This window comes from Mirounga angustirostris, unplaced genomic scaffold (genome assembly GCF_029215605.1).
Source record: "Mirounga angustirostris isolate CCGP_5_RB_7025 unplaced genomic scaffold, mMirAng1.0.hap1 SCAF_2, whole genome shotgun sequence".
Lineage (NCBI taxonomy): Eukaryota > Metazoa > Chordata > Mammalia > Carnivora > Phocidae > Mirounga > Mirounga angustirostris.
In genome coordinates this window covers 116,413,447-116,485,535 of record NW_026991710.1, presented here as the reverse complement: position 1 = coordinate 116,485,535, position 72,089 = coordinate 116,413,447, and the positions used below count along the sequence as shown (strand labels likewise).

The 72,089-nt window shown below is 41.6% G+C and overlaps 1 long non-coding RNA gene and 1 other non-coding gene across 3 annotated transcripts; one reads left to right on the top strand and one right to left on the bottom strand.

The window, feature by feature from the left end:
* Positions 1–27,003: 27,003 nt before the first annotated feature.
* On the bottom strand, positions 27,004–27,076 carry TRNAK-CUU (transfer RNA lysine (anticodon CUU)). The gene has a single exon. It is a non-coding gene; the product is annotated as a tRNA-Lys (tRNA).
* A 10,841-nt stretch (positions 27,077–37,917) lies between these two features.
* LOC135363656 (uncharacterized) lies at positions 37,918–68,712 on the top strand. 2 transcript variants are annotated; one of them, XR_010409556.1, is made up of 4 exons: positions 37,918–38,548; positions 40,720–40,929; positions 44,213–44,544; positions 67,922–68,712. It is a non-coding gene; the product is annotated as an uncharacterized LOC135363656 (long non-coding RNA). The 2 variants fall into 2 exon arrangements; XR_010409555.1 differs by lacking the exon at positions 44,213–44,544 and having other exon boundaries at positions 37,939–38,548.
* The last annotated feature ends 3,377 nt before the right edge of the window (positions 68,713–72,089 follow it).

Genomic DNA, 72,089 nt, shown 5'->3' with positions numbered 1-72,089 from the left:
TTTGGCTTAAATATCGTCACATTTGTAAGAGCCCAAGCTATTAGAAAGTGCAATTTCCATGTCTAATATTTCAGATGTTCCCTCCTCTGTTTTCCCCACCCAACCACCTCGAAAAACTGTTAGTCCTAAAGCAAACTGACCAAACTGATTTTTGTTAACATTTGAAAGTCTCTGAGCTACTTGTCCATATAAGTTATAATCCATTTATCTCATTATAATCAAACTTTGGTATACTCTGATAAGCCCTTGTGTATCTGTGCCTTAAAAAAGAAATATGTTTTTTATGTATAGCTCAATCTTCTACTCATTTGCATACCTTTCTGTCAGATGTCTGGAACCAATTTGATAGTCCTCCAAATTGTATTCTTAAACTTTTCATTAGCTTGTATAATAATTGTAGGGAGCAAACACCAAAATTGGTAGTATTCTATGAAAGCTTTATTTAAAATTGAACCACAGCCTTTAAGCAGACATCATAGTAGGATCTCATCAGCCACATGAAACTATGCAATTAAAAGTTCCACCCATGAAAGATATATCTGCAGGAAACTTTGGAAACTTAGCATCAAATGAACTGCTAATCATGAGTTAAAATTGTATACCTTCAGGGTCACATAGAATTATTTACCAGAATCGAGACCCTTCCTTACAAATCAGAAGCTATTCTTAAAGCTGTGTGAAATGACTGGGAAATTATATTTTGTAGCAATAATAATATTATTACATAGGGACTCTATCCAAATGGGATCTCCGGCCATTTTCCAACTTAGAAATGTATTAAAAATCAAAGTTAAAAAAAAATCAATTAGCAGTGCTAAAAAACAAAATTGAATCAAGTTAATCTTGAAGATCTAATTGGCGTTATCAAATGATTAATGAATTGGGCAGCATCCCATCTATCAAGTAGAGGACAGCTCCTGAGTTGTACAAAATAGAAGGTTTTAGGGCGCCTGGGTGGCTCAGTTGGTTAAGCGACTGCCTTCAGCTCAGGTCATGATCCTGGAGTCCCGGGATCGAGTCCCGCATGGGGCTCCCTGCTCGGCGGGGGGTCTGCTTCTCCCTCTGACCCTCCCCCCTCTCATGTGCTTGCTCTCTCTCATTCTCTCTCTCTCAAATAAATAAATAAAATCTTTAAAAAAAAATAGAAGGTTTTAATAGGAAGGAGGGTGGGGTAAGAAAGCTATTAGCAAAAGAAAAGGCTTATTTCAGGCCAGATCACCTACCTTCCCTCACAGGGGAGGGTAAGGGTCTTATACAGATTACTTCATCTTTCTTTTGGCTGGGTGGGGGGAGGAGGGGGGAGGATGGAGAATGCCCTTGGAACAGATTACCTTATTGGTATTTATGGGAAAATTCCCAACTCACCCATTAAGACTTAGAGTCCTAGGGGAGGTTGAAACTGCAATTAGGTTGGGTATTAAGCCCCAGTTTGGTGACTCGGCCTGGCCCAAGTGACACCATTTTGGGTCTGTAGTTTTCTTTTTAACGGCAGCTCGTAAAAATCAACACTATGTAAGATGTAAGCACTATTGGGATGTAGAGGGCGCAGGCTCCAAGTAGAGTAAACTCTGCAGTTGACAAGGTCAGAAAACAGAAAGCTGTTAACTAGACATGTAGCAACAAGCAGGAGGGTGTAGTGGAGAACAGTGCAGGGCAGTCCACAGTGACTAACCATGGTGCAATTTCTTCAAGTCTCTTGTTTCATCAGAAACATAAGTGTGAATTTGGTCTTGGACACCATAACATGTCTGTTTGTTTTAGGTAAACTTGTTTTATTCCTAAATTCTGGAGTAAAATGTGTATCACATAAATGTGCTATTTACATCGTGTGGCTTTGTTACAGGATTTCTTTTCCTTTGCTGCCCGCTTTGAAGAAGGAAGAGGCCGACCAGACAGAGGGATGGGTAGCAAGGCAACGTTTATTGAGTGGTAGTATGAAGTTCCTGAAGAGAGAGGGGACCGGGTTTTTATGGGCTTGTTGGCCCGCTATTTTTAATCTGGTTAACCCTCCATGTGCCTGTCATCCAATCAGGTTTTTGTCACATGGGAAAGGGTGGAGGGCTCCTTCCAGGATAGTATAAAATCCTTTTAAGGGTGGTTTCCTCTGGGGGGGGGCAGGGTTTGTCCCTGCCTGCCTGTCTTCTGACTACCCTGCCTTAGCTTCATTCTATGTTTTTTTTTTTTTAAAGATTTTATTTATTTATTTGACAGAAACAGAGATAGCGAGAGCAGGAACACAAGCAGGGGGAGTGGGAGAGGGAGAAGCAGGCTTCCTGCCAAGCAGGAAGCCCAATGTGGGGCTCGATCCCAGGACCCTGGGACCATGACCTGAGCTGAAGGCAGACGCTTAACGACTGAGCCACCCAGGCGCCCTACCCTTCCTTAGCTTCAGAGAAGCTGGCATGTTGCTGAGCTCCAAACTCTTACGCTGAGGGTGAGCCGGGCTAGGAGTGGGTGTTGGGAAATCTGCCAGCTTTGGAATGAGAGAGATCTGAGGTGCAATTCCAGTTGTAAGTCCTACAAGCTGCGTGAACGTGGGCAAGTTATTTAACCAGTCTGAGCTTCAGTTTCCTCAACTATAAAATGGTTTCAGTAATGCCTATCTTAGAATGGCTGTTCATTTTCCCCTTCCTCTTGAGTAACAGTACCCTGAGTTTTAGCAGGGCACCATATCCCGGGCTCAAAGACTACATTTTCCAGCCTTCTTTGCATGAAGGTGGGGCCATATGACTAAAGTTGGGTTAACAAGGTGTGGAAGGACGTGTTATACGGTACTTCTGAGAATTCTCCAGATGTTTCCTGGTGTTTCCTGGAATGTGGGTGTGACGACTGGAACTCTGGAATTCCTTTTGAACCGTGAGAATAAGGGTAACACTTTACAGTTGGTGAAACAGAACTGAAAGGACCACTTTATGGAGCTGCCATACTACTTCAGAACTGCCTACCTAAGATCATCTTTTACATGAGAGAAAATGAGCTATTAAAAAAACTATGGGGCACCTGGGTGGCTCAGTTGGTTAAGCATCCAACTCTTGATTTCGGCTCAGGTCATGATCTCGAGGTCGTGAAATCGAGCCCCGCATCAGGCTCCATGCTGAGTGTGGAGCCTACGTAAGATTCTCTCTCCCCCTTTGCCCCTTTACCCCACTGCTCATGCAGTCTCGCTCTCAAAAACAAAAACAAAAACAAAAACAAAAACACACACACAAAAAATACAACAGGAGGAGAAAGAGTTCTTTTATATTCAGTTGAACCTAATCCTAATAGATAACTCCCTCTCTCTCTCTATATATATATACACACATATAACATATAATATTAGTATATTACATACATAGTATTAGTCAAGGGAGATAAGTTATCTAGTCCACACAAGATCTGGAACTCAATTAATAGCTTCTGTAAACCAGCATCCGTTGATGATTTTGTCCTAAATCAATTATTACTATGATTTTTGCAAAATAATAAATTTGACTCCATCATTCTGTCTACATTTATTAATTGGCATTCTAATTTAAAGAAGAGCTTCCCCTTTTCCCTCACTAGTGAATGTATGTATGTAAGTGAATATGCATGTTTGTATGTGTGAGTATGAACTCATGGATACTTATTTTACTCTAATAAGGTAAAAGCCATTATTTTAATTATTTATTTTCATAATTAAATTGTAGCATATTTTGCCAGTGGTAGCCCCTTCAAGCTAACTTGTGTGTCCTTTCATATGTTCCTACCATTTTGGGGGCTTATCTTCATTTTCTGGCACAACAACATATTGCAGGCTCATTGTGTACTTTCACTGCCCCAACCCCAGAAGCATCCATTTCTTTAAGGAGGCTTGGTTCTTTTCAGTGGGAAGTGGTATAATTACTTTTTAAAGATTAATATTTTGGGGGTGCCTGGGTGGCTCAGCCAGTTAAGCGTGTGACTCTTGGTTTTGGCTTAGGTCGTGATCTCAGAGTCCTGGGATCGAGCCCTGTGTTGGACTCTGTGCTCAGTGGGGAGCCTGCTAGAGATTCTCTCTCTGCCCCTCCCCCTGCTCTGCCTCTCTTTCTCTAAAATAAATAAATAAAATCTTTAAAAAAGATTAATTTTTTTAAAAGATTTTATTTATTTATTTGACAGAGAGAGACAGCAAGAGAGAGAGCACAAGCAGGGGGGAGCTGGAGAGGGAGAAGCAGGCTCCCTGCCGAGTAGGGAGCCTGATACGGGGCTCGATCCCAGGACCCTGGGATCATGACCTGAGCCGAAGGCAGATGCTTAACAACTGAGCCACCCAGAGACCCCAAAAAAGATTAACTTTTTGCGCGATGAATATATTCATATGATAAAAAATTTTAAAAAAGCATGAAAGGTGACAGGGAGCAAGAATGTCCTGTCCCCTTCAAGATTCTTCTAGCTGGACTAAGAATCAAATTGACATGAGGCAGATTAACAGGAGAAAATAAAATATAATAGTGTATGTATGGGGAACCCACACAGACATGGAAATTCCAAAGACAGTCAAGCCAAAGGAGGTATATATGTCATCCTGAACTAAGGAAAGGGGGGTAGATGTCTGGGACTTCAAAGGGAAGGAATGCAATCCTCAGGAAGAAGAGAAAGGGTAAATGTTTGGTAAACAAATGTTTGCTGGATCTCTCAGAAACAATGGGACAGGGGCTCCTGGGTGGCTCAGTTGGTTAGGCGACTGCCTTCGGTTTGGGTCATGATCTCGGAGTCCTGGGATCGAGTCCCACATTGGGCTCCCTGCTCAGCGGGGAGTCTGACCCTCCCCCCTCTCCCGCTGTTTCTCTCTCTCAAATAAATAAATAAATAAATAAATAAATAAATAAATAAATAAATAAATAAAATCTTTAAAAAAAAAGAAACAATGGGACAAAGGGAGGACTTTGATCAAAGGAGCCTTGTTAGCTGGTTCATATCATACTGTAGTTATCTATGGTGATAGCACTCTTCCTGGACCAGGTCCTCTATCTAAATTACTTTAGGCAGTTTGTGGAGAAAGTAGAGCTTTTCCTGAATCTGATGGGTTTTGATTGCTTTTTAACTGAAGATACTCTTCATGCCAAAGTGGTCTATCTTGGAGTGGTCTGTTTTGGCTCCTACAAAGGCAATAGAGTGAAAAAGTAGCCTCTTTTCATCCATTGTCCCCTCACTCACATATTCAGTTCCCCTCTAGAGACCATTTCTGTTACGTTTCTCGTGTTTCTTTCCAGATGCTCCACTCGTATACAAGCACATATGCACACACACACGCGTGTGCACATCACTCGGCACTTTGCCTTTTTTACTTTACGTATCTGGGAAATTTTTTTCTTTACTCTAATGCTATTGTTTCCATTCTACTTTCTTCATCTATGATTATTGTTTCGTGACTGGACTGTCCTAAAAGTACTCAGAATGACCTGTACCAATGGCAAGTATTAGTTAATACTAACAAATACATGTCTCATTTTAAAATTAATGAACTGACAATGTGGTTTTATAGTGGCTGTCTCATGTGTTTGATTATCCTGAACTTGTCATCTTTCCTCCAGATAACAGCATTACCAATTACCATTTCATCCAATTCTGAAACCTGGTATTTACCCTTCCTGGATTTAGTAAATAAAATGCAAGTGCTCAGTTAAATCTGAATTTCGGATAAACTAAACATAGTTTTTTAGTATAAGTATGTCCTGTGTAATATTTGGGAATACCAATACCACAAAATTATTCATTTGTTTTGGTCTGAAATTCAAATTTAATTGGGCATCCTCTATTTTATCAGACAGCTCTAACTTCTCAGAATCTCCCAAAGTAGCACAGACTGCTATCTGAAATTCAGAATGCTCTCTATCTCCCATTTGGCTTGCCAGCTTCACAACCTTTCTCAGTCTCCCTTGAAGTTAGATAGAGCCAGGTGGCTAAGTTTTCCAAAGGAATATAAACAGGGCAAGATATGTGCTACTTCTAAGCCTGGTCCATAAAATATCCCATGTGCTTTCCTTTATATTCCTTTTTTCCTCCTCTCAGAAGCTGAATTGGTCTTTCCAGTGATGACCGGAGTGACTTGGGAAGCAACGTATTAAAGATGGCGGAAACTCAGGACAATGTGAGTGGCTTAGTCTGTGGGGTGGCTGCCTTCAGCTCAGGTCATGATCCAGGGGTCCTGGGATTAAACCCCGCATTGGGCTCCTTGCTTGGTGGGGAGCCTGCTTCTCCCTTTGCCTTCCGTCCCCTCTGCTTATGTGCTCTCTCTCTCTGACAAATAAATAAATAAAATCCTAAAAAAAAAAAAAAGATGGTGGAAAATCAGTCAGCCTGGGTCCCTGAATGACTATGTGACCCAGAGCCCTCCAACTTGGGATCTCTGTCCCTGAATGTTATTTGAACAGGAAAGAAGTCTGGTTTTGAATGACTAAATTTTAAAATCCGTTTGTTAGTGCAGTTTGCCTTACCCTAGCTAAGGCACATATTTTAATTGGTTTTCTCAAATCTAACAATGTCCTCTAACCTGTTGTGTGCTGGGGCAGGCTTGCATGGGCTTGTGAGAGCTAATTGCAAGCATCTCTTTTCAGACCCTGTTCAGTAACGTCACATTGGTAGCTTGAAAATGGCCGTGGTGGGAATACTTGCACCAGGAAAATGGGCAGATGTTACAAAATCGGGGCTCCCCCCACCCCAGCTGTTTGTTAAACATTTACCAGCACACCAGTGCCCTTATTTCACTGTATTTCACCAGTTCAGGCACTTATCTGCTTATAAGTAGCATATTTCATTACCTCCTAAATGGTTTCTTTGGCTTTCTACTTACCTAAAAATCTCTTTCATATTTTCTTGATGGCTTCAGGTTTATTTTCGATTCCTTAGGCTTCTTACAATCCAGTGTCTTCAAAATTTGCCTCCATTTCTAAGGATACAGTTCTGAGTTCTGATCATTGTATACACTTCTGTAATCACCAACACAATAAAGATGAGAACATTTCCAACCCCTTGAAAAGATCCCTTGTGCTCCTTCCTAGTAAATCCTCACCCCCAAATCCTGACCTCAGGCAATCAATGATCTTCTATTTATTATTATAGATTCAATTTGTTTTTTTCTGGAGTTTTATACAAATGTATTTATATACAATATATACTCTTCAGGGATGCCTAGGTGGCTCAGTTGGTTAAGCATCTGCCTTCGGCTCAGGTCATGATCCCAGGGTCCTGGGATCGAGTTCCGCATCGGCTCCCAGCTCCTTGGGGAGACTGCTTCTCCCTCTGCCTCTGCCTCTCTGTATCATGAATAAATAAATAAAATCTTTAAAATATATATATATATACTCTTCAGCATAATGGTTTTGTGATTCATCCATGTTGTGTGTCTCTTTAGGTCCCCTCATGTTATTACTGGAGAGTATTCCATATATACTACAATTTGTTTATTCACTCACTTGTTATTGGACATTTGGATTGTGTCCAGCTTTGGCTTTTAAGAATAAAGTGCAATGGACGTTCACGCGCTAGTCTTTGTGTGGACATATGTCTTCATTTCCCTTTGACAAATGCCTAGGAATGGAGTTGCTGAATTGTGTGGTAAATGTACCTTCATAAAAAACAACAAATTATTTTTCAATTGGCTGTTACCCAGGAAGACAGTCTCATTCTGAGAAGATAAGTTAAGAGGGTTTTTTTTTTTAAGGTTTTATTTATATATTTGTCAGAGAGAGAGAGAGAGTGAGAGAGCGAGCGAACACATGCAAGGGGAGCAGCAGAGGGAGAGGGAGAAGCAGGCTCCCCGCTGAGCAGGGAGCCCGATGCAGGGCTCCATCCCAGGACCCTGGGATCATGACCTGAGCTGACGCAGACGCTTAACCGACTGAGCCACCCAGGGTCCCTAGAGGTTTGTTTTAAAAGTAAGATTATTTTCTCTTTTTATTATAAGTAATATATGAATACAGGCTCACTTTAAGATGTTAAATCATTCAAAGAACAGAAGGACAGCCTCACTTCTCACTCCTTTCCTCCCAGGTAACTCTTACTCAGTTCACCTGGGAGTGCCTGGGCCAGCAGAACACAAGGGAGAGGAGGTACCCGAGGGGAATAGCACTGGAGAAACCGTGTCTCTTTCTCAATTGCTCCTTTGGCTTGCTAGCTTCGAAAGGATTGCTATTCACTTTTGCAAGATAATTATGTTTAAAGAAGGACTGGCTATTTAGAAACAAATACGTGTTTCCCTAGAATACACAGTGTTTGAGAAACATAGGCGGATTCTTCCTTCTGGTGCTCATTTTTTTAGACTCCATTTGAACCACAGCCCGGTGTATAACTTGAAAGAAGTTTAAGTTTCTTAACATCTCTGTATTCCAGTCACATGTTCCTGAGGGTACACCCTAGATGGAGATTTAGCAAGCACACGATCTTTTCAGAAACACCTGGAAGATGTGGGTACTAGCCATTATGTGTTCTCTTTTCAAATGGTAAATTTATCTGTTTTGGGGGTGGAACAGAGACACCTTCTTAACAGTAATTCTTAGCACTCTGAGCCTTTTTCTTTAAGAACAAACTTCAGACTATAATTCTTGGATTGCAGGATACTTGTCCCATGATGCGGTGTGCATTGGGGCGCTCAGTTTCGTGGCCACTATGATTTGGGGCAGAGGGTATAGGGATCTTTAAGCACTCATTCATTTGTTTATCCACAAACAGTTATATAGAGCACCCACCTTACTCCAGACAGTGCTAGGTGCTGTGGGTAAAACAGTAAACAAGACAGACAACCGTGGGTGCCTGGGTGGCTCAGATGGTTGAGTGACTGCCTTCGGCTCAGGTCATGATCCTGGAGTCCTGGGATCGAGTCCCGCATCGGGCTCCCTGCTCAGCAGGGAGCCTGCTTCTCCCTCTGACCCTCCTCCCTTTCATGCTCTCTATCATTCTCTCTCTCTCAATAAATAAAAATCCTTAAAAAAATTATTTAAAAAAAGACAGACAACCGTGCCTTCTGGAGATTACATTCTAGCTCAGGGAAAAGACACAGGTAATAAGCCAGCAATTATACAGTGTGGTCAATGTTATGAAGAAACTAAAGATGATGTGATAGAAAGTAACATTTGAATTGAGACTGAAGGATGAGAATGAGCCCCCATGTGGGAAAAGCTGGGCAGGGAACAGCCAGGCTAATGGCCTTGGGGTGGGAAAATCCGCTTAATGACTTGGAGGGACAAAAGGAGCCAATGTGATAGAAGCCAGATGACAACTGTCATACAGAGTTTGGGTATTATTCTAAGAGTGCTGGAAAGCCATTGGAGGCTAAGCCACAAAAAAACAGTATCTGATTTATGTTCTTAAATAGAAAACATATTTAAAAACGTATTTAAAAACATATAGCATATAAAACATATGGCATATAACACATGTAGCATATAAAACATAAAACATTCGGCTGTGGGGTGGAGAAGGGGTTGTAAGGGAGCATAGTAACAATGGAATCAGATTCCACTCGCTCCCTGGTGACTTCCGAGCTGAAGACAGCGCCTTCTATGCAAACAACAGGAGCAGAAAGCTCTCCACTTTCAATTCCCCTTTTCATAACCACAGGAGTTTTTTCTCCCTGGATCCCAGCATTATGGAAAAGCCCTGTGTATGTGTGAAAAGAGCGGAGAGGTGACAGGAAGACTTGGGCTTCAGGGCCCTAAGGGTCAGGAGAGGTCTTGTCTCAACTCCCTTTCCAGACTTTTCTAGACTTTGACTGTGGTTCTCTGGACTAGTGGAAAGTGCCAGTTGCATGGGTGGTGACTCAATGATCTGGCCACAGGACCTGTGTCACAGGAACTGGGGCAATATCAGTCCATGATAATGAAAATGACAGTGGATAATGAAATATGAGCAAAATACCGGGTAAAATTACCAAAAAAAAAAAAAAAAAATCAGCCAGTAGCAGGAAGAGGAACTCTTAGTCTTTCGACCCAGAAAAGAAGCATAAAGGGAACTTAAAAAGCCTCGTCATCCCAGAAGTTTGATATATAAATGAAGTTAAATATAAAATAACTTCCTTCTCTGAAGTAAATTTGCAGCAGTATAAGCAGTCTTTAGGATGAGGATGTAATTTTTTTTTTTTAAAGATTTTATTTATTTATTTGCGAGAGAGAGAATGAGAGACAGAGAGCACAAGCGGGAGGAGGGTCAGAGGGAGAAGCAGACTCCCTGCCGAGCAGGGAGCCCGATGTGGGACTCGATCCCGGGATCCTGGGATCATGACCTGAGCTGAAGGCAGCCGCTTAACCGACTGAGCCACCCAGGCGCCCGGATGAGGATATAATTTATTCATGTTGCTCTAATGTGCCCTTGACTTCCCGTCCAGTTTATTCATGACATGACTTTCTATTATATAAATCTCAAAATAAAGATAGATTTAATCTTTTTTTTTTTTTTTATATTTTATTTATTTGACAGAGAGATAGTGAGAGCAGGAACACAGGCAGGGGGAGTGGGAGAGGGAGAAGCAGGCTTCCCGCGGAGCAGGGAGCCCGATGCGGGGCTCGATCCCAGGACCCTGATATCACGACCTGAGCCAAAGGCAGACGCTTAACGACTGAGCCACCCAGACGCCCAAGATAGATTTAATCTTTTAAGAAGTTTCTTAGAGTATTGAAAACAACAGTGACATATTAGACACGTTTTCTTTACTCATTTTTCCCCCCTTTGGGGAGAGTTCATTGAGAGCTAATCCTTTTATTTTAAACTAATAAAGTAAAATTTCTTATATAGTTATGTAAGTGTATATACACATCTCTATCTCTATCTATGTGTCTGTGTCCATATCTATCATCCCCAACTGGGTTATGTTTCAATTGTGTTAAAATATACATAACATACATAAAGTTTACTTTTGCCATTTTAAGTGTACATTTCTGTGCATTAAATATATTCGTATTGTTGTACAACCATTACCATCATCTATCCCCAGCTGGGTTTTTATTTTATTTTTTCTATGAAGGAAAGAGGAACAATTTTTGGTAAAATTATCACAGTGTCCTAGTATTTGGGACATGTATTAAAGCTGGATCTTCTTTTCCATGTACTTAAATTAACCCTACAGGGTGTCTAATAAAACAATTTATTTAAAACCAGCACTTCGGGGCACCTGGATGGCTCAGTCGGTTAAGCGTCTGCCTTCAGCTCGGGTCATGGTCTCGGGGTCCTGGCATTGAGCCCCGCATCAAGCCCTGCATCAGGCCCCCTGCTCGGCGGGGAGCCTGCTTCTCCCTCTCCCTCTGCCTGCGGCTCCCCCTGCTTGTGTGCCTGCGCACGTTCTTTCTCTCTGTCAAATAAATAAAATCTTAAAAAGAAGAAAAAAATAAGACCTATCTCTTCTAGGTGGCTCTTAAAGAAGTACAAACGACAAAACAAACATGAACACATCAACCTCATCAGTAATTAAAGAAGCAGAACAACAACCACTACCAAAAAAAATCCCCATCATTTTTCACATATCATATTGGCAAAGGTGGGGGGGAAGAATGATAATACCCAGTGTTTCCAACGTGATGGTGGAATAATGCATTTTTGTGGGATGTGGTTTGACTATACGTATCAGAATTTTAAACGTACATACCAGCCAATTTTCTCTTAGGAAATAATTCTAAGGGGTTCATCACACAGATGTGGTAAAATCTATGCACAAGGAAGTTCACCACAGTGTTGTTTATAGAATTAAAACACTAGAAACAATTTAGTATTTTGTCAATCAGTGTCAGATTGAGCTGAGTAAATTATGATACATTTACACAATGAAATGTCTTGTCATTATAAATGAAGGCACAGATCTACATTGACATAGAAAGATTTAAAGCACATACTGCTGAATGAAAGAGGTAGTTATAAATGGGCATGCATAGTATGATTCCATTTATATAAAATATATATTTAAATATGTGTGTGTAGATAGACAGTGGATGGATAGATATCTGAAAGGTTCTTCACTACAATGTTAACAGTCTTGATTGGTTAGATTTGCCTCCATTTTTGGGTTCTATTCTCTAATACTGATTTTTTTTTTTTTTTTTTTACTATGAGTATGTTTTAGTTTTTACTATAAGGGAAAAGTCTTCCACTTTGGAATAAAATTAAACACATCATCATGTTTAAAAATAAATAGGATAAAAGGAGAGGAGTACATACAACTCTACACACATAAATTTGATAACGTAGATGAAATGAACCATTCCTTAAAAAACAAAACTATCACAGTTCATCCAATATGAAATGGATAATTGGAATATTCCTGTAACTATTAAGGAAGTTGAATTTATAATGTAAGTACTTCCAAGAAAGAAATCTCCAAACCTGGATAGTTTCACTGGAGATTTCTACCAAACATTTTAAAAAGAATGAATACCAATTTTATGCAATTTCTTTTTTTTTAAATTTTATGCAATTTCTTTTGTGAGTAAAAGAGGAAGAAACACTTCACAATTCATTTTATGAAGCTAGTATTACCTTATACCAAAACCAGATAAAGACAGTACAAAAAAGTACAGACCCAAATCCCTCATGAATATAGATGCAAAACTTTTTAACAAAATACAAGCAAGTAGATTTCATCAGTATATACAAAGACTTATATACCGTGAGCAGATTGGGTTTATTCTAGAGATGCAAGGCTGGTTCAATATTTGAAAATGAATCAAATATAATCCACCATGTTAACAGGCTAAAGAAGAAAATCACATGATTTATATTAATTGTTGCAGAAAGAGCATTTCACAAAATTTAACACCCATTCATGATAAAAATTCTCCAAAAAATAGGAATAGATGGGAACTTCCTCAAGTTGATAAGGACCATCTACAAAAAACCTACAGCTAACATTATACTTAATGGTGAAAAAGTGCATGCATGCTTTAGCCCTGTATTAGTTTGCTAGAACTGCTATAGAAAAGTACCAGACTCAGTGGCTTAAACAATAGAAACTTATTTTCTCACAATTCTAGAAGCTGTAGCAAAGTGTGAACAGGGGTGGTTTCTTATGAGTCCTCTCTCCTTGGCTTGCAGATGCCCATCTTCTGTGGTGTCTTCACAGGGTTTTCCCTCTATGAGTTTGTGTCCTAATCTCTTCTCATAAGGATGTCAAGTCATATTGGATTAGGGCCCATCCTAAAGACCCCATTTAATTTATTTACAACTTTAAAGACCCTATCTCTAAATAAAGTCATATTCTGAGGTTCTGAGGATTAAGACTTTAGCATATAAATTGCGGGGGGCACAATTTCAGCCCATAATACTCCCCAGTTTGGGGGATAAGGCAAAGATACCTTATTCAGCATTCTTATTCAATTATAGTGCTAGAAGTTTCAGCCACAACAATACAACAGGAAAAAGAATTAAAAGGCATAAAGATGCAAAGGAAGAAATAAAATTGTTCCTATTCGCAGGTAGCATGATTTTCTTAGTAGAAAATCCTAAGAAATTTACAAAAAAACCCTTCTAGAACTAATAAATGGGTTCCACACATTTACATGATACAGTATAAAGATGCAAAAATCAATTGTATTTCTGTATGCTAGTAAGGAACATGCAGACATTGAAGTTAAAAATATAATAATACCACTTACAGTTGCTTAAAAAAAAAGTAGTACTCAAGTGTAAATCTAACAAAACATGTACCGGGTTTGTATGCTGAAAACTGCACAAAGCTGATGAAAGAAATCAAAGCAAACCAAAATAAATGGAGGGGAATATGTTCATGGATTGGAGAACACAGCATAGCAAAGATGATGTTTCTCCCCAAGCCAACAGAAAAGTTTAATGAAATTCCTATCAAAATGTTAGTGAGACTTTTTTTTTAAGATATGGATTAGATTACAGTTTATGAGAAAAGGCAAATAAATTAGAATAACTGAAACATTTTTGAAAAATAATAAAGTGGGAGGAATCAGCCCATCCAATTTCAAGCTACTTATTATGTAGATACAGTAATCAAGAGTATGCAGCATTGGTAGAAAGATAGGCAGTTGATTAATGGAACAAAACAAGGAACCCAGAATAAAACCCACATAAATATGCCAAGTGATTTTTGACAAAGATGCCAAAGCAAGTCAATAGAGGAAAGGTAGCCTTTTCAACACATGGTATTAGAGGATCTGGATATCCATAGGCAAAAAATGAACCTTGACCTATCTTACACTTTATATAAAAATCAGCTCAAAATAGATCACAGACTTAAGTGTAAAATATACAATTATAACATTTTTAGAAAAAAATAGGAGAAAAATCTTCAAGATCCATGGCTAAGCAAAGAGTTCTTAGACTTGACACTAAAAACACAATCCCAGATAAATTGGACTTCATCAAAATTGAAACTTTTGTTCTATGAAAGACTCTTTTTTTTTTTTTTTTTAAGATTTTATTGATTTATTTAAGAGAGAGAGAATGAGCCAGGAGAGGGACAGAAGGAGAGGGACAGAGGGAGAAGCAGGCTCCCTGCTGAGCAAGGAGCGCTGATGCAGGAATCGATCTCAATCCCAGGCCCCTGAGGTCATGACCTGAGCCAAAGGCAGATGCTTAACCTAGCTTAAAAGCCACCCAGGTGCCCCTATGAAAGACTCTGTTAGGATAGAAAGACAAGCTGAGAGTGGGAGAAAATACTTGCAAATCATATATCCTACAAAGGACTAGTATCTAGAATACACAAAGAGCTCTCAAAATTCAATGTAAACAAGCAAACAATCCAGTTAGAACATGGGCAAAAGATATGAAGAAACATTTCACCAAATGGCAAATTAACATGTGAAAATATGCTCAACGACATTGGCTATTAGGGACAGGCAAATTAAGGTCACAATGAAATATCATTACATACCTATCAGAATGGCAAAAACAAAAAATAGTGGCAACACCAAATGGTGGCAAGGATGGGGAGAAACTGGATCTCCCATACATTATTGGTGGGAATATAAAATATTACAGCCACTCTGGAAAATAGTTTGGCAGTTTCTTGTAAAATTAAACATGCAGCTGCCATACAAACCAGCAATAGTACTCCTGGGCATTTATTATGGAGAACTGAAGACTTATGTACAAAAATTGATACATGAATGTTTACATGAATTACTTTATTAGTGATAGTCCAAACCTGGGAACAACACAGATGTTCTCCAACAGGTAAACGGTTAAACACACAATGATACACCCACACCGTGGAACACTATTCAGCAGCACAAAGAGAGAACTATCCATTCACACAACAAACTGGGTGAATCTCTAGAGCATTAAATCCCCAAAGATTATATACTGCATGATTCCATTTATGTCACATTCGGTTTGCCTTATAGAAAATAACAGATTAATGGTTGCTAGGGGTTAGGGTGGGAGGCAGGTGGATGTGACTGGTAAAGGCCACCATGCAGGACCCTTGTGGTGGTGGAGCTGTGCTGTATCTTGACTGCATCATTGCCACTATCCTGGCTGTGATGTTGTAGTATAGTTTTGCAAGAGATGTTACCGCTGGGGAAACTGGGTAAAGGCTACACAAGATCTCTCTCTATTATTTCCTACAACTGCATGTACATTTACAATTACCTCAAAAAAAAAAAAAGCTTAATTAAAAAAAAACAAGACAAACTCTGCTTGTTCTGTTCTCTGGCTCCCCTTTCTTGGCATTTGCCTTGACCTATTAGGGAGGCCTTGTTCTTACCATCTTCCTGCCCCGGGCACTGTGTCAGTTCCCCAGAAAGTGTTTCTGATGACTCTTCCAAATATGTCAGAGAGGACTGCTATTCGTCAGCGTGTAGGGGAAGTAGCACAAACATTTCCTTAGCAGATTTCTGTGATTTCTGTGGTTAAAATTGGCAACAGGGACATTAGTGGATTACAACATGAATTCCCGTGGGAGAATCCATGTGGAAAAAAATTCGAGTTTAGAGCTCTCTGTTATGTTCCCTAAAGCTTGAGAGGAAGCCAGTGGGGAAGAAGTCAGTAAACAACTCTAAGAGGATTTGCAGCGTTTTGCAACCTTACTGTTCCCTCTTTGCCCTCTCCCTTGTCCCTGCCCCCACTGGAGGATACATTTGAATGTAGAGGGATATCCCTAAGAAATCCATCTTTTCAGTTCACTCTTGGATTGTTTCTTTGTAGTCCTTGTCTTCTTTTTTTTCTTTTTCTATCAGTATATGAATTTTTTAAATGAAAGACTATGTATAAATGTTGTTTGTTTTAATAAGCAAAAAGGGAAAGGGAATTCATGTTTATTGATTTATTATGCCAGATTGCCATGCTAAGCATTTTACCTTCGTTATTTAATTCTCTTGGCAGAGTAATCACTATTTCCCCCATTTCCTAGATGAGGAAATTAAAGTTCAGGTTATATGACTTCTCCCAAGGTCAGAGAGCCAGTAAGTGTCAGAGGCAGCTTGACCACACAGGTCTCCCTGGCTCTGGTGCCTCAGCTATCTATCTATAATCTATCTATCTATCTATCTATCTATCTATCTATCTATCTATCTATCTATCTATCATCTATCATCTATTATCTATCTATCTATCATCTATCTATCTACCATCTATCTTTCCATCTATCATTTATCTATCATCTATCATTTATCTATCTATCTATCTATCTATCTATCTATCTATCTATCTATTATCTATCTATCATCTATCTATCATCTATCTACCTATCTATCTAATCATCTATTTATCTCTCTATCCCAGAGAGTAAAAATTCACATTGTATATGCTGAACTGTCACTTTCACATTAATTCTAAATTAATTAATTTAGTGCATTCTCTAGGGTGGCAAAATAAGAGTTTTATTATTTTTTTAAATTTTATTTATTTATTTGACAGAGACTCAGCGAGGGAAGGAACACAAGCAGGGGGAGTGGGAGAGGGAGAAGCAGGCTTCCTGAGGAGCAGGGAGCCCGATGCAGGGCTCAATCCCAGGGCCCTGGGATCATGACCTGAGCAGAAGGCAGATGCTTAATGACTGAGCCACCCAGGCACCCCCAAAATAAGAGTTTTAAAGCGAGTGTTTAGCTCAGATAAAGGTTACCAAACTGCCATAAAGTCTTAAGTGGTCTCTTTGATGAGGAAGACTATCTATGGCCAAGTGAAATTTTCTCTACGGATTTGCTTTGGTGTTTATGCTGATGTGCTGTAAATCATAGATTCTAGCCCCGGAGCAAACACAGGTGCGACCTCTCTAGTTTACAGAGAAGGAAACTGAGTGCGCTCAACACTGCACAGTGAGAGTCAGAATTCAGATCAGTTGTCTGTAGACCAGTGCTCTTTCTAGTTTAGCATGTTGCTATGGAAAGAATACTCGGTTTATCTTCCATGCTCGTAACCTCTTTATATGGGAGAAAGACTAGACTAGTGCTTAAGATCACACATTCTGAAATCACCCGGCTCCGCCTCCAGGATATGTGCCATGGAACGAGCTATTAACTCCCTAAGGCCTGTTTCCTCTTCTGTAAGCTGGGATGACAATAGTACAAATCTCCTAGGACTGTGGCAAAAATTAGATGAAATAGTGCATGTAAGTGCTTAGAATAGAGCCTGGTCCGCAGCAAACACTTGATAAGCTTTAGACAATATCGTATTTAAGCAAGGGGTCTGCGAGGATGTTATGAAGAGATGACCAGTACTTACGGAGATGATTTATTTCCAAGGCACCGGAGCCAGGGAGACCTGTGTGGTCAAGCTGCCTCTGACACTTACTGGCTCTCTGACCTTGGGAGAAGTCACATAACCCGCCTGAGCTGTAATTTCCCCATCTAGAAAATGGGGGAAATAGTACCCACTTTGCCGAGGGTAACACACGTGCAGTGCTTAGCACAACATGTTGGCACTCAATAGCTAGGAGTTCCTTTTCCCGTTTTGCTTAGTCCAACAGTTATGTAGCTTTCAGTTTGAAATGCTGTCTGCTGGCTGTCAGGTGGTGGCAGGGATCATTCACCATGAATGTGGTCATAATTGAATCTGGAACAAAAGTAGCTCCGAAATTCCCCCCAAATAGGGGCCATGTTTTATGTCAACCGTGCTTCTGTACATATGCACTATCCATCTCATAAGTGCTGTTTTAGTTGTTGTTTTAATTCTTCAAGAGAACCGGTGGCAACCATCTGGAAAATGGCAGGCTGTAGAGGAAGGTCAGGGCTTTGGGCCCAGACAATGTTGGGCAGGAGCGCTAGGCAGCTGTGTGCTAGCTGTGGACCCTGGGGAGGCTTCCCAGTCAGAGTTTCTGGTTCAGGGGAAATTAGAGAGAAAAACATAGCCCTTGAAGGGCTGCTGTGAGGATCAAGATATATATAAAACACAGAAAAGCAATAATAGCTAATATTCATCGAGCGTTTATTATGTGCCATACATTGTTCTAATTATTGCATGTAATTGTCACAAACACCCTGGGGAGTAAGTACAATCGCCACCATTTTGTGGGTTAAAAACTCAAGCACTGGGCGCCTGGGTGGCTCAGTTGGTTAAGTGACTGCCTTCGGCTCAGGTCATGATCCTGGAGTCCCGGGATCGAGTCCCGCATCGGGCTCCCTGCTCGGCAGGGAGTCTGCTTCTCCCTCTGACCCTCCCCCCTCTCATGCTCTATCTCATTCTCTCTCTCAAATAAATAAAATCTTAAAAAAAAAAAAGAGGGCGCCTGGGTGGCTCAGTTGGTTGGGTGACTGCCTTCGGCTCAGGTCATGGCCCTGGAGTCCCGGGATCGAGTCCCGCATCGGGCTCCCTGCTCGGCAGGGAGTCTGCTTCTTCCTCTGACCCTCCTCCCTCTCCTGCTCTCTGTCTCTCATTCTCTCTCTCTCAAATAAATAAATAAAATCTTAAAAAAAAAAAAAAAAAAAACTCAAGCACTAAGAATTTATGTTACCTGCTCAAGATCACACAGCTAGTCAAGAGGTAGAGTCTGGATTTAAACCCAGGCATTGTGGTTCCAAAGCCTCAGCAATTAGCTGCCAAGCTTACCTGTCACCTTGGCACATAATAGGTAATAAATAAATACTAGTTTCCCATTCTTTCACTAAAGATAAGCTTGTTGAACTGGGAGCCATTTTCAGAGTCGGGGAACATGGTCCTGCAGCAGATGAGGTCAGATAAATTACAAATGGTATCCCCCCCCACCCCCCCTCCGTTAGGAGGAGTGAATCCAGGAACTAACTAATTAGTAATAAGTGTACTTTTTTTGGTATTTAATGATGCGATAATAAACTCTAGGAGCACAGTAGAAATTTTAGCTAGTACTTAATGTATTTTTAACATTTTTACGGAAAAATGTAGACCAAAGCCAATGGTGAAGAATGATTGTAAAAATCAAAGCAGATAAAAAAGTCACAGGAAAGGGAATGAACATTTACTGAGCATCTGTTGTATCCCAAGCCCTATGCTGGATGGTTTCCCAACCTGGCTTTAATTTTCATAACATTCCTGAGAGATAGAGATTGTCCTGGTATACAGATGAGGAAACTGGTTCATGGAGGCTAAGAAACTTGCTGAAGCTCACATATCCGGCAAGGGTTGAGACCAAGATTCAAACCAGTTGTGTCTGAGTCCTCAGCTGATGGCTTCCCTGCCTCTGCTCCAGGGGTCACATGGCTATATTCCTCATGAGTTGCCAAGATTTCCAAGTCAGGAAGTGTTGTTGGCTGGAATTTTCAGTGCCTGTGCCTGGGTTATTCCCAGAAAGCCTTGCTCCCAAGCACAGCTGTTGAATGCTGTGTGCAGGGGGAGGTGCTCTTCCCCTTTGAGCCAGGACATAGTCTCAGCATGCTCTTCTCCTACCTCAGGCACTGACATCCTACTGCTTCCTCTGAGTTTAGCAGGGGTCCAAACTTGAGACTTAGTTTTGTTCCTCTTAAATGCACACAGGCCTGGGGTAAATGGAGGGTCCATCTGGTAGGTCGTACAGGGGTCTATTTATATGAACCACCAAGGAGGCTTCTGGCCAAGAATTTGTCCCAAGCTTAGAGTCAAGGCACACCAGTGTGATCGAAGCTTTTGCTTCCAGATTAGAGGGGAGAGATGTTGACCTTTTTTTGCCAACCCTGAAGGCCTTTGACTCTAGTTTTGAGCCCTAGGGAGCAAGGGCTGGGAGTAGAAATGGAGAGAATGGTTTGACTAAAATCTCTGTGACTGGGACCCACATGTCATGCATAACAACCCGAAGGTGGGTCTGAGGAATGTGGAGGTCTCAGCACATTGTTACAGGGAGCCAGCACCCAACAGGAAGAGTGTGAGATGTCTAAGGAGAACTGAGGAGCCTTCAGGGTGAGCACACGGGAGACCACCCTTGGACCCCTAGAGCCCTGGAGTGGGGTAGCCGGGGGCGGTTGGGTGGGGGGGAGGTTCTTTTTTTTTTTTTTTTTTAAGATTTTATTTATTTGCGCGAGAGAATGAGAGAGAGCATGAGAGGGAGGAGGGTCAGAGGGAGAAGCAGACTCCCTGCTGAGCAGGGAGCCTGACGTGGGACTCGATCCCGGGACTCCGGGACCATGACCTGAGCCGAAGGCAGTCGCTTAACCAACTGAGCCACCCAGGCGCCCGGGGGGGAGGTTCTTGAAGTGAGTCTGAAGGATCCACACCGGCAAGTGGGGTAGATTCAAAGAAATCGTTCTGATACCATCATACTGATCCCATTTCGACTCCTAGGCGGATATATTGAAGAAAAGGTGGGTTAGGAAATGCTTTTAGAATGCCTCTTATCCCCAGGGCCATAATTTATGACCTCTGAATCTAATCTGGAGGAGACATCTCAAAGATGTTAAACAATCACACAAATATGCAACTTCAAACCGAGCTAAGTCCCATGAATGGGACGTATAAGGTGCCCTGCTGGTGTGTGAAGGGGAATCTGATTGGCCTGGAGGATGGGAGAATAGTAAGGAGAGGTCTCCCTGAGGGTGCGATGTGCGGATGGCCAGGGGTGTGAAGGTCCTGCAGCAGATGAGGTCAGATAAATTACAAATGGCCAGAGGGGCTGCTGAGTAAGACTTGCGAGCTGTTTCTTCTCTGATCTGCATTTTATTTATTTAATTATTTAAAAAGATTTTATTTAATTATTTGATAGAGAGCACGAGTTGAGGCAGAGGCAGAGGGAGCCCAACGTGGGGCTCCGTCCATCCCAGGACCCTGAGATCATGACTTGGTCAGCTTTGCCTTTCAAGCCACGTGGACAGGGTGGGGGGTGGGGGGGTGCAATCCAATAACCTGGACTCTATGTATGCCTCATTCGCCAACAAGTTGTATGAGTTTAAGCAGATTTTATAACCTCCATTTTTCTACATACAGAGGAGGGCAGAGAAAGGAGTGGAGATGATCTCTACAAGTCCTCTGGGGCTTAAAAAATCTAATTAGCAGCTTTAAAAAAAACCCTCTGATATTTAACTTTTAGAGAAAGAGCTTATTCTTTTAACTTCATAATTCCTCAGCAGTGTCCAGTCTTCCCTATTGACTCTCAAAGTAGGCCTTAGGAGAACAGAGCTTATTTTGCTACTACATGAGGTCTTATTATTTTATGGCACACGTGTTGTCATTCATTATGTCACACCTGGTCCAGGGGCCACACATTCAAAGGAGAATAGAATGTGTCACCGCCCCCACCAGGTACCCCCAGTCCGCTGTCAACTTGGAGGACAAACATATTATCAGGTAATTGCAATTTAAGTGACAAATGCATTGCTAGGGATATACAGAAGGCGTTAAAGGAAACTAGAGGAAGACCACCTAATGCATGTGTAAGAATAATACAGTTGGTTACACTGGGGTATAAAAAATTCGCGTGTCAAACAAGTGGTTGCTTAATGAATGGGTGTGGCTGAACAGGTGCATGAATCGTATTGCTGTGATTTTAACTTCCCACGGTGAGATGGCTGATTGTAAGACCTCTATTATTTTTTTCATGTCATGAAAGGAAAAAATTAATAATGCTTGCCACTGTTCTGATTCTGAAGAGAACAGGCGCTGTACATGCCCACATGGGTAATGTTTACCCGTGCTATATTTTTTTCCCCTCACTTTTCATTAAGTGATTGTTTCTACCATGAATCTTTCCTCCCAGAGGAAAGACTGCCCTTGGCCATTTTCATCTTATTGTGTTAAATTGTGTTAGAAAGGAATGAGTTCAATGTACAAAACACGAGAGGCAGGTGGAAGATTAAAACCTGGGGGAGAGCAATTCAATAAAAGTTTCCTCCCCAAGGACAGGAGCACCAGAGGGGGTAATACAAGTCTGTGAAATGATGCAGTCATTACTGAGCTGTGCAGATAGCAAGCTTGAGAGATTGGAGTTTTCCCCTCTCCCTCTAATTTGCTCTGAACACTTGCTATAGTAAAAAAATGGGATTGGAAGCCCTCAGTGCAAATCATCAACTTCAGAAGAAAAATGTTACTTTTATGCTGTCCATTAAAACATTTACCTGCTCCATATGCTCCAGCACTTACCAGAGAAAGAGGAATTTGCCCAATGAAAATTGAGAGCACATTTCTGAAAAATTGTTTCCCATAAATCTTGCAAATTACCATGCTCAGATATTCTAGGTTGTAGCCAGACCAACCTCTGGGGAGTGATTATCAGGGAAATAACCATGAACAGCAGTAAGATCTCACACTGATCTGACTAGCAACACTAGGATGTGACCTTTTTGTGCAGCGGGCATTCATGTGAGCCCACCTGAGTTGCCAGGAGCACTGTAATTAATGGGGCACCAGAGAATGGCTTCTTCTCTATGAGCTGCTAATTAGTCCTCCCAGAGACACATATCGAGAACCATATCCAGGGTGTCACGTTCTGATCCTGCTTGCTGAGCGGAACTGGATGAGTGCGTAAGGACTCCACTGACCAGGTCCCCGTACCACACCGCTGTGGTCCTTTCTTTTCTCCCAAAGTGGTCCCACAGGAGGAAAACTATGGGGATTGAGTAATACCTACAGTTTCTACTTTCCTTTTTTGGATGGAGGCGACGCATGATTTCATTAGCACTATCACGAGTATCAAATATGCGGAATGGTTTTGATCTCACAGATGGTTTTGCTTCCTTTTTAGTGTGTGATGTTTGGGGCGGAGAGTGTGACAGATGTGGAGAACACTACCACCCATAGTCAGGGGAGGTGGAAACTTAGGGCAGCTTGGGTCCTGCACAAGGATGCCAGCTCAAGGGTGGAATGGGGCATGAATCTGGCCCACCGTCCACCCATTCAGCATGTGTCTCAGCACATTAGAACCCAGCCATTCTGGCTCCAGAGTTTGAATTTAACTTCTTAACTGCACACCAAATGGACTTTATAAACTAACAGTGTACCTGGAAACCAGCTTTATCATTTACCAGCTAGCCATCATTGAAGCCTTAGGAGAGTATGAAGGTTGAAGCAAACCTTTTAAAACCCAAAAAGTAAGTTAGATACTAGGATATTGTCTGTGATTGGTATTTCCTGAAGAAAGAATTGCCCACCCCAGTATACATACCATGTTGTACTTCTCCCATTCAGTATGAAGGTCTATCTGCAAACAGATGGGATTGTTTACTCACACATCTTCCAGGGAGACACGGAGGTCTGGTTCACCTGGGTAAAGGTTGCACTGTAACTGATGTTTAACATCAGCGTCCACAATTCTGCTGAATCAGTCTTCTCAGACCAGTGCTGTGTCCTTGGCAATAGCGCTGGGGAAACACTGCGGGCTTTAGGGAAGGGCTTAGCCTCAGCCCTTTCCAGCCAAGAGGACTTTAGCATAGTAGCTTCTGGGCTTCAATTTCCTTATCTGTAAAATGCTTTCTTCTCAGGGTTTTTAGAATTAAAGAAACAGGTAAAACCGCGGGCACAGAGCCTGGGACATCATAGGTTCTCAATAAATATTAGTCTTCCCCACCCCTCTTAAACATCTTTAATGATTTCTGTATCAGTTTCCAAGGACTGCCGTAACAAAGTACAACAAATGTGGAGGCTTAAGACAACAGAAACTTATTCTTACAGTTCTGGAGGCCAGAAGTCCAAAATCAAGGTGTTGGCAGGGCAATGGTCACTCGGAAGCCTCAGGGGGAGGCTCCTTCCTCCCGTCTTCCCGCTCCTGCCCACCTCACGTGGGTTCATGGCAGAGTAACTGTCTCATCACAGTCTTCCCTCCGTGCCTGTGTCTTCACTTGGTGTTCTCTTTCTGTGTGGCTGTGTCCAGAGTTCGTTCTCTCTCTCTCTTTTTTTTAAGATGTTATTTATTTACTTGAGAAAGAGAGAGGCAGGCACAGGGAGAAGCAGACTCCCTACTGAGCAAGGAGCCCGATGTGGGACTCTTATCCCAGGACCCCTGGGATCATGACCTGAGCCGAAGTCAGACAATCAACCGGCTAAGCCACACAGGCACCCCATCCAGATTTTTCTCTTTTAGGAGGTCAGTCATAGTGGGTTAGGGCCCATCCTAATAACCTCATCTTAACTTGATTACATCTGCAAGGACCCTATTTCTGAATTAGGTCACATTCGTTGGTACCAGGGATTAGAGTGTCAACATCTCTTTTCAGAGGACACAATTCAAGCCATACCGATTTCCCATCATCTGTAGGAAAATAATAATTAATAATCAGTGTTTAATGACTTTAGAGTTTCTAAAAGGCTTTTGTTGTATCTGCCCTGGGAGATAGGACTTTATATTTTTTGTAAAGGAGGAAATTTCGAGTAAATCTAGGTGGTAGTTTTATTATAGGAGGTGAAGATATCAACCTAGGTTTGGTGCAAAATTCTCCTGTTTTGGGAAATATCACCAGAAGATACTGTTTTGTTTTGTTTTGTTTAAGATTTTGCCACAATCACTTTTCCATCTTGGAACATAGTTTTCATAATTTCATAATTGATATGTGCTCTAGTTGATGTACCACAATTTATTTTCTGCTTGTTGGATATTTACAAGTCTCTAATCAAGAATGTCTTAGGGCACCTGGGTGGCTCAGTTGGTTAAGCATCCAACTCAGGATGTTGGCTCAGGTCTCGATTTTAGGATGGTGAGTTTAAGCCCCTGTGCTATGCTCCACGCTGGGTGTGGAACCTACTTAAATAAATAAATAAATAAATAAATAAATAAATAAATAAATAAGAATGTCTTGATTGGGGGCACCTGGCTGGCTCAGTCAGTAGAGCATGCAACTCTTGATCTCAGGGTCGTGAGTTCAAGCTCCATGTTGGGCATGGAGCCTACTTAAAAAATAAAAGAAAATGCTATTAAAACAAAAGAATGTCTTGATTGAATCAAGAATTCAGCTGATGTCATATAACTCTACAATACTGCTAGACCAATCTTCCCAAATTGGTGCCATGTCCTTGGCAACTGTGCACTGGAAACAAAGTTAGTTCTGGAGTCAGACCAACAGTCATGTCTCAATCCCTGGCCTTTCCAGCTGTGTGAACTTGGCATATTAAAAAAAAAAAATTGGTAGAACATTATGTAAAATAAGCATATGTTTACATTCATATGAAAAACTGTATTTTAGGGCGCCTGGGTGGCTCAGTTGGTTAAGCGACTGCCTTCAGCTCAGGTCATGATCCTGGAGTCCCCGGATCGAGTCCTGCATTGGGCTTCCTGCTCAGCGGGGAGTCTGCTTCTCCCTCTGACCCTACCCCTTCTTGTGCTCTCTCTCTCTAATAAATAAAATAAAATCTTAAAAAAAAAAAAGAAAAAGTGTATTTTATCTGCTCAGAAAAGAATCTGGAAACATAAATACAAAAACTGTTAAGAGGGCAAGCCCTGAAAAGTGACAATGGAAATGAGGTGAGGGGAGAGTAGGATGTTCACATTTTACTACATGTACATTTATATTAAAAATATTTTTTGGGGGGCGCCTGGGTGGCTCAGTCTTTAAGCATCTATCTGCCTTCGGCTCAGATCATGATCCCAGGGTTCTGGGATCCAGTCCCGCATCGGGCTCCCTGCTCAGCGGGGAGCCTGGTTCTCCCTCTCCCCCTGCTTCTCCCCCTGCTTGTGCTCTCTCTCTCTGACAAATAAATAAATAAAATCTTAGAAAAAAAATTTTTTTTCAGGGGCACCTGGGTGGCTCAGTTAGTTAAGCGTCCAACTCTTGATTTCAGCTCAGGTCATGATTTCAGGGTCGTGAGATTGAGCCTAGCACTTGGCTCATGCTCAGCGGGGAGTCTGCTTGAGATTCTGTCTCCCTCTCCCTCTGCCCCTCCTCCCGACTCCACACACACTCTCTGAAATAAACAAATAAATCTTAAAAAAATTTTTTTAACAAGCTTGTACTTTTCCTAATTTTAAACGAACCAATTCAAAACAAAGAGGGACACCTGGCTGACGAGTCGGTAAAGCATGCAACTCCTGGTTTCGGGGCCGTGAGTTTGAGCCCACTTTGGGTGCAGAGCCTACTTAAAAACAAAACAAAGAAAAGCACCGATTTTAAAAACAGGTGATCATTTGGAAACTAAAGGAATTTAACATTTTGAATTTACCCATTTCCTCTCTATCACTTACTTACTAATTAGAAAAGATAATTGTGGAGAAAAGACAACTTGAAAAGAGAAATAGAAAAGAGAAGTCTTTATAGCTCTTACTGTTGTCTCCAATTATAATTTCTTTGTAACCCACTAATAGTCCACTGAGATATCTGAGTCGCTTTAATTGTCATCCTTTTTAGAGAAAAAAACAAACAACTGGAAAAATTTTTTAAAACAATTTTTGATAAATAAATATATCCTTTTATTAGAATTGCTGAAGAAGTATTTGGAATTTTTCCTCTTGTTGTTTGCTGATTTTGGTTTTTAATAGGCTTTATTTTACAGCTGAAATCTAATTTTGCATTGTAAGCAAATATTCTTCTTACTTTTCTAGACAAAAATTATCCTTAGTTTACAAAGTTCTGGAAAGTATATATTCAGTAAAAACTTCAGAATGATTGCAAGTCTCCTCGGTAAAGTAGTAATGATTCCTCAATTATTTTTTTCTACAGTTCTGTTCAATAAATTCTGTCTTCTCAAAGAATGCATAGCTCAGCATCCCATATCATGTATTATTTTTCTTTCTTTTTTTAAAAGTAAGCTCTAGGCCCAACGTGGGACTTGAACTCACGACCTGGAGATCAAGAGTCTCCTGCTTTACCGACTGAGCCAGCCAGGCACCCCTATTGTGTGTTACTTTAAACGTCTGCTTTTGAAAAAAGCAGTATATACAGGTTTTAAAAGATGAAGATTCTTGCACTTTACTCTTCTCACCATTCTAACAAATACTTATTGAAAAAAACTAGGGAGTTAGTGATGTACCTAGGAAATGAAATGACTTTAGAAAAATGTAATTTCCTTATTTTTTCTTCAATATGTTTCTCTTGTTATTATTCACTTAATTTCCTATTGGCTCAGAGAAAAGTTCTTTATGCGAGATCATTCCTGTTTGATTTATACTTATTGAAAGGTTATATCAAAAGTTTTCACAAATAACTGGGCCTGAAAAAATTATATTTGATTGGTAAATTAGGTATTGATACAAATTAAGATCTGTTTTCGGTAAGTATGGGAAGTTCATCCTCAATTATTGACAGGTTGAAACAGATCAGTTAATGTTATTTGAACCCTTGACAGATTCTGACAAGTAAAAACAAGAACTAAGTTCAGGTTGAGAGGTCATTGAGGAAATTTCAAAACCATTTGGACGTCAGTGGTGAGAATACAAGGATGGCTTAAATGACCTTATGTACAGATTCGGTCCTGCATTGATTTCAGCAATGCTTCTCGTGGCTGCCAGTTCTCATTATTTTTTAACACTCTCATCATCCTCAGCTTTATTTAAAAGGAATTTCTTAGTCACCTAACTATGCACGGATAGTATGATGGTATGCATGGATGATACCTAGAGACGTCCATATGCAGAAACACAGATCATGGCTGCCATTAACATTTGATACTGTGCCTTTTGGTAAGTGGGTAGCATACACATGACTTCTCTCTGAGTTTATAAAAAGATGAGACCCAGATAATTTGGTGTTGCTTCAGTGGATCGAGGACTGACTGGTTCTCAGGCATTTTGAATCCCTTGGAACAGCAAGCCCAGAACCTGGCCACATGAAAGCTGCTTAATAAATGCCTGCTGCGGGCGCCTGGGTGGCTCAGTTGGTTAAGCGACTGCCTTCGGCTCGGGTCATGATCCTGGAGTCCCTGGATCGAGTCCCGCATCGGGCTCCCTGCTCGGCGGGGAGCCTGCTTCTCCCTCTGACTCTCCCCCCTCTCATGTGCTCTCTGTCTCTCTCATTCTCTGTCTCAAATAAATAAATAAAATAAAATAAAATAAAAATAAATAAATGCCTGCTGCATCACAAGATGACCTTCAACTGAATGTGAATCAAGGTGTCGAGAAAAAAAAATTTCAGGAGAGTAAATGGAATGCTTGGGCCACATGCTACCATACCAACTTGAGCACTGATTTTTTAGAAAGAAACAAAAATAAAAACATCCTCTTCTGTGTAACTAACAGGGCTCTGGACATTGAAAAAGCAGAATAATTAGATTTTCATTTTCAAATCTTTTAAAATCACATGGGATAAAAATATCATTTTTTTTTGTATCAGAAATTTGAGACATATTGAAAAATTTAGAAATGTAACTCCCAGGAAAATAATGAAATTTCAGCATTAGAGGGTAAAATAATGCAATTAATTATCACTCAGTTAAAGAATAATCAAATAATGAGCTTATCAGAGTCTGAAAAGACAGTTGACAAAATTCAATATGCATTCTTTATTTTATTACATTTATTTATTTTTTAAAAAAGATTTTATTTATTTGACAGAGAGAGAAAGAGAGCACAAGCAGGGGGAGCAGCAGAGGGAGAGGGAGAAGCAGGGAGCCCAATGTTGGGCTTGATCCCAGGATCCTGGGATCTCATCATAATGAGACATTAGGAGATTTCCACTAAAGATGGGAAAAGGATAGAAATTCTACCATCACCATGATGTTATCTTGGATTTTTGTTTCATACCACACTCAGAAGCATATTCTAAATGAATTAAAAATCCAAATATAAAAAAAGTTTCATAAAAGTACTAGAAGAAAGTATAGTGTTTTATTTTGTTTTTAAAATTATCCTGGAGGTGAAGATGGCCTTCCAAAGGAGTGTCAAACCTTAACAGCCATAAAGGAGAGATTGATGCACCTGTTCTTAGAAATATTTTTTTAAACTTCTATTTAATGAATGATGCATAAACAAAACTAAATAACAAGCAGCAGAGAGAGGGGAAATGTTTTCCCAGAACCATATGAGAACCATAATATATAAAGAGCTTCTTGAAATCACAAGAAAAATTAAGGCTCCCACCCCTCAGAAAAGGGAAAACATAAGGCAGTTGACAGTTGAGGAAATACAAATGGCCAAGAAAGATGAAAAGTTACTCAGCCTCACAAATAGTCTGGAACATACAAATGAAACATTAATAATATGTGATTTTCATCCCCCCAATTCACAAACATAAATAAAAATATACTCATATTCAATCAGTGGGAGTGTTCATCGTTACAGACTTTTATGGAGAGCAATTTGCCAACACCTAACAAAATAGTCATGCTCCTAGACCTTGACTCAGCGGTACATGTCACTGAGTGTGGTGGATATTTATGGCAGCATTGTTTGCATTAAACTGGGAAAGAGTGGAATACTTTCTGGTACAGTGGTAACTACATTTTCTAAGGAGGGTGAGGCAGTGTTACATGCGCTGACATGGAAGATGTTTCTGACTCAATATTAAGCAACTTTCAGAACAATATATTTAGCACACTCCAGTATGTGTAGAAAAATAAATTCACAACACCTGTATGTACAAACAGACACATATCCATAGACAAAATTCTAGAAGAACACACGGTGAACGTTCCTACCTGAGGGGTGATGTATGATGTAGGGAGTCCCACCCCTATGGGGCTGAGGGAAAGAGAAATAGAGATTTTTGACTTTTTTACTGTATACACCTCTGTATTGTTTGAATTTTTAAGTACGCATGCATATTTGTAGTATAAAAAGTTAATTATAAAAAGAGAGAAATGTAATTCATATAATGTATAGATTATTGTTGTTGTTTTCCATAAGCAGATATTAGGATGCAAGCAAGGTGTATGAAATGATGTAGGACTTTAACAAAATTGCTTTCATCATAGGCAGGGGAACTGTTTTCTCATCGACAGGAGATTTTTATTTTCTTTAAATGTCAATTAACATAATTCGCTATTTCTCACCTTGGAAAAGTATCTGCTGGGCCTTCAACCTGGGCCACTGAAAAGGAAATTTGAGTATAAGCAGAGCTCAGTTAAATGCAAGGTTTTTCTTACTGGGAATTTAGTATTAAAAGAAAAACTTAAAGGGGTACCTGGGTGGCTCAGTTGGTTAGGTGTCTGCTTTCAGCTCAGGTCATGATCTCAGGGTCCTGGGATCAAGCCCCCAGTCAGGCTCCCTCCCAGGCTTGGCGGGGAATCTGCTTCTCCTTCTCCCCCTCCCTCCCATCCCCCAAGCCCCCCCACCCCCGCTCGGGCTCGAGCTCTGTCTCTCTCAAATAGATAAATAAAATCTTAAAAAAAAGAAAGAAAAGAAAAACAAAAAATGTAAAAGAAAAACTTTTATTTATTTTTTGCTTGTTTTTTTAATTTAATTTTTATCTTTTTAATTTGAATTCACTTTAGTTAATATATAGTGTATTTGCTTGTTTTTTTTTTTTTTAAGATTTTATTTATTTATTGAATGAGAGAGAGAAAGCACATGAGAGGGGGGAGGGTCAGAGGGAGAAGCAGGCTCCCCACCGAGCAGGGAGCCCGATGCGGGACTCGATCCTGGGACTCCAGGAGCATGACCTGAGCCGAAGGCAGTGGCTTAACCAACTGAGCCACCCAGGCGCCCCTTTGCTTGTGTTTTTTAAGTTTTTATTTAAATCTAGCTCATTAACATACAGCGTAATATTGGTTTCAGGAGTAGAATTTAGTGATTCATCACTTATATACAACACCCAGCACTCATCACAACAAATGCCCTCCTTTTTTTTTTTTTTAAAGATTTTCTTTGTTTATTCATAAGAGACAGAGAGAGAGAGAGAGAGAGGCAGAGGGAGAAGCAGGCTCCCTGCTGAGCAGGGATCCCGATGCGGGACTTGATCCCAGGATCCTGGGATCATGACCTGAGCTGAAGGCAGACGCTTAACCATCTGAGCCACCCAGGCGCCCAACAAATGCCCTCCTTAATACCCATCACCCATCTGGCCCACCTTCTGCCTACCTCCCTTCCAGCCACCGTTAGTTTGTTCTCTATAGTTAAGAGTTGTTTATGGTTTGTCTCCCTCTCTCTCTTTTTTTCTTCCTTCCCCTATATTCATCTGTTTTGTTTCTTAAATTCCACATACGAGTGAACTTACATGATATTTGTCTTTCTCTGACTTATTTCACTTAGCATAATATTCTTTAGCTCTATCCACATTGTTGCAAATGGCAAGATTTCACTCTTTTTGATGACTGAGTAATATTCCATTGAATATATATACCACCTCTTCTTTATCCGTTCATCAATTGATGGATATTTGGACTTTTTCCATAGTTTGGCTATTGTTGATAATGCTATTATAAACATTGGGGTACACGTGCCCCTTCGAATCAACATTTTTGTATCCTCTGGGTAAATATCCAGTAGTGCAATTGCTGGGTTGCAGGGTAGCTCTATTTTTAACTTTTTGAGGAACCTCCATACTGTTTTCCAGAGTGGCTGCACCAGTTTGCATTCCCACCAATGGTGTGAGAGGGATTGCCTTCCCCTTTCTCTGTATCCTCGCCAACATCTGTGGTTTCTTATGTTGTTAATAGCTAAAAAGAAAAACTTTTAAAAGTATTGCTAGTTGAAGTCTCTTGTTTAGTATGATGGGCTACTGTGAATTTTTAAAAACACCAGAGGTTGATTCCTGCCCACCTTCTCCCTCCCTCCCTTCCTTCCTCCCTCTTCCCCTCTTTTTAATACTAAGGTCAATTGAAGTTATGCAATGAGATCCACATGTACAAGGTCAGAGGCCGATCTCATAGTGTACTACATATCCTTGAATTTCTAAGTACCCTTAGGTGTACTGTAACAACCTCAAGCCATCTCGAGGCAGTCCAGCCAGGAGGTAAAGGGAAGAATCTGAGACTAGGGACAGGGCAAGCGCCCGGCTAAGAAAGCAGCCAGCGGGGGTGTCCGGCTGACCGAAGGCCAGGGTTCAGAGTTGGGAGGTGATGTGGCCCTGGCACATGGCAATAGGAGGCTGAGCAGAATGAAGCCGGGGAGTGGCAGACATCCCAGGCTTACGTAATTCCCCAGGAAGATTCTTTTCTGAGAATATCTCAAAAGAGACGTTATGAATTCTTTCTCCAGATGAGGTGCTGGCTAATCGGAATTAGAATTCAGAAACAAGAGGAGGAGGATTATCTGTCTCTTCCCATTGAACAGATCACTTTCCTGATTATTAGCAAGCCAGCTTGTACAACACTTTTGTACCGGAGAGTGAAATCCGTACTTTCTTAAGGCAGGTAGTTCACTGTTTCTAATGTCAAGTTACTTGTTACCTCTTATGTTTCTTCGTAGGTTACAAGCTCCCAATAACAGGGAGACAGGCCATCATCTTGTGTTCCTTGGGATGTTTTGTTCTATAGCACTGAAACATTAATCTCTTCCCTAACTTGAGTTTTATAACACCTCTGTCTCAGCATGTCTGTTCCCCTGGCACCCTATTTCCTATACATACAGGATTCTGAGAGTAAGGTTATTTCTCTTAGCAGAATCTATTTATAATCCTACAGGGCTGGCAGGGATGTTGAAATATTGTTAGAACAATATTGAAGTATAAATCTTGCTCCCTCCATTGTCAAGCCTTCATTCAGTACAGGTCAGTCATTTGTTACTGCTTAACCGCATATTGATGGCTTTTTGTATCGATCCATAGGTCAATTAGCTGGTTTCATCCAACCCAGCATTTTTACTATTGTATGTGACTTTGGTTACCTACATTGGCTCCTAGGAGAGGAGGAGTTCTGGAATCTGAAGATACAAGGTGTTTATTCAAAACTCTCTCTTATCTCACCTGTGCCAGCATTTTTTTGTTTGTTTTATTTCAAATGACATTGCCTTGACCTTGCCTAGGGCGCTGAAGTGTGGCTCTTTTTCCTTTCATTTTGATTGCCATTTATTTCTCAGGTCCTTGCCTAAAATCTGAAAAAACCCAACACTTCTTGATATTTTTAATTTTATTCACATTTCTGAAGCACTGGGCTCCGACTTTTGCTTTGACTGTTACCAGTTTTGAGATCTTGAGATTCCTCCTTCTGGAATCCTTGTTTCAGGCAACAAGGAAGAGAGTTGGAGCAGAAGGTCCTTGGCTGAAATCTCTGTTTCCATACAGGATGCTTCTGATTTACCCAGGCTTGAGAGAGAGAGAGGGAGAGAGGCTGAGAGAGATTGACCTTTGGTTTCCTTTACCATGAAAGTGTAGGAGGGCACGAAGGCAGCCCACACGTGGGCTCGGGTGACTTGCTCTGTGATCACATCTGCTTTCTTGAGCACGCAGAAGGCTCTGACACACTACCTACTTCCTTCTTGGTTTTGAAAATTACAAGTGAGGCCAAGTTCAGTTAGGGTGGGCACTCCGCTAGTGGAATTCACAGTTATACTGGGTGAGACATAAGCCAGCTTCACAAACAAACAGTAAGATTCATCAGAGAGCATGTACAGGTCAGAAACTGAGTGTAGTTGAGTCAGGGACAGGTAGGGCTAGGTTAGGAGAGACAGATAGGGGGCTATGCGATCAGGCTCACAGAAATCCCCAAAATGCTGACGTGTAAGGAAACCAGAGATAAGGGAACCAACCCGGACCACCCTGCCCTAGGCGTGTGGGCTGGGTGTCTTTTTTTATGATGATCATCTGTGACCAACAAGGAATAACCAGACCCTAAAAAGGAAGTAAGCCATTGAAGGTGTTATCACTAGTCCTTGCTCAATGCTGATATCAATAGAGATGTCAAAAGGATTTAAGTTCCCTGGTTAGCTTTCTATAAAAGGCCAACCCTAGAGGCCTTCAGTGTCAACCCTGTCGGGACCTTTCTCACTCTTGAGAGCTTTTTCTGTATCTTTACTTAATAAACTTCTGTCGCTTTACTCACTCTCCATTGTCCGTGAGATTCATTCTTTGACTCGGTGAGACAAGAACCTAGCTCTCCCGCTTCATAGTTACCATATAATCTAGCAGCTCCTCTCCTAGGGAGATACCCATGAGAAATGAAAACCTATGTCTATGCAAAAACTTGTGCATGGATATTCATAGGAACATTGTTTATAATAGCCTCGAAGTGGAAATAACCCAAATGCCCATCAGCTGACGAATGGATAAGCAAAATGTTGTATCTCCATGCAATGGAATATTATTTGACAATAAAAAGGAATGAAGTCTGGTATGTGCTACATGAATGTGGATGAACCTTGAAGACATTATATGAAGTGAAAGAGAAGCCAGACACAAAAGGTCACATGTTGTGTGATTTCATTTACACAAAATGTCCAGAATAGGCAAATCCATACAGAGAGAAAGGGCTTAGTGGTTGCTTAGGGCTGGGGAGTTGGGGAGGATGGGGAGTGACTGCTAATGGGTACAGGGTTACTTTTATAAAAATGTTCTAAAATTAAATTGCGGTGATGTTTGTACAACCAAGTGAACATACTCCAGACAATTCTATACTTTGAATGGGTAAATTGTATGGTATGTGAATTATATCTCAACAAAGCTGTTTTTGTTTTTAAAGAAAGAAACAGCACATTTAGAAAACTAGTAAAAATATAGCATTGGCAACAGACATTTAGGTGTGTGTAGCAATCAGGAAGCCACACCTCAACCCCATTTCCTTCCTGGCAATATCTCTTGTCTACCACCCTCCAACTGATCGTCCTAAAGTCTTGTGTTTCTTGCATCAGAGCTATTGCTCAGAGCTAACGTCAATTCCCCACTACCTAATGGATTCTGGGTCTCAAATCCACCTTTCTAACCTTATGTCCCACATGCATCCTTTGTTCCAAGTTGCCTGGTCTCCTTACCTTCTGCCAAACCCTCACATGCATTCCTATTCACTCCCACTGTTCTGCCAACTTGAAATATCCTCCTCCTAGCCTTCACTCTATCTCCAAGATAAACTGATACAAATCCCACCATCTTGTCTGAGTGCCCAGATCACCTGAAGGGCTCCTTTCTCCAATTCAGATCTTCCTCACTGTCTGCCTCATTATCTTTCATGACATAGACGCTGCCGGTGTGCATGGAAAAGTGTCACACATTTCCTTGTATGCATATTTCTCTCTCCCTGTCCCCCACTCATATGATGGAGGAGTAGACTGGGTTTTGAAGGGTGCCCAATACTATCACACCCCTCCTCAACTCACCACACAGTCAAACGATAACTTCCAACACATTAGAGAGTTAAGGATGACAAGAAACAAAATGGTCTTTTAAAAGTATTGTTTTCCTATTGCTAGAGGAAAAATACATTTGAATATAGAGGATGGGAAAATAGAGGAGGGCATAGAGGAAAAAAAAAATTGTCCTTAGGGTGCCTGGGTGGCTCAGATGGTTAAGCGTCTGCCTTCGGCTCAGGTCATGATCCCAGGGTCCTGGGATCGAGTCCCGCATCGGGCTCCCTGCTCCGCGGGGAGCCTGCCTCTCTCTCTCTCTCTCTGTCTCTCTCTCTTTTTTTAAAAAATATTTTATTTATTTATTTGAGACAGAGAGAATGAGAGACAGAAGGGTCAGAGGGAGAAGCAGACTCCCTGCCGAGCAGGGAGCCCGATGCGGGACTCGATCCCAGGACTCCAGGATCATGACCTGAGCCGAAGGCAGCCGCTTAACCAACTGAGCCACCCAGGCGCCCTCTCTCTCTGTCTCTTATGAATAAATAAATAAAATCTTTAAAAAAAAATCGTCCTTAATTTCCCTGCCCAGAGATAGCTGACATTAGCATTTTCTTCTATAACATCGTATATACACACATATACACATGGGTAGCTGTTTAAAACAAAAAAATCCCTCCCTTAATGTGCTCCCTTAGCACCTTGTATATGCCTCTATTACTGAATTTATGCTGGATTAAAATCTGTGAATCTATTCCCTCCTTTGGAATGTGAACTTATTCAGGCTCACTTTTATTCACTTTTTTTCTTTTTCATTTTGCATTCTGCAGTAGAGATTTACACCCAGAACAGTGAAGGTTCTAAGTAATAGTTGGAAAAAAAAAAAAGAAATAATATCTCTCAATACATGTGTATTGGTTGGTTAAAAAAAACACACCAGAATAGGTTTGAGATATGGAAAGAAACTTGGAATGCCCAGCAAGGAAATGCAGACTTTGTTATTTGGTAGGGGGTTATTCACAGGCTGGCAATGAAAATGTAACTGTCCCTTTCTGATTTCTCATTGCACTCAGAAAGTCCCCGAATCCTCACATCGATGTGACTGACAAGGGGCCATTATTGCACGTTCTGTAGAACTGATTCTAAAGCAAGAGCATGGCTTCCCAAATGGTTGCATGCGTTTATCTTAAAATTAAAACACATGTACAAGTGTTGACCGACAGATGAATGGATAAACAAGATATGGTATATACAGACCGTGAAATATTAGTCAGCCTTAAAAAGGAAAGAAATCCTGTCACATGCTACAACATGGATGAACCTTGAGGACACTACACTAAATGAAATAAATGAGTCACAAGAAGACAAATACTAGAGGATTCCACTTACATGAGGTACCTAGGAATAGTCAAATTCATGGTGGTAGAAAGTACATGGTGGGGCGCCTGGGTGGCTCAGATGGTTAAGCGTCTGCCTTCGGCTCAGGTCATGATCCCAGGGTCCTGGGATCGAGTCCCACATCGGGCTCCCGGCTCAGCGGGGAGCCTGCTTCTCCCTTTGACCCTCTCCCCTCTCATGCTGTTTCTCTCTCGCTCGCTCTCTAAAAAATAAATAAAATCTTTAAAAAAAAAAAAAAAGAAAGTACATGGTGGCTGCCAGGGGCTGGGGCCACAGGAAAGTGGGAGTTCCTGTGTTGTTTTGCAAGTTTCAGTTTTGCATGTTGAAAAAGTTCTGGAGATAAATGGTGGAGATGGTTGCACAACAATGTGAATGTGGAGCGCCTGGCTGGTTCAGTCAGTAGAGCACTTAACTCTTGATTTCGGGGTTACGAGTTCAGACCCTACATTGGTTATAGAGATTACCTAAAAAAACAAAATCTTTAAAACAAAAAACAATCTGAATGTGCTTAATACCACCGATCTGTATACTTAAAAATGGTTAAGATGGTATATGTTGGGTTTTTTTTTTTAATCACAATTAAAATTTAAAAAGATAAAGTATGAGAGCACATGACCCACTGTTTTACTTGCTGAGGAGAGAATCCAGGTTTTGTGGAGTCTGCAGCTTACAGAATTGAGGGACCTTTTTATAGAAAAAAATTACAAAAGGAAACTAGATAAGAAAGCTATTCAGAATGGGACCGGGAAGGGATTGTGTAAGTGAGGGGTCCTGAAGCCTAAGCTTCCTTAGCTTTGAGGAGAATCTGTTTCTGCTGATCATAAAAGTCTTATATTTTATCCTGCTGCCCCTGTGTGCCTTGCACAGAGGGGTGTGGCTGTGGGCTGGGGCGGGGTAGGGGGAGGGGTGTGGAGAGTGTTACTGTATGTCACATGTGGATTGTAGGGCTCACCACCTTTCCTGTGCTCGTTAATGGCTAGATATGGATGAGATCCAAGTCAACACAGTAATTCACTTCCTCTTCATTTTTTCATTTTCCCCGGAAGAAGTATTTGAGCCTTTTGTCTGGTGTAGACCAGTTTTATCTCTGTATCCCCTACACTGTTATAAGACTTCAGTAAATATAGCTGGTCTATTCTTTGTGTGTGAAGTTAATGCTTTTATACATGTGCCTTTGGGTGTCTTTCTAGCAAAGCTGGTGTGTTTAAATTTGTAGATTGTCAGTCTTTTGGCTCTGGAGTAGGGACAAGTACAAACATAAAAACCAGTTTTTCAGTGAATACCTTTTTTGGAGAAAAAGAAGGCAGCGTGGCATGGGTGTGGGGTAATGGACAGGCTCTGTCTGGGAGCCAGGGATTTGTTCTGGGCACCTTTGGGGGCTGCAGCAGCCTCCACCATCCTCTCTGTAGCCCCCCTGGTGATGGTCGGCTCAGATAGGCACCTTGAGCTGTTTCCAATCTCCTGGTTTCATTTTCAGTTGCAAAGAATTCCCTGGAAAATGACAAAGTTAAAAATGCAGATGGGGAATTCCTCCAGGAGAGCTTCTTGGGAAAAAAAAAAAAAAGCATCCCTTTTTCCTTACAAAGTCTGAACTGTAAAACTCCCCCTTCCTCTGACTCATGTTTCATTGTAACAGCGGAACAGAACTATTCTTCAGAAATGTTGTTCATGGGTTGCGTTTATTTTCAGGGTCTGTTTAAACTGTAAGACAGAGTTGATGAGAATTTATTATTTTGAAATGATCAGAAAGGTCATGATATAATTTTTATATTTAACCCAAGATGCATGGTATGAAATGAAGTACAGAGTGGGTCACAGGTAAAGTACTACTTTAATAATTAGATTTCCTAATTACCTTCTGATCTCAGTGACCATGGGTTATAGATGAATAAATCCCTCAATTAATGAATGACAAGGCTAGAAGGCTGGGCTCTTGAAAAGAAATTACTGTTTTATCTAACTATAGAAGCAGTGTATATGCACTGGAGGAACATTTTTATCTATAGAAAATAATAATAAAAAAAGAAGCATGTCCTGTAATTCTATTGTTCAGAAATAATCCCTGTAAACTTTCAGGCTAATGTTAATGTATATTTTCTTTTGATGTTTGATGTAGATAATAACTTTTATATAAAATAAACTATTTGAAAATCTAAAGGATATGCTAATCGTAGTCAAGAATTTAATATTCAGGGGCACCTGGGAGGCTCAGTCATTAAGCATCTGCCTTCGGCTCAGGTCATGGTCCCAGGGTCCTGGGATCGAGCCCCGCATCGGGTTCCCTGCTCTGTGAGAAGCCTGCTTCTCCCTCTCCTACTCCCCTTGCTTGTGTTCCCTCTCTCACTGTGTCTCTCTCTGTCAAATAAATAAAATCTTAAAAAAAAAAAGAATTTAATATTCAGAGTTTCGAATATACTTAGCAATCTGGAAGGGCTGTGACATGTAGAAACATGGTTTTGCTGACAAGCTGGTGGGTAGGAGTGAGTCAACGGGCTGATGAGTCACAGAGTGGCTGCCAAGTGCCAGCATCTCAATTTGGCTTTGTTGTTCTCTATAGGGGGAGAGCAACTAATTGACAATCTGTGGTCAACACTGCTTAGTGCCTCCCAGGACACATTCTCTCCTTCTTTGGTGGTTAGATATAATCTTGTGGAATCAAAAGAAAACTTTTCTAATTTCCTTTGTAAATATGTGACTTCAATTTTGGCTGATGAGAAGTATACACAATTCCTGGGAAGTGTTCTTTTTCCATTTCTCCTGGGTGGAATATGATCGCTATGGCTGGAGTTCAGCAGCCAGCTTAGACCTTGAGGATGAGTGCCATTGAAGGCCGACTGTGAACTGAAAAGTATGCTGTTTCCTGAAAATTTTATGGAGCCACCATGCCAGCCTTGGGCTGCCTACCCCAGATTTCTCTTCTAAAAAAGAGCCATATGTTTCTGTCTTGTTTAAGCCAAAGTAAAAAAAAAAAAATTGTTTTTGGTTCTTATATTCAGCTAAATGTCTCCTAATGAATACAAGCTTATTCACTATTATTTACCTAATGTGGGGAATTGTTGACTCATCTGTGGGAAAACCAGGATTAAGTGATCTCACTGAGGAGGATAGAGCCAGGAGGCATCCTGACCTTAGTTTAATGTTTACTCATGTCTGTTCCTGCCTTGTGCTGTCTCCCAGGACCTGTGGACTCACCTTCAAGCACAGGGCTCTGCTCTGTGTTTCTGGGGTGGATTGGGGCAAGAAGTCCCTCTGGCCTCACAGGAAAGGCCAGTATAGGCCAGGGAGAAGTAGCAGTCAAGAATAAAGGCATCCACAGAGGCTTTTTCTAAGGCAGTTGTTCTTTTTTTTAAAGATGTTTTCTTTTTTTTTTTTTAAAGATTTTATTTATTTATTTGACAGAGACAGAGACAGCGAGAGCAGGAACACAAGCAGGGGGAGTGGGAGAGGGAGAAGCAGGCTTCCTGCTGAGCCAGGAGCCCGATGTGGGACTCGATCCCAGGACCCTGGGATCATGACCTGAGCCGAAGGCAGTTGCTTAACCAACTGAGCCACCCAGGCGCCCAGTTGTTCTTTTTTTTTTAAGATTTTATTTACTTATTTGTGAGAGAGAGAGAGAGCGCACAAGGGAACGCATGAGCGGAGGGGGAGGGGCAGAGGGAAAGGGAGAGCAGGCTCCCAGCTCAGTGGTTTTGGTTTGGCAATATTTTTCTTTTTTTTAAATTGAGGTATAATTGACATATAACATCATATTAGTTCCAGGTACACAATATCAGCTGCTGCAGGGATGCGGGGCTCGATCCCAGGACCCTGGGATCATGACCTGAGCTGAAGGCGGCCGCTTAACCCACTGAGCCACTCAGTGTTCTCCTCTAAGGCAGTTCTTAGAGTATGTCCAGGGATCCCCAGGATTTCCTGAGGCCCTTTTAGAGAGTCCATGAGGTCAAAATTATTTTCATGATACTAACATGTTACTTACCTTTCCCCAAAAGTTTGAGAGCTGCTTTAAGGCTTTCCTTGAAGAGAGCTTCCCTCAACCACGCTGACCGTCACCGGCCACAGAGAGCCGCAGTTGCAGGTAGTCCTCCCATGAATGGGTTGTGACTGGTTCTACCTAAAGACTCTCTTCTGGGCTCAGCAATCTTCAGGGAAGATGGACTCCAGGACCTGAGAGTGGAGGAAAGAATGCCAAGTCCAGGCAGGTAGGTGTCATGGCTGAATTGTGTCTCTGCCAAATTCATATGTTGAGTTCTCACCTCTTGTACCTCAAAGTGTGACTTCAGTTGGGAGATAGGTGATTTCTTTTCTTTTCTTTTTCTTAAGGTTTTGGTTTGGCAAGATTTCTTTTTTTAAATAGAGGTATAACTGACATATGACATTATATTAGTTTCAGGTGTACAACATAAGGATTCGATATTAGTATGTATTAGGAAGTGATCACCACAATACATCTAGTTAACATCCTCACCATACATAGTTACGCAGTTTTTTTTTCCTGTGATGAGCCCTTTTAAGATCTATTTTCCTAGGAACTTCCAAATATGCAATACAGTATTATTAACCACAGTCACCGTGCTGTACATTGTATGCCCATGGCTTATTTATTTTATAACTGGAAGTTTGCACCTTTTGAGCCCCTTCACCCATTTAGTCTACCTGGGAGGTAGGTGATTTCGATCACAGACATGGTTAAGATCATTGGGGTGGGCCTTAAACTAATCTGACCGGTGTCCTTATAAAAAGAGGACATTTAGATACACGCTTGTATGGAGGGAATACCATGTGAAGACACAGGGAGAATATGCCATTTACAAGCCAAAGAGAGAGGCCCTCAGAAGAAACCAGCACCTTGATCTTGGATTCTAGCCTCCGCTTTGTGGGACTTCATCATGTCAGCGCTAGCAAACGAATACGGTGGGTTCCTCCGATCCCCTGCAGAGAGCTGCAGAGGACGTGGATGAGAAAATTCTGCTCCTTACACGGTCATTTTCCACGCTTTGTGGCTTGTTTACTTAAGCCATCTGATGGCTGTGGCTCCTCATTTGAAAAAGTTGTCAGTTCCCCAGAATTTGAAAAAAGTTCAGAAAAGTTAAGGAGACAGAACTTTATTTTATTTATTTATTTTTAAAGATTTTATTTATTCCTTTGTCAGAGAGAGAGAGAGAGAGCACAAGCAGGGGGAGTTGCAGAGAGAGGGAGAAGCAGGCTCCCCACTGAGCAGGGAGCCCGATGGGGGACTCCATCCCAGGACCCTGGGATCATGACGGGACAGAACTTTAAAGGAGTTATCGTGTGAGAGTCAGTAGTGCCCTAAGAGGAAATCTCCGCCTCCCTCATTTTACAGATGAGGTGACAGTACCAGATGTGATTTCCCCACAGCAAGAGTGTTGCTTCCTAATGAGGAAACAGGGTAGAAGCCTGTCCTCAGGTGCCTCACACCAAGCTGGATGTTTCTAAGGCCTTCTAGGCCACAAGGAGGGGTTTGGGGTGTGTCTGGGGTAAGAGGGAAAGAGAGACGCCCGGGAGCACTTTTTTCTGTCCATCCCTCTGCCCCCTTTCCTGTCCCCACAGCTCCTCCTGACTGGAAGAAGCATTTCTTTTGTCTGATCCTCTTCAGTAGGCGGGTCAGCCTCGTAGCTGAGTCAGGCCAATCAATGTTCCTCATTTGCCTGGGATTGAGGAGTTCGCTGCTAAACCCAGAAAAAGTCCCTGGCCACCTGGGTTGAGGTGGCCCCTTAGGCCTGGCTGTCTGCGCCTACTAGCTTTTGTTCCACATACACGGAGGGGAACCTTGTAATGGGAAGCAAGTCCCACTTGGGTTTGTGCTGTGCTGAAGACGTGGAGGAAATCTCTGTGGCTTGGTGGTTCTTAACTAGGGGAATTCCCATTTCCCTAAGGGCATTTGGAAAAGAGTGGGAGCATTTTTTAAATTGCAACTATGATTGCAGTGTGCTATTGGCATATATCGAGGTGGGGAAATGCCCCTGACGGTCCCCACGCAGAATAATTGTGCTGCTTGAAATGGCAGTGGCGACCCTTGAGCACCTGAGTAGGATTGCCTTAACCTCGTTTCTCAGGCTCAGGGTCTTGCTAGAGGCCAAACCCTTCTCTCTTGCTCTGGAGTTCCAAGTCTCAGTGATGTGTTCTGTGACTGGAGGCTTCTAGAAGGTATAATTTAATAAGGAGAAATTACATGCTTAGGTAGAATATTTGCAAAATAATTACCTATTTACAAGACAAAGGTCTTGAACTCTGTGATCAGTGAAGAACGGCTCTGGAGGAAGTACTAGATATCTCACAGAGGACAAGAGTATGGGACAAGAACAATCTAAAATACTGAAAAGTAAAATACAGGAGGAAGCGGAATGAATCTCCCAGCCATTGGGCTCAAGGGTCCTGACTGACTCCTCTGTGAGGAGGAACTTGAGATCGAGTCCAGAAACTTCCATACAACCTTTACAGATCCTTGTATCTGTATACAGTTCTCATTATAGAGCAAATCCATTTGTCATCTTAATAAAGTCCCAACTTAAAAAAGACATTCAGGTATTGCGATATAAAGCTGTTGGAGAGCAAGTTTAGTATCAAGGTTCTGAAGCTCAGATGGGCATAAATGGAGGAGAATCCCCCTGATGGAATGCTGTCTTCATGAGACCTTCCCCCCATTGGGGTGCTATACAGCATACAACAGAGGGGTCCCAAATGGTTTCCAGTTTACACAGAGGCTCTTTCTTTGCTTGCAACAAAATTATGATACTTATTTGATCATCTTTTTGCAATAAATGTATCCATGAACTCTCTGATATTTACTCAAGGCCCATGGCAATGGCCTTCTAGCTTGTCTTCCTGGACCGCAGAGACAGGGAAGTGAAAACTATTTCCCAGACTCGCTTGCAACTAGGGTCCTACGTTCTACCCAGGACAGCCAAATGTCTGGTTTTCCTGGGGCAGTCCAGTTTCTGTCTGTCTTGATGGCATCATTATTAAATGTGTCCCCTTCATTCTCCTGGTCATCCCTTGGACTTAAAGTTGGTGGTGATGATGGGTGGCTGTTCTGGCAACTCCCTGGAGGAGGTGCTAGTTCTTCGAGGGCAGCTGCGACCACTTCTGGGGGGTTCCTGGTGTGCAGTGCAGGCACTGCTCTTTCTGCTAGATTCGCCCCATGGGATGGTTGGGCATTTTCCCACGGTGCTTTGTTTCTGGTTGTGTTGCATCTAAACCCATTTCCCTGGTCTTACCGTGGGGGGGGGGGGGTTGTCTATAAGGTTCCTAGTATGTATTATCTATTTCATCAATTCTAAGATTCACATATTCCCACTTTTTTTTTTTTGTCTTTGGAATTAGGATGCTTCTTACAGCCAATGACATAGTTTAATGAGCAGTGTTTGATTTTTCTTAGTTGTTTATAAAATAATGGTGTGCCTTACAAATGGTCGCATCTTAGTTTTATCAATTGATTAAGATTTCTATCTATTTATTTGACAGAGAGAGAGAGAGAGAGCGAGCAGGGAAGAGGGGCAGAGGCAGAGGGAGAAGCAAACGCACCGTTGAGCCGGGATCCCGATGCGGGGCTCCATCCCAGGACCCTGGGATCATGACCTGAGCCGAAGGCAGACGCTAAACAGACTGAGCCACCCAGGCGTCCCTGCATCTTAGTTTTAATGGAAAACAGTAATAAATGCCTTACCACTGCCTTAGTCAGCTCGGGCTGCCATCACAAAATACCACGGATGGTGTGGCTTAAGCAACAGAAGTTTATTTTTTCAGTTTGGGAGGCTGGAAGTCCAAGATCAAGGTTCCAGCTGCTTTGGTTTCTGGTGAGAGCTTTCTTTCTAGCTTACAGACAGCTGCCTTTTCACTGTGCCCTTACGTGGCCATGGCCTTTCTTCAATGAGTGCACAGAGAGAGAAAGCGAGTGGGAGGGTGGGAAAGAGGATTCAAGATGGGGCCTGAACACTCTCTGGTATCTCTTTTTACAAGGACACCAACCCTTTTGGAGCTGGGCTCCCCACTGATGACATCATTTAACCTTAATTACTTCCTTAGAGGTCCCATCTCCAAATACAGCCACACTGGGGGGGTTGGAGTTTCAACATGTGAATTTTGTGGGGACACAAACATTTGGTCCATAGCATTGCTTAAATCATTGTTTGCAGCTGAGCACTCTTTACCATATAGAATACAAACAGAAAAGGAACTTAAGATGGAATTAAAGTAACTGACTCCTAGGTCATTTTTTGAAAATTCTACCTGGTTTCCTACAAATAAAAATAAGTTGTGTGAATCAGAACTTTCTAGAAATACAGGGGATATTTTGCAATGCTTGACAGTTCTTAAAAACTATTACATGTTCATTTCCAGGGTGGTCAAAGTTTTTCTCTGTCACTCACCTTCTACCCCTTATTATATCTGAATTTCTCCCACCTCCTCGCTTTTTAAATCATAAAAGAAACTTTTATAAGATGTAATCGTTACGTAACATTGTGTGTATGTGTTATTGCTGTTGCTGTTAACTGTTTTCCCATAATGTGGTCCAGGGTCAAGCAGATCCAAATAATTCTGCATTACTGTCATCACCACCAGTATTGATATTATCACCCAAAGTAGTTAAGTGTGTATGTGATTACTGTGGTGAATGTCTGTCATCAAGTCTTACTGTTCTTATTTCTGACATATCTCTTGAATTTGATTCTTTCCATTCCCACTGGTACTATTCTGGCCGGTCTCTCCTCTAGGTAATTGCAACCTTCCCCTTGCATGTGGCCTTGTCCTTGCCTTTTCAGCCTAGTCTCCTTACAGTGATCAGAGGTCTCCCAGGCAGCTTTGAACCTTGGGTCTTGGGAGTTGTGGCTGAGCAGAGCAGGGACATAGGTGCTTCTGTTAAGAGGGATTAGACATTTTCCCTACCCCCCCGCCCCAGGTATTCATTTATATTCTTGGCTTTGCTTAAGAGCTGGAAAAATTCCCACAAGAAAAAACAAACTGGACCCTGTCCAGCCTTGTCAAGTTCTGACATAAACCAAATTATAGGAGGGATGATGGTGAGCACACACACACTAAAGTAGAATCCATGATAGGAAATGTGGTACAATAAGCCAACCTGAGATCAAAATCTAAGCTTTTGATGGGAATGATGGTTCTACCTGAAAGCATTACTTGGCTACATGTATGAATCTTGGGGGAAAGAGCTGAGTGTAGGGTAAAACTAGAATATTGTAATAAAGAGACTCACAATAATCGAGTGGCTAACGGAAGATAGAAGTTTACTTCTTTGTTAGCCACAGTGCAAGGTGAGCTCTGCTCCATGAAGTCATTCAGGTACCCAGTTTTCTCTACCATCTCTTAAATCCTGGGTTCTAATTACATGGTTGAAAGTGAGTCACAATTAGTCAGTATTCTAGGTGAGTACATGGAGGAACACATGTATAATATTCTAAAGCCTGGGACTAGAAGTGGCATTTACCACCTGTGCCCATGTTCCGTTGGTGGGAAGTCATATGACCTCATCTACCTGCAAGGAGTGTTGGTCAATATAATCTCTAGCTAGGTGGCTATATGCCCAGCTATAAATCTACTATTATAGCAGATGGATAGAATGGATTTTGGGGGACAATGTGAATATAAAAGATTATGATGCTTTGAGATCCAGACAATTTTGACATGGGACAACATTGCATTGAGCTTTCTCTTTCTTCAAAAGGACCTCCTGGTTCTATCATCCAGGACTGAGGTGGTGGTGGTTACAGCAGATCTCTCTTAATAGTGGTGGAGTGCTCCCTTGAGGGGTACATGAGGGGACCCATACCACCAGTCAAGATGACAGTAAGTTGTCACCAGGATTGATTGAAAACCTCATGTAAACAACTCTGGAGAAGTTTTAGAAATATACAGTAAGAGAAGCCCTGAGCAAAGATTGGACTTCCTGTTACTCAAGCAGTGAATACTCAGAGTAAGACCTGGGGTAGTTATTCAAATGTGGCCTCATTTACAATTGTAGGTTGATGAAGCATGGGCATTCCAGGTATTCATAGACTTGATTATGTTATCTTTTTATTTGCATAAGAAAAAAACCTTATCATTTCCTCTTGCTGCCAAAATAAAGTACAATCTCTTTTATATAATATTCAAGTCTCCTCATGGGCTGACTGCATCTAACCCTTCACATCTAATCTTTCCTCACCACCTTCCACCCTCTGGCTGCATTGCATTAATTACTGAACTCCAGATGTGATGGGCATTTTCATACCTCTGTGACTTTGCTCTTATTGTTTCATACACCTGGAATGCCTTTCCTGTCCTGGATAACTCTTACTTAATCTCCAAGTCTTGTGGCAAGTAATGATAATGATGACAACTAGTAATTCTGTGCTTGTTATCTGCCTGGCCTTGTTTTAATCACTTTACATGGCTTATCTTTTTTAAGTTTCACAACAGATAGGAGATAGGTATTATTATTATTCTCATTTCACCATTCAAGAAAGAAGGGCATAAGGAAGGAAGCGAGTGTCCGAGCAAGAATTTGAGCCAAGCAGGTTGAGTCCAGAGTTGAGCTTTTGACCAGTCTGTTCCATGGTTTCCCCAATCATGACCCTACCCCCACAGCAGAATTAATCTCCTCTTCTGTGTTTCCATCACCCAGACCTGGGTCAAAGATAGTTTTTAATTTTTGTAGCCTGCTTATCAGTGCAGTCTCTAACATTTAGAAGATGTCAAGAAATGTGTGATGGTTAGTTTTATGTGTTAACTTGGCTAGGCTATTGATTGGTAGCAATTATTCAGTCAAACATTGTCTAGGTGTTGGTGTGAAGGTATTTTGTAGATATGATTAATATTTATAATCATTTCACTGTAAAGGATGGAGCTAATCCAATCATAGGAAAGGCCTTAAGAACAAAACTGAAGTTTCCATGAGGGCTGGAGTTAGTTTCTAGCCTGTTGACCTGCTCTATGGAGTTCTGACTTGCCTAGGCAGTCCCACAATTCTATCAGCCAAGTCCTTGCAATAAATCTTTCTCTTTCTCAGGTAGAACCCTGGCAGATACAGTTTGGTGCACTTAATAACTAGTTTATAGGGCTTTAATGTCTTGACTTCTAAGTCTTGAGTTCCAAGTCTACTCCTTGAGTTCCAAGTCTACTCCAAGTCCACTCTAGTAAGAAGTGAATTTGGAAAGAAATTTTACAACATTTTAATACTTGTTGAGAAATTATAGACTTGATTTGGATCTACATGAATGGTATCATCTTTACTCACCTTTAAAATTTGTATTAAAGGAGGAGAAAATCATGAGAAAAAAATGGACTGTAAAACAAAAGTGATTAAGAGGAATGACAAAATCCATAGAAATTTTTTTTTACATCAAAAAGTAAATTAGAGGGGCACCTGAGTGGCTCAGTTGGTTGAGCGACTGACTCTTGATTTTGGTTCAGGTCATGATCTCAGGGTCCTGGGATCAAGCCCTACATTGCCTTCCACACTCAGCAGGGAGTCTGTTTGAGGATTCTCTCTTCCTCTCTCTTTGCCTCTCCCCCTGCTCATGCTCTCTCTCTCTCTCAAATAAATAAATAAATCTTAAAAAAAAAAGTGAATTATGATACATTTTTTTTAGGTCATGCCTAGGTGGTAGTCCATTGAGAAGAACTAAATTTTGAATAGAAATAATGAATATGGTCTTAGGTTATTTGATAGTACAACTGATGAAGAGTAGTGAATCACATAAACACATTAGGAAAAGATCTACATTTTTTACTTGTTTGATAAAATATTGGTATTGATAAAGACAATGTAAAAGTCATAATATGTCATTATATTGAGGATATTGATGGCAAACTATTTAATGAAATGTTAGTCAATTAGTATTTAAGATTAGCTGCTGCTCAAGGAAATCAGAAATGCCCTAAAGTTTTACATCTCATTTATAAAAGAAACTTATTAGAGGTCTTTTCAAAGTTGAGAATTCTAAGCATTTTACATGGCTTCAGTAAGGAATTGTGGAACTGTGAAACTAAAGGAAACCTTTCTAAACTATCAATAATAGGGCGCCTGGGTGGCTCAGTTGGTTAAGCGGTTGCCTTCGGCTCAGGTCATGATCCCAGGGTCCTGGGGTTGAGCCCCGCATTGGGCTCCCTGCTCATCGGGGAGCCTGCTTCTCCCTCTCCCTCTGCCTGCCTCTCTGCCTACTTGTGCTCTCTATCTCTATCAAATAAATAAATAAAATCTTTGAAAAAAAACTATCAATAATAAACACACATTTTGCTCAGTAATGATGGAGGAAGGACAGAATTATCTTTTTATTTTTTCTATAGAAAGTGATTTTATAGAATCTCATGATATGAAGAGGCAAAGGATATGCAGCCAAAAAATGTAACAAAAATGTTTTATAGAAGTGTGTCAGGTAATTAATAAAAGTATCAAGTTACTTTTCTAATTTTGGTGATTATGGTGTTTGATAGCTTTAAACATTTTATAATTTGCTGAGCTTTCTTTTTTGGTTGTATATAGATATTTACCTAATTAAAAAATTCTTTTTTTTATAGAGGAACCCAAATTGTAGGGCCATCAGGCTCTCCAAAACCTGGTTTTCAACTTAACTAATACTTCTTCTCTTATCTGTTGCCTTTTCCCCTCTAAGAACTAGAGATTAGATTTCTAGGGTTTCAGAGAGCATAATGACTTGCAGAAAGCCACGGGGTTGGACCTCAGACCAGGTTTAGTTCAAATTTGTATCTCAGTAAAATGACAAATCATTACTTATCATGAATCTTTGGATTCATGATATCTGAGTGTAACTGATATCTCAATGTTGAACGAGCAGATTACAAGAATTTAGCATAAAGGCTTTGTCCTTAGGGAGAGTTATCTGATCACCTTTGAAAAAGTACTCCCATGCTAATTTTAGACTTCAGAGTCCCCCAAGTACCCTTATTTTGTGATTAGGATGTCGGCTTTCAAATGTCCAGTTTCACTGCCATAAAGAAGAAAGGGCCTTTTGTCCTTCGGAACTAGAAAATAAAGGTCAGGATTTGACAGGGCCCAGCAAATAGCTGGGTTAGTTGGTCAATAATTCTTGGCTCCCTTACTGTATTCAGAGAAGGCTTACTGAAAACGGAACTATTTTTAATTATGTAATCCCCATTTCAGCAAGCAGCTATGGTCTGGCTATCGGTATGTTATCTATTTAGAAAAATTTTTGCCTCGTTGACAGAAGAGACAAGGTCAAAGATGGTAATCTCCTCCATGAAGAAACACTCAAGTTCCTCCTGTGGAATATGGAATATCTTTTTCTGTAAATATGGAGGTGGGAAGTGGGTGTGGGGGGGAAACTTCTTTGTCTATTGCTCACTGTCAGTGATGGCTGTTAACGGGGGATGCTGGGTTCTTCATTGACCTCGACAGATTAGAGCTGGCCTTGCCTCTCTTAATTGTCACAGGTGACCGTACCCCAGCTTTTCTGCTGTGCTTCATGCTCCCATTGTGGGCTCTGTGCATCAGAGAACACAGACATGCATCCCTGATAAACAGCAGTGGTGCAAGGCACCACGGACCCTGTAAGAAATCCCTCCATTGGCAAGGGAGAGTCTGTGCAAGATGATACCGATCAACGTCATCTTCTGTTTCTCTTCCGTATTTGCCCTGCCTCTGAGTCAGAACGTTCTACCTACTGTTCAGTAGAAGGAGAGTCACACTTGGAACCATTCATGATCTGTGATTTTGCTCAGGGGCTTTCCTTGACCTGGAATGCCCCTTCTTCCCATTTTCACGTGTCAAAAATTTTATTCGTAATTCGATCATCCCAACTGAATAGTTTCTGTTCCTTCTATAAGATGGCCTCCTCTTTTGCATCTCCACGTTAGCACTGTATTTACTTTTGGATTAAGGCATTTAATCAAAATTGCCCCACCTGCCCGTTTCCGTAGCACAGACATCATGTGCTTTCAGCGTCTGCATACGTCCGTGAGATCGGCAGTGACCGCCTTCTCTCACAGGAGGTTTGAACACTTGTGTAGCCTGGAAACATTCCTGGGATGACAAGCTCCTAGAGTTCAGAGGCAGCTGGTCATCACCGATCCCTTTCACTTTAACTTTAAAGTGAAAATTACTTTTCTGACCTCAGGGAAAAGCCATATTTCATCTCTCAGGTGTTAGGACCCAACCTTGTCCCCATACAAATTGCTTTTAGGATCAGCATGTTTCTTTAGACAAAATGTGCCTTAAAACATCCCCAGTTTTCTATCTAAAGAGAAAACAACCTTCCTCATAACTTCAAATCTTGAAAGCTCTACGATATCAGCCCTGCATTTGCATCTGGCAATTATTATCCTATTAGAAGGGAAGTATTTAAAAGTCATGGTTATTAACCTGAATCTTAGACCCTCACCCCAATTTCTGTATTTCTAGTTCTTGTATTACACACTAGATGGCACTCTCTGCCCAGTGAATTCCAAAGCTAGGCTTGTGGCAAGTTAATTAGAAAAGAAAGCTATTTGGAGAAGAGTTTGTAAGTGGCTGCAAAACATATTTTCAATTATTTCCATTTTTTTTAAAGATTTTATTTATTTATTTATTTGAGACAGAGAGAATGAGAGACAGAGAGCATGAGAGGGAGGAGGGTCAGAGGGAGAAGCAGACTCCCCGCCGAGCAGGGAGCCTGATGCGGGACTCAATCCCGGGACTCCAGGATCATGACCTGAGCCGAAGGCAGTCGCTCAACCAACTGAGCCACCCAGGCGCCCCTCAATTATTTCCAAATAGGACATTTTCTCCCACAGTTTGCAAGGGGCATTCATTATTTCTTTGGTAAAAAGAAACCCTTCAAAACCCATTAAAGGGAAGAGGAGTAAAGGCAATGGCAGTCGTTTCTCCTTCCAGCCCTGTGGAGTTTAGACAGGTGCGTAGCCCCGCTGAAATACGGCTTTTGTCTGAAATGCTTTCCTCAGCAAGGACAGAGCCGTAGGGCATAGAGCATTGACACCGAGTCTGTTCCTAAGAGATGCAGGATTCCCTCGCCCCCTTCCTGCGACACCACCTCAGAAAGGACCCTCCAAGTGCGAAGGAAGCATTCTTGACTTAATTTCATTTTCTTGATTTGCCTGGCATTTTCAGTCATGACACGTATGTGTAAACCTTTTCATTGGATTGCCGAGGTGAAAGAAGCCTGAAGAATTGCCCTATGCTGTGGTAGAGCTGCCTAAAGGAAGTTCTTTATTTTCCCGTTGTTTAGGCCGAAACAATAAGCAGTGTTTCATGCATGATTGCCAAGTCTCCTTTATTCCAGAAGGCTGGCTAAAGAGTGATTGTCTTAGGACCATTGTCTTAGAACTGAAGAGCAAGGCAAGTTAGTGTGGCATGTACTTGGTTTAAACTCTGTCACGTAAAATTCTTTACACCACGGTTGCCCCTGAAATTACAAAAGTTCTTTACAGTTTCAAAACTTTATTTTTATTTATTATTTATTTATTTTTGAAAATTTTATTTATTTTTTTGACCGAGAGAGAAAGAAAGAGAGAGCACAAGCAGGGGGAGTGGCAGAGGGAGAGGGAGAAGCAGGCTTCCCGCTGAGCAGGGAGCCCGATGCGGGGCTCGATCCCAGGACACTGGGACCATGACCTGAGCGGAAGGCAGACACTTAATTGACTGAGCCACCCAGGCGTGTCAATTTAATATTTTATTTTATTTTTAAGATTTTTTAATTTATTTATCTGAGAGAGAGAATGGGAGACAGCACGAGAGGAGGAGGATCAGAGGGAGAAGCAGACTCCCTGCTGAGCAGGGAGCCCGATGCGGGACTCGATCCCGGGACCCTGGGATCATGACCTGAGCCGAAGGCAGTCGCTTAACCAACTGAGCCACCCAGGCGCCCCAGTTTCAAAACTTTAAAGGGAAATCGGGAACGTCTTGGTCGTTTGCTGGCCATACTCCTCCATGAGGCTTTGGTAAACCCTAGGCATATGAATGGGCCAGGGATTCCAGACTGCTTTTCATTTTAAGTAACTGAAACTTTTTTGATTTAAAGTGACTGTCATCCCCAGCATTCCCCAAACAACATATGCCCAAAATGATAAAAATAAAGGTGACAGTTGAAAGTACAGGCCTGAAATTTCAAGTGTGAACTGACTTGCTCTCTACTTTCTAGAAATCCGTGGCCAACTAAGCTTGTAACCAGAACTCACTTGGCAAAGATTTGACTGATGTGCCATCGTTTTGCCAGAGCTTTGAGGTCTGCTTTGCATGTACATGTGTGTATACACACATATACACAAAAAAATTGTGTGGTTTCACAAAAAATCAGGTTTATTAAATTTTAGATATTTATGTGCTTTGAATTTAATAGAATACTCAAATAGGTCTCAGGCTTTGGTGAAGCTGGGTCACTTGTCGCTGTTCCCAAACCATAATTTGACCACTTTTGGCTGCTATTAGAATGTGACACCCTCGATTTTCATATGTATGTGTTTGTGTGTGATGACATTTCGAGATGATTCTTGGTGTTCTTGTTCAGGTCTCAGTGAGACTGCGTTTGAATTACACCTAAAGCTTTTCCTTCCCAAATGACAAGTTTACATATGTAGAAAGTCTTCAAAGCAGAAGCAATATATAAGGAAATAAACTGAATCCATTTATTCCTCAAGTATTTAGAGAGTAGTTACTATCTCTATTTTAATAAAGAACTTTTTCTCATTGTAAAAGTAGTACGTGTACATTGTAGGAATTTGGAAAATACAGGTAGGCACACAGAAAAATATACACCCCATTCATAATTCTACCATGCAGAGATTTTGATATTTATATCTTGGTGATTAACTAATATTTGGTTGATAAATTTCCAGTTTGGGCATCTATCTATCTACCTATTTACCTACATGATCATGTTGTGCATACTGTTTTGTAAACTACTTTCCCATTTACATTATAATCATTTTTTATACCATAATTTCTATAGGCATAAAAGTGTTTTTTTAGACAGTTTTACAAACCAGTCCCACATGGTTGGACAGCCTCATAGCTAATCACATTGTGTATATTCATGATTTGTTCTTTAGGATAAATGAGTTTTTGGGTCAAGGGCATGAATATTTTAAGGCTCCTTCATGTTGCTAATGACCTTCTTATCTTTTAAAGGTCAATTTACATTTATTTCTATTAATAGTACCCAAATGCTAATGACCTTCTTATCTTTAAAAGGTCAATTTACATTTATTTCTATTAGTAGTACCCAAATGTCCCTGGATCTTTGTGCGTTGCATTAGAAATCTTTTTTTTTAAATAAAGTTTTTATTTATTTACTTGAGAGAGAGAGAGAGAGAAAGAGAGAGCACTAGCAGGGGAAGAGGCAGAGGGAGAAACAGATTCCCCGCTGAGCAGGGAGCCTGATGTGGGACTCGATCCCAGAACCCTGAGATCATGACCTGAACCGAAGGCAGATGCTTAACTCACTGAGCCACCCTGGCACCCCTAGAAATTTTTTTATAGTGACTTCCAGTGCTGGTATTCTTAGTAAAAGCCAAACAGGTTTGTTTAATGTCAACCTTAAGATAAATACCCCAGCACATTAAAAAAGGAAGTTTTAGATTAGATTAAAGGGAGAGAGTATTGCATCTCTGACTCTGTGCATTTATTACAACAAGAACAGTTTAGTTTTAATTATTGGTGATAAATACCTCATAGTCTACTAATAAGTGTCCTGCAGTATGTCTTGAAAAAGGCAATAAACTCTTTGTCAGGTGAGAATTCACTATAGCTCTTGGCCTCTAAATCTGAAAAGAAGGATAAAACTGCCATTTTTCCTGGTGAGAATTATAGGGAAGACTGATAAGGAAGTGAGACTTAGAAAGGTTCTGAAATAATTACTGCCATTAGGACAAAAATGGGAAAATATACCTGTGCATTAATGTAGCACTAATATTAGTTCAAGTCAGTACTTTCTAAGAAAAATTTAATCATTAGGCACAGTGCTTAAGAGATAAATGAAAAAGTTCAGAAGAAGTTAGTTGGGAAATAAGACCATTTTAGTTCAGATAGCTACATTTGAAAATGTATTGCTGGATAAATAGATTAGGAATGAGTTTGCATGGGGGTGCTTTGACATACTGTTCTTGGTAAAGTTGGCAAAAATATTCAAGTCAGAGAATAGTCAGGTTCTAATTTTTATTTGTGCTGTCTTTAAGGATATTCTTGGAAATTAGGAAGACATCCTTTTTATTCATTTTGTGGAAATTTCTTGCTCATGTTAAAGAGTTCAAAACAGAAATAGCTTTTTGTTTTTTTCCGATTTATAAAAAGGATATGCACTCATTGTAAAAATAATTATACAACATAGAAAAGCATAAAGAAGAAAGGAAAACACCAATAAAAGTACCACTACTCAAAGGTAACTGCTTGTTAATATTTGGTGAACATCTTTTCAGATAGTTGACTCTCCTCTCTCAAAAGACACAAAATTTTATACAAATGTAGTTGTGCAACATGTGTTGGTCAATAACCTCCTTATCTTTTATTTATTTATATTTATTCATTTTATTTATTTGTTTGTTTATTTATTTATTTATTTTTAACCTCCTTATCTTTTTACAGAAATGTATGTCGTGACCATATTTTGGGGTCAGTATGTATAGATGTATAGCATCATTTTTAACAGCTACTTAATATTCTATTGTAGAGATATGCAGTAAATGATTTTAATTCACTCTCTTAATATTTGAATTTTTGAACATTTGAACATTTGAATTTTTAAAATATACAGCAATGATATACGCTGTCATGTTTTTTTTTTTTTCTGAACATTGTAGGAATGCATAAAGTAAAGGGTGAGTCTCCTTTATTTTCTCTCTGATACGATGAATTCTGCCTCCCAAAGGTAACCCTGAAATATGATCTCCTCCAGAAAAATTTATAAGAATATATATAAACCTTTAGGGCACCTGAGTGGCTCAGTCAGTTAAGCGTCTGCCTTCGGCTCAGGTCCTGGTGCCGGGGTCCTGGGATGGAGCCCCATGTCAGGCTCCCTGCTCAGCAGGAGGCCTGCTTCTCCCTCTCCTCCCCACTTGTGCTCTCTCTTGCTCTCTCTGTCACTATCTGTCTGTCTCTCTCAAATAAATAAATGAAATCTTAAAAAAAGAAGAATATATAAACTTTTATAGACACCTCCCCCCCCCACCATGGGATCATTTTGTGTTCTATAATTTAAAAAAATTTCACAATATACTGTGTACATATTCCAGATCATTATATATAAAGTTATCTAATTCTTTTTTAACATCTGCATATGCAGTATGGATTTACTGTAATTGATTACACCTGTACCCAATAGGGGGCTGTTGGGGTAATTGTGATTGTTGAGCTCTAAGCAATGCTGTAGTGAACAACCTTGCATATTCGTCCTTATAAAAGTCCCATGATCTCTCTAGTAGATTCCTAAGAACGTTATTGCTGAATCAAAGGCATCCTTGTTTGGTATTTTGATCTGTGTAGTCGAAGTATCCTCCAGTTATCTTGAGTTTCAGGCCCAGACTAGCTGCTGCTGTTTCCATTTTATCTCTTCTAACTTCCTGGGTGGGAATTTATATATCGCTGTGGTTTTTATTTGCATTTCATATATTAGTGAATTTTAAAACGTTTTGCAGTACTTCTTGTTGGTCCCGTGAAGTTGTTTTGTGATGTGCTCGATCCTGTGTTTGATTGGGATGTTCATCTTTCTCTTACTGTTTTGGAAGGGTTTTATAAAATGTTAAGGAAATTTGTTATTTTTCTGTCCTGTATGTTGTAAATATTTTTCAATCGGTTTTAGATTTTTTGGGTGCTCTTAAAAAATCACTCAAAAGTTTAAAAACTGTGATGTAACGAGGAACTCAAATCAGCTTTTTCCACTCCATGTAAAATTCTGACTTGATAGGACACATTCTACCAATCTCTCCCATCTGCTTGCTAAATAAGGAAAGATAGACAGAAGAGGAACTATGGGTTGTTCTCTCCCTTCCCTCCTAGGTCATTTTCCCTACGGCTGGCTACACAGATGTAACACGAGTGGGGAAGGATATGACAGGCTTCCTTGCTTGTTCTTCTTGCTTACCATACTATTGACTTCTTTCAGGCCCAAAACATTTCTTTCTCTTGGTTTGAAGAGAAAATGTTGCTTCTCACGGGGGTTGGTGCTATGGGGGCGCCACATAGTCGTGATGTAACAGAGTCTGACGCATCGTGGGAACACTGGAATTCTGCGAGTGGGCATCCAAGTGGTGTGTGCGAAGGGGTGGTAACGAATGCTGTCACCCCATGTGAACACACATCACCCCTCTGCTCATACTCAGGCTCATTGGACTTCACTTCTAAAACACAGATTCAGGGACGCCTGTGGCTCAGTGGTTAAGCATGTGTCTTCGGCTCAGGTCATGATCCCAGGGTCCTGGGATCGAGCCCCGCATTGGGCTCCCTGCTCCGTGGGGAGCCTGCTTCTCCCTCTCCCTCTGTTCCTCCCTCCTGCTTTGCTCCACCCCTCAAATAAATAGATAATCATTATTTTTTTATTTTTTAAAATATTTTATTTATTTATTTGACAGAGAGAGACAACGAGAGAGGGAACAAGCAGGGAGAGTGGGAGAGGGAGAAGCAGGCTTCCCGCTGAGCAGGGAGCCTGATGCGGGGCTGGATCCCAGGACCCTGAGGTCATGACATGAGAGAAGGCAGACCCTTAACGACTGAGCCACCCAGGTGCCCAGATAAATAATCTTTTTTTTTTAAAAATTTTTAAATTTTTAAATTTTTAAATTTTTTTTTTAAGATTTTATTTATTTATTTGAGAGAGAGAGGATGAGAGAGAGCACATGAGAGGGGGGAGGATCAGAGGGAGAAGCAGACTCCCTGCCGAACAGGGAGCCAGATGGGGGACTCGATCCAGGGACTCTAGGATCATGACCTGAGCTGAAGGCAGTCACTTAGCCAACTGAGCCACCCAGGCACCCCTGGATAAATAATCTTTAAAAAAAACCCCCACAGATTCAAAGACAAAATTTTTAGCAATTTTAAGATGGCAACAAGGGAGCATGAAATCAAGGCTGGGGTCCTTTTCCCTGGGGGCCCTATGTGACTGCATAGGTTGCTGCCCATAAAGTTGGCCCTTTGGAGACCCCGTACTGATTCCTGCTGGTGGCTGGGCCCTGAGGGTCCAGGCTGCTAAGGAGAAGAAAGGGACTCTGATCTGCCAGCTGGTGGTATAAAGGCCCCGAGACCCTTGGAATTCATCCATGACACAGTCTCGTATCTCCAAAGAACACCGCTCCCTCTGCCACTCAGCTCCGCCCCCACACATGCACACACACTTCCGACTGCCTGGGACATTTAACTTAACACATTTTCGCTCATTCAAGCCATGTCTGTAGGGGGGGTGAGGGGTGTGGGCAGCACATCACATGCCCCAGCTCGCTCCTCCTGGAATCGTCTTGAGCCCTGTACCCATCTTCACTCTCATACAGAAATGCCCTGACAAAAAGAAAAATTAGAGAATTTCGTAAGCCCGCTTATAAAATAATCTTCCTTCCTGAAAACATACTTGCTTTCTGGCAGAGCAGCTGTCTTTATTCTACCCTAGATACAACTGCATTCAGATGACTGGCAAGCGATGCTTTATCAAAGTTTGTAAAATGCTGGAAAAAGCGTCCTGAAAAAAAAAAAAAAAAAGACACCATGCAAGCATAAGGCACTATGATCACTTGTTTGAAAGTCTGTTTTGTTGCCGAACATTCTCCTCTGATGACATAGAGATCAGCATGGCTTATTATAAGCAAGGCCACATGTGGCTTCTCATGTGCCGTCACTTGTCTGGAGAGGGTCCTAGTCTCAGTGACTTTCCGAATCAGAACAAAACCATTCATAAAACACTAAGAGGCACACACTGAGGCTAGGGGGATTTGAGTATTCTTTATTTCCCCTACCAAAAAGTGAAGGATCTAATGCCCTAATCCATCAGATCTCCCAGAAAGAAGCCACAAATCTTTTTTGTTTTGTTCAGCATATTGCCGTGGTGACAAGTTCATATTACACTCTGTCTCGAATCTCTCTTGTAACCTCCCCAAGTCTCAACAAGTTCACAAAAAGGGCCGAGGCAAATAACCCTGGAATGCAGGTGATTTTTTATTTATGTATTTACCTTGTTACATACCAGTCTATACCCAGGGCCTTTCCAGAAGAGCTTCATAAAAAGTAATAGTAACTGACATTCATCACACACTGAGCTTCTCTTTCCATTTCCTGTGTCTTTAATAGATCCCTATAGAGGGTGTGCAAGAAAGCTCAGGCTATTGTCAGACAATTGTGTTACTGCACTCTCTCCAAGGTCATCAAAAATTCTTTTGCTGCCATTTGAGTGAAACGTATTTTTGAAGAGATGACATGGGTGTCCTTTGTAGATATCTTTGCCAACATTCGACCACCATTTTCCTTGACCTCACATCATGCCAATCCATTCCCAACATGCACGATTCTCCCGAGAGAGTGCCTTATGGATCAGGGAAGAAGGCCGGGGACATAATAACCCCTTCTGGCACTTAGCGTCACTGCTCAGGAAATTTCAAAGCACTTTGCAGCGTAAGCTTCCTCCATTTCTCGGATAAAAATAATGAAAAGTGCTTGGGTTTATGATGATAGGCTCTCTGTAAATCCTGATCTGGGTAGACAGATAACATTTATGGGAAGAAAATGTCTCCGTATAAAGGAACATCTCCAGTTCCTTTCCGCTGGGGGCATTGTTCAGCCTCCTTCTTACTTTCCCTCTCTTCCTCCTCTTTTCTTGTTTCACTTTGAAACTATCTTGAGATATTTCAAAATATAAAAATATTTTGAAAATGGATGATTAGATCATTCAGTTGGCTTCCCATGTGACAACAGAGTAGCCTTCAGAGTGCTCGAAAGGTCTCAATTACAAACTCCCTTCCTGGGGTTTGGATATACTCAGTATCTGGATTTACTCACTCATTTCAAATATGGCCACGCATGCAGGTGGTCCCTGACTTATGACGGATTGACTGATGATTTTTCAACTTTATGATGGTGTGGAGCTGATATGCATTCGGTTGGAAACCGTATGCTGAATTTTGATCCTTTTCTGGGCTGGTGATAATGCTCTGCAGAACTCCGCCATGATGCTGGACAGTGGCAGTGATGGGGCTATTTACCCACAAGGGCAAGGAGCTGGCACACCTGCAACCATTGTGTGCCCACACGGCCGTTCCGTTTTCACTTTCAGCCCAGTATTCAGTAAATTACATGAGGTATTCAACACTTTATTGTCAAATAGGTTTGGTGCTAGAGGATTTCGCTGACTATAGGCTAACATAAGTGTTCTGAGCACATTTAAGGTAGGCAAGGCTAAGCTGTGGTGCTTGGTAGGTTAAGGGTAGTAAATGCATTTTTGGCTTGATGATGGGTTTATTGGGTTGATCCTAAGTCGAGGAAGATTTGTATTTGGGTGGAGCTGCAATGGGGTGAGGGGAAGTTTTAAGGCTCAACTGAGTCTCCTGGGAAGCCTGCCTCTCTTCCCTTCTTCTCTTCCACCCCTCCAACTGTGTTAGGGACGCTCTTTGCTGCTTCCACAAAACTCTGCACAGAGCCTGGTCATTGCCCGCGCCACTTTTCTTTTTTCAAAGGGGGGAGGGGCAGAGGGAGAGGGAGAGAGAATCTCAAGCAGACCATCCCTGCTGAGTGTGGAGGCCCCCCCTCCACGCCCCCCCGCCCTGCCCCAGGGCTCCGATCTCAGAACCCTGAGATCATGACCTAAGCCAAAATCAAGAGTCGGACACTTAACCCACCGAGCCACCCAGGCACCCCCACTTTTTTTTTTCTTTTTTGAATTGACTGTATTACCTGGTGTTGCCAGGGCAATTTTTTTTTTTTTTAAGATTTTATTTATTTATTTGACAGAGACAGACACAGTGAGAGAGGGAACACAAGCAGTGGGAGTGAGAGAGGGAGAAGCAGGCTTCCTGTGGAGCATGGAACCCGATGTGGGGCTCGATCCCAGGACCCTGGGATCATGACCTGAGCTGAAGGCAGACGCCTAATGACTGAGCCACCCAGGCGCCCCAGGGCAATTTTTAATTATTGTTAAACAAAGTTTAATGGGCAGACTAAAAATAAATATTTAAACTGTAGTGATTTTTGAAGATTATAATAATTCAGAGTTATAATAATTTCCAGCTTAGTAATCAAGTTTCTTTTTATACTACATTTTTTTTTTATTCTATTAGTTGGAACACATAGAAGTCAATATTGGTGGGGGATCCCCTTATGGGAAGCAATTTGATAAAAGATTAGTGAGTGCAAATCTGAGTGTCTGCCTCGGTGGTTTTGAGAGAATACACTTGTTCACTGCAGACACAGGGAGGCAAATGGGGGTGATTTGAGGGAATTCCTGGGTCCAGGGACTAATTATTGATTTCTTTTGTCTGTACCCTTTAAAAATGTACTATGGTGGGCTCTGCTGCTATTTTTTAAATATTCCGGATTCTGGATGATAAGGTCCTGGCTTTACCATTGAAATAGCCAATTCTTTAGACTTTCTATTTTAGGGCTTGGCAGTTGAGATAAATATCAGATCTTGAACAAATATTAAATTCAGAACAATCAATTTTGGGCACAGCTCGTTTGAACTTCTATTTGTATTTTCTCCCTGTGGCATGAGTAGCATGTCTCTTCAGGTGGTCTCCAGATGTATCCCTTGGGTTCCTCCCTTGGCTGTCCTCCTTGCTCAGGATTTCAGCTTCTGGGAGGATGCTGCCCATCTCCGGGTGCTCAAGAGAGCACCTGGTTCTTGCCTCTCGTCCGTGGGGGCCTCCGTGTAGCCCCAAGTGGATACTGCTTGGAAGAGCCTGTCTCTCTTGATCAGCCCTCCTGTTGTTACCTCTTTCTATCATAAAAGATCTATTAAGCACCTACCCTCTGCCAGATTTTGGACTAGAAATTGAGGACACAACAGAGAAAAAGATTTAGTTTTGGACTCTTAAAATTCTCAAATTGTCATAGTCCATGCTGAGGAAGAGCTAAGATTTGTTTATCTTCAAGATGACAGTTTTTTCCTAGCATGGTTTCTTATGTGAATGCACAGGGGAAAAAATAGAAAAATTGAAATGGACAACTGCAAAAAAAAAAAAATCATGAATATTTTGAATCTTCTTTACCATCCATAAAATTACAGCAAAATTCAAAATATGTAGACTTATAAATTTAAACTTTTAGAGTACTGTGTTACTCTGAATGAAATGTTGTATTATTACTTTTTATGCAAAGAAAAATAATTGTTGTTCCTTCCTACTCCTAAACACTCTTCCCCAAAGTGGATTTCATCTCTGCCACATAGGCATGTATGACCCCAATTATTTTGGTGCCAATAACAAAGAGACAAATAGAGACTAAATTTTATTATATAGATTATTAATTTATGTGTTCTTTTTCTAGAGGGTGAGGATTCTGTTTTTCACGTTTGAGTGGCTAGAGCCTGGGATAGTACCTAGAACATAGTAAGGATTTGATGATGTTTACTGGATACATAAATGAAGGCAAGCAGGATTATCTAGGAAGTTTAAAATAGGATAATCTTTTTCTTGACTATGTGTATGGGATGGAAAGAAGGGAATGACAATAGAAAGGTAAGGGTCCCATTCACTTACTGGGTGTTTATTGTACTCCTAGTTGTGCTAGGACTTTGCATACATGACAGGTATGAACTCTCATATTTAATTTCATGAAAGAAGAAGCATCAGTTTCATTGTACAAACAAGGAAATTGAAGCTTAGTGAGTTTATGAGACATGTTCAAGTCACACAGCCATCACTGGAAGCCAGGTCAGAAGGTCAGATTCACTTCAAATTTAGTGCTCTTAACTATTAAAATGTACCGTATCTTACAGACATTTTTACATGTGTCAGTGCTTTGGTTTATGCAAACCTGCTGGTAGGGTCCCGTCCCGATCCCCTCCCCCACTACCCTCTGGCATATCTTGTCGTGTCCCCCCAGGATGCTGAGCCTGCAAATATTAGTGTTGGAAGAGAAAATATCAAGGTGTGAGTCTTCCTGGAAAGTCATAAAACATAAATTCCTAATGAGTTATTTGAAGATGAAACTATTGCCTTATTTCAGGAGGACAGAGGGTGTGTGTGTGTGTGGGGGGGGGTTGAGAGAGAGAGAGAGAGAGAGAGAGAGAGAGAGAGCCCGAGAGAGGTATGAAAGCTTTCTTGTGCTTGAGTATCAAGCAGATTAAGTATAGTATCAACCAAGTTTTTTATTATTTATTTAGATTTTATTTTATTTTATTTTTATTTATTTGTCAGAGAGAGAGAGAGCACGAGGGCACGAGCAGGGGGAGAGGCAGGCAGAGGCAGAGGGAGAAGCAGGCTCCTGGCCGAGGAAGGAGCCCAATGTGGGACTCGATCCCAGGACCCTGGGATCACGACCTGAGCCAAAGGCAGACGCTTAATCCACTGAGCCACCCAGGCGCCCCTCAACCAAGTTTTTTAAAATTGAGAATAAAATCTCCCATTTATTTCTGGGAGTCTCTGTTTCTTCTTTGCCTTGAGCCTATTTAGTCATTCACTCATTTATTTAAGGGCAACAACATATATTCCTGACATTCTGAATGATGGAAATATTTACTCTTTAAAAGAAGGAGCCACTCTGGGTGCAGACTGACGCTTCCCTTCAAATATGGGTCAGAGAATTTTCTTGAGGAAAGGGCCCCCTCCCACCTTCATCCAGTGCTTTTGACTTTGAATCACCTTAAAGGGAAGGGCAATAATTAGCATTCTTACTTAAAGCAGGTCTGGCTATTACTTTCTCAAGAGGGCGGGGGACATTTCCTCCCTTGCCTGTTTGGGTTTGGAAGGACAACCTAGAATGGCTATCATCTGCGCCTTGATGTAAGGAAGGGAGACTAAAAAAAGGCATTACAAACATCTTTTCCCTTTACCGCTCGCCTCCTTGGTCGGTCACAGACCCTGCGGGACTGACAGAACATTACACAACTCTTCTTCTTAAGCAGTGACGGGGTAGCAGTAGGCATTTTTTCATTTAGAGTCTATCAACTGAGAATTGATAAAGTCATCACAGAACAACAGTAGTTTGACCCTGACCTGACAAAAGAGATCGAAAAGGTCTCGTGTGGAGAGGAGCGAGGGGGCTGGGAACATCATTGGCTCAGAAAGAAGCTGCAAGTCGGTTAAGGGCTGACACCCAGGCACTCCGCCGAGTGTGCTTAATAACTGGAAAGTAAATAATGAAAGGGCAGTCAATAAACAATTGTGGTTTACTAAATTATTCATTTTAACAATACTTCCAGTGTTTGCCCAGAGAAGGGAGAACGTCTGTACCTTTTCCAATCCGGCTCGGCTGCTCTGAACCGTCTTGGATGCAGAGCTGTTCCCATTCCGGACAGAAGAGGGCGCTCGTGCTACACCTAGGAAAGCGCGAGGCCGCCCCCCCTCCCCGCGCCTACCTGCACTCGGGAAGAAGAGAAAGGAAGAGATAGGGAAATGTCGGGAAGAGGTACAGAGGAAGATAGAAAACGAGTGGATAGGCATGGAAATGAAAAAACCTATTTTTCACAGGTAGATCAAATCCAACCCTGTACTGGAGCAAGGCATAAGAAAATAACCAGAAAAGAGTTGTTCTTTATTCCATGGTTAAAATTATTTATTTGAAAACTATAGAATGACAGATTTGGAACAGTCAGGGCAAGGGCAAGAGGATATTTGATAAATCCAACAGATTTATTTCCATCTTGAAAGCCGAACTCTGATTTTCGGGAAATAGTCTCAGGAATCGAGTGGTTCTCATGGGCTTCACTGCCCGTGAACAGTCAAAAATGTTGCACAGCTGCTGAGGGGCCCTGGGCCATTTGGAACAAAACCCTACCACACACTTTAAAAGTATGCCCTGCATGGAAATGAATCCCTAATATCAGTGAAACTCTGTGTTCATTCTCTGTGCTCATGGCGCTGTGCTACAGCCCTATTTCGTTTATGAAGCAGTGTTCCATGAGGCAAGACTCCTCTTGTAGGTTGAGGAGGGCCACTGTACTCCCTGGGATATTTACTGTATACCTAAGGCGCTGGCCTATGATCTGTCCTCCACGGTAGTGCCGATGCTAAAGCGAATGGTATTTATTTATAATACCGCGCCAGGCAGTCCATGGGGGAGTGTCATCTTGTTTGTAATCAATCCCAGCGCCAGGATGCTGTTACAACCCCATCAGGCTCTGCATTAAGTGACAAATTGGCTTCGTCTTCTTATTCTGTCATTTTTCTTCAGTGGAGATCCATCATCTCTGCTACAAGGCCCTGGAGCTTAGTACCACACACAAATACACAAATGTATACCCCGTGACGGTGCTCAGGAAAAACCCCATTATCTCCCTGGTGCCCACGAACAAACCCCCCTTTTCTCCCACTGCCCCAGGGTGAACGCTAAGATGTGGAAAGGGCAGGCAAAGCGGAAGAGCATGCTGTGCTTGTGGTGAGGCAGACATTGATGCATCTAGTGAGGGCGAGTCATTATTGAACTAACATTGGTTTTCTTTGATTTCAGCTCGGAGCTTGGTGGGAGAGTGCGGGTCTCAACCCACAAGACCAAGTCAATGAGAATATTTACAAGGAGACTTTTTTTGTTTTAATTTTAGATGAAGTCTTCTCTCACCTTGTGGAAGACAGGCTTTTAAGGTGGTCCCCCCCCCCATCACCCATTCCCATCTCCTGGTGTTCGCACTCTTACACTCTCTTCCCTTGAGCGAGGGAAGGAGCTGTGACTTGCTTCTGACCAACAGAATATGGCAAAAGTAACAGGATGTATGAGATTATGTGTACATGATTACAGGATTCTGTTACATAGGATTATAGCTCCCATCTTACTGGAAACTCTTTCTCCCTTTATTTATTTATTTTGGGGGTGGGGAGAGAGAGAGAGCACAAGCAGGAGGGGCAGAGGGAGAGGGAGAGAGAATCTCAATCAGGCTCCACGCTGAGCATGGAGCCTGATGTGTGACCCTGAGATCATGACCCTGAGATCACAACTTGAGCCAAAACCAAGAGTCAGACGCTCAACCAACTGCGCCACCCAGGTGCCCTGCACTTGGCTCTTTTTTGAGAGTCTACTTTATGTTAAGTGATGGACATCTTTTAAAGTCGAGAGTCTTGATGCTCTAGGGACATGCAGTAGTCCATCATTTGCTGGAGAAAGAATACCAGTGATGAAAATCCATAGCAATAGAGGAGAGAAAGAAAAATGGTAGGTGGTTCAAGTCAGTTAAGATAATGTAAAAACAAGATGACTAAGTGTCAGCCCAGTCCCCGGGAGTGGAGCACAAAGGCTCTCTGAAAACTGTCACACCTTAAAGGCCAATTCTACAAAACAGGGGTAAAATACCACAAAGGCATTCCTGCCTTTGCTCAGAACACTCTTCTTTTCTGGGGCGTTCTCACCATATACCATACTACCCAGTTCTTTCAGGCCCAATCAAACGCTATAACCCTCATGAAATCTTCCACAGAAGTTCTTGATTTTAAGCCATAGAAACTCCCTCATATTCTCCTAAATAATAAATGTTATTGGTTCATGTCACTGAGTTGTTTATAGGTAAACGAGGCTTTGTGTGAGGTTGACCAAAGGTATCATCATCATCACAAAATCGTCAGGACACTAGCTATGGTTTTTTTTTTTTTTTTTTTTTTAATTTCAAAGTTCTGTTTCCTTCTGGCTCTCCTCATAGTAACAAAAAATGACTTTATTTCACACTTTTCAGAGGGAGAGAAAATACCTTTATCCTACAGTTCCAAGTAAAGCATTAATAATTGATCTGATGGACATGCTTAGTCGACAGTGCTCACCTTGGAGCCTGCCATTTTGACCAGGGGTTGGTGAGTGCTGACTGGCATGGACTATGCCTGAGGAAAACCAGGGTCCACCCAACCTTTATTAACTCTAGCCCATCCTTGTTTATCTACCTTTGAAATAAAAATTTAAGAAGACTGGTGAATGAATGAACAAATAATGTTTTTAGCAAATTAGTATTGTTACTTATTTTATCTAATTCCCTAATAAAGTTAGAATGTTTATTTCCAATTTTGATCCTTCCACATTTCATCTGTGGATGGCAGGCCTTTCCTAATTAGAGTATATGCCTATTGAAAGCAAGGACTACACGGAACTCTCAAGGATTTGCCCCACTGGATGCAGGTTATTGGATTGATGCCTTGTAGACCTTCCTCATGCATTTCTTTTTTTTTTTTTTTAAGATTTTATTTATTTATTTGACAGAGAGAGACACAGTGAGAGAGGGAACACAAGCAGGGGGAGTGGAAGAGGGAGAAGCAGGCTTCCCGCGGAGCAGGGAGCCCGATGTGGGGCTCGATCCCAGGACCCTGGGATCATGACCTGAGCTGAAGGCAGATGCTTAACGACTGAGCCACCCAGGCGCCCCTCCTCATGCATTTCTATCAGTTATTTCCACTATCGCTTTGAAATTTTCGTTGTGGAAATGGATCTGATGGAATTCAAACATCATCTTTGCTTTTTTATGTCATACTTATGAAAAGATATTGAGGGACAACCGAAATCTCATTTTTGCACTCTTTCTGAACAAACGACTCCATTAATAGTTCCTTTGAAAAATAACAAAAGCAGTATGGGTTGGTAGTTAAACTCCCAGGTTCTGGAGCCAGACAGACCTGGGTTCAAATTCTGGCCTATCTCTTCATGATTTTATTTCCTACAATAAGGTTTTATTTTCTCTAAACCTCAGTGATCTTATTTAAAAATGGGGAAAACAATAGAAATAGAAAGAAATGGACAAAGCATGAAAAGAGAGCTCACCAAAAGGAAATATAGATGTCCCTGAAATGTATGAAGAGATCTTGAACCTCACAAGAGAAAATTACAGCTACATGGAGATATGTTTTTAACCCACCAGATTGGATGAGCTCAAAGCTTTGACAATGCTGCTCTTGTCAAGGCCAACGGGAAAACGGGTGCTCTCATCTATTATTAGCACTGCTGGTGTATCTCCTATGGAGGACACATTGCCAGTACCTATCTAAATTGCAAACCCATATATCCTTTGATCCAGCAATCTACTTTTGGGAATTTATCATATAGATATACCGGCACACATATGAAATGGTGTATGTTCAAAATCATTCGTTGTAGTATTTTTTTTTTTTTTTTAGTGGCAAAAGATCGGAAACAATTCAGTTGTCTATTACTGTGGAACTGGCCAAATCAATTGTGATGTGTCAATACAACAGAATGCTAAACAATAATATGCTGCAGTATAAAGGAAGAGGGAAGACTCTATGTATTGGTATGGAAAGACTGACAAGTCCTTGCTTAAATGGAAAATAAAACAAGATGCAGAACAGGAGTGCATTACCTTTTGTGAAAAACAAGGAGGAAAAAATGTGTATTCATATGTGCTTGTATTTGCATGAAGGGACTCTGAAGAATATTCTCAGATTCTGATAAAGCGGTTACCGTTTTAGAGAGCTGAGCAGGGATGGTGTGGGAATAAAGATGTTTCACTCTGTAACTCTGAAGATGGTTTGATTTTTTGAAACCTGTAAATGTTTTACCTATTCAGAAAAATTGAAAAAAATTCTGAGCATTTCCAATGCTTTTTCCTCCCGCCTGCCTGGGGAGCAGTGGTTAGAACACTTCTGTAGACTCATTTATCATTTATATAGCACGTGTATTGCCTCTTGCCAGAGGCGGGAGGGACAGCTCATAATGGGAAAGAGCATGCCTGGATTTTGGGGTCAAACCTGGATTCCTGTTTCGGACCTATTGCTTACTAGCTGTGTGATCAAGGCAAATACTCTGTCTCTGAGCTCTGTTTCTTCACTTGGAAAATGAGGATGCATGTCAATTTCCAAGTGTTTGAAGAATAAATCAGGTGTTAGTATCATGCTTAGCGCAGTGGATGGCAGCTCCTAAGTACTCCCTAAGTGATGGCTAATATGAAATAAGCTCTGGGGAGGGGCGGGGTGGCTGGGTGATGGCCACTGGGGAGGGTGTGTGCTGGGGTGAGCGCTGTGAATTATGTAAGGCTGATGAATCACGGACCTGTACCCTTGAAACAAATAATACGTTATATGTTAATAAAAAGAAAAAATAATGAACGAACATGACATGATATGGATGGTGACACACTTGCTGTTGTTTCTTGAGGGATTGCAGGGAGACAAATATTTTCTTTCATTTTTAACTCATAATTAAAGAGAATAAGTCCTCACCTAGTGCTGAAACATGAGCACAGAAATTGCTGCTGCTTTTCCCCCTCAAGGCATGACCTACCCCTTTCCAGCATCAGCAGGGAGCACGGCAGGACAGCTCCCGTGAACTCAGAAGCTCCCAGCGGGCTGGCTCCCACAGGAGCAGGTTGGAGGCTCAGCAGGTGAGCCCGAGGTGCATGTAAGCATTCTATAGACGATTCTTTTCACACTGATCCTGGGACCTGGGGGGATATCATTAGTTTAAACAAATAATTATGAGCACCTAGCATGTGCCTGGCAACTGGTTATGAATCTGGAGAAATAAAAACAAATGAGATCTGGTTTTTGATCATAGGTAAAATCAATCCTTAGAACAGGTGTCCTTTGTTTCCTGTGAAGTTTGAAATATGCAGATTTTCCCCAGCTCCTTCCATCTTGGGTCTGTCTTCCTATCTTTTTAGTTTAGACATTTAGAGTTAGCTGAGATCACACTAATTCCTGGCTCACCTAAATGAAAAAAAAGTTTTTTAAAAAAATTTTTAAAAATTTTTAAAAAGATTTTATTTATTTATTTGACAGAGAGAGACACAGGGAGAGAGGGAACACAAGCAGGGGGAGTAGAAGAGGGAGAAGCAGGCTTCCTGCAGAACAGGGAGCCCGATGCAGGGCTCAATCCCAGGACCCTGGGATCATGACCTGAGCTGAAGGCAGACGCTTAACGACTGAGCCACCCAGGCGCCCCAAAGAAAACGTTTAAGACCATTAACCTGAAGGTCCAAATGCACAGATATTCAGACAGGGAAGAGGTTTATGTTACACGGGGATACATTTAGCTGGATCCACACAGAAGAGAAGTCACAGTACAGTAGCCACATCCTAGAGCAGGAAGGAGGCACACAGCCGATTTATTTGTGTCCACGCAGGGCAGGGAACAAGAGGTGTCGTCAGACTAGTGAGGTCAGTCTGTGACTAGGATTCGGAGCTCCTGACCTCTCCCCCTTACTCTGACACTTAATGACCTTTTGCAAACATCGAACTTGACAGGACTTCTGATTTTTCCCATTTGTCAGATTGATGCTATAATAATAACAATAGTGAGAGGATGGCGCAAGAATAATGAAGGATTTCCAAATTAGAGGACTTCATTTAACGCCAAAAATACTGCCGAGGTGCTTTGATGTTGTGATACCAAGGAATTGCTGAACTTCCTTAGTGCCAGAGATAACTGCTTCCTTTTCTGAGACAGCTAGTTCGCTCTTTATCCAACAGATTAAAACCGAAATAAAAGGGAATTCTGGATCTATTACATACTGCGTGATTCATACATAATGAAATTTTCCTTCTTCCTCCCTTCCTCCCTTCATTCCTTCCTTCTTTGCTCCCTTCCTTTCTTCCTTCTATCCTTCCTTTGCAGCAGGTAGTAGCTGTCTGTCCAGCACATAATAGACCCGGGCGGTGTCCTAGTCCGGTGTTCTCCAGTGCAGGGGCTGGGGGTTTGCCTCCCCCGCAGTCACGAACACGCAGGCGCGGGGGATGATGCTCAGAGTCCGTGGCCTCTGCAGTGCTCCCTCCGTGGCCACGTGGGTGGCTGAGTGACACTGAGGTGGGAGAGGAGCCAAGGATTTAAAAAGTGGTGGGTGTAAGAGAAGGTAGCACCCCACTTCCCTCCCTCCCTCTGCCTGCCCAGGGGCTGCCAACCTTTTGGCTGCCTTCTGAGAGCAGTGCACGCTTTCCCCACGCTCTGGGAAATGCAGGGGAGAGGCCCAGAGCTCTAGCCTCAGACGGATGGCCATGCGCAGCCAGGCACCGTGCTTGGAGGAACTGTTGGTTTCCAGTCATCTTTGAAAAGCATCCTTCCTCACCTCCACTGCTGCCTCACAGAGGGTAGAGTCTGCCCTGAGATCCCAGGTTCAGCGCTGGGTTGTTCGTGTCATTTCCTGCATCGTTTATGCGGTCCTCTCTGTGTACTCTGCCAGCTAGAACAAAACAGCGCTGCTATGGAAACTGCAAACACCAGGCAATCCTGGCCCCTGCACTTGGCAGCCCAGCCGGGAGAGAGATAATGGCTTTTGTTGTTATCTCTTGGATGCTGATGCTCAGTCGCTTGTACCCTCAGGCGCTAACTAGGGACACGCTGACACTCCACCGTTGGTGCTCTCTTGTAAACTTCCCCAGCCTCGTGATGCAGGCCAAGATGACCGTACAGCCGGGCCTGCTCATTATCCTGATGACAACTGGGGGCTTTGTACTTTCCGGAAAACTTCTGTGGTCTCTCCACTCTCAGGGGGCCCTGAGCTCTCACGACGGTCTGCTACCCTTGGACTCGCCGAGCCCAGCCTACTGGCAAATCTTACATCCGCTTCTCCCCCCACCCCCAGTACTAACAAATACATTGTCCTGGAGACGGCTGTGACTCAGATGCATTATGATGGGGCGGGAGCCGGGCGGTAATGCTCGTCCCAGCGGGAGCAGCGCACGATACTCGGGCAGGTGGCTGGACATTTTCCTTCCCAGAATGAATACAAATCTCAGCCCTCTAAACACACATTTCATCCCGCAAAGATTATTAAAACTTCTCTGTTGGCTGCAACATTTAAAAACAGGTCAATTTGCTATATCCAACATTAACCATAATAATGCTGGGAGAACCAGAGTCTCAGAGATTGAATAATTGGATGCGAGAGCCTTTCACCCCTGGGTTGCTGGGTTAAATCAAACACAGCCTGGCAGGGAGTAGGTGTGGACAAACACAGCTGTGTTTAGAATGTGCTGATGTCTTGGTCTACTTTTCCAATATTTGTGCTTTGAAAAGAGCTTTCTGCTTGAAATGCAGCCTTCTTGTGCTTGAAGCTCACGTGTGCAGTAGGAGAGTTATTCCATCTCTGGGTCTGAGATTCTCAGCGACTGGCTTTCTTACACTCTTACAGCATTCCCCGCCCCCCCTTCCCCACAGCAACACCCATTTTCTCTGGTTTCAGACTGCTCTGTTCTGCAAGAGATAATCGTGGAAAAACCTTCTGACCCATTTGCTTGCAAATGCTTTTCTTTGGTAAGAAATATTTGATAGTCTTAAAGCTCTTGCCATATCAAGAGGGTGATTTTCAAATTCTATTTGATCCTTGTAAAA